This window comes from Heterocephalus glaber, unplaced genomic scaffold (genome assembly GCF_053883595.1).
Source record: "Heterocephalus glaber isolate CG9 unplaced genomic scaffold, H.glaber_assembly_v1.0 deba00001447, whole genome shotgun sequence".
Lineage (NCBI taxonomy): Eukaryota > Metazoa > Chordata > Mammalia > Rodentia > Bathyergidae > Heterocephalus > Heterocephalus glaber.
In genome coordinates this window covers 10,071,956-10,132,903 of record NW_028258299.1, presented here as the reverse complement: position 1 = coordinate 10,132,903, position 60,948 = coordinate 10,071,956, and the positions used below count along the sequence as shown (strand labels likewise).

Genomic DNA, 60,948 nt, shown 5'->3' with positions numbered 1-60,948 from the left:
GTCTTTCCTTATACCAACACTGCCTTGATTACTGTAGCTTTAGAAGAAGTCTTACAATTAGGTACTAAACGTCTTCCAACACTGTTTTTGTTTTTGTTTTTGTTTTTAACTTTTCTAGGTCCTCTGTACTCCTACATAACTTTTAAATTTCAATATCCAGTTCTTCATTTATAGCAAGTATACAAAGACCTGAATTTTTATATATACCTTGTGTTTTCTAATCGTGCTAAATTCAAGTACAAGTTCTAGGGGCTCCTAGAGATTTCTTAGTATTTTCTCTGTAGATGATCATTTCATCTACATATAAAGATTTTGCTTCTGCCTTGCCAATCCTATCCTAATTGTGTCATTTTATTGCCAGACTATTTTGGTTGAGCCTAGGTTTCACAGTTTAATGGACAGATAAAGAGTAAGCATATCTGCCCTTGTTCCCCGCCTTAAGGAGAAAGCATTGTATCTTCTCCATTCATATAAGGCATTTTTGCTGGAACTATGGAGTACATGTCTTTAATCTGTTGAGAAGGTTCTGTTCTACTTCTAGTCTCCTGATAGCTTTTACCATGAACAGCTGTGGAATTTAGTCCAATACTTTTTCCTCCAACTAGTGACAGCATCAAATGGCTTTTTCCTTTCCTCTGTTAAAATGATGACTTCTGGGGGTGGATCTTCCAATGCTGAACCAACACTGCCACCCCTATAACAAAACCACTTTCTACATACTGCCAGATCTGACTTCTAAGAGTTTGTTTTGTTAAACAAATTTCTATCTATGTTCATACTTTTTTCTTCTATTATCTTTATCCAGTTTTAGGATTAGCACAATGTTGATTTCCTAAAATGAGGGGAGATGTGTTCCTTTTTTTTCTGCTTTAAATGTTTGATATAATTTATCAGTTAAAATGTATATGAGTCTGTTGTCATATAGGTAGGTTTTCAAGCTAGGAATATACTTTCTTTAATAGGTGCTATTCAAATTTTATATTTTTTCCAGAGTTAGTTTCATTAATTTGTCTTCCAAGGTACTTCTTAGAAGTTGTCAAATTTATTTCCAAACAGATTTTTGAAATATGCATTCTATATCCTTTTAAATTCTGTAAAATCTGTGGTAATGTCTCCTAGGTTTTGATATTTTAATTTAAAAAAATGTATAATTGATATTGTGTAATAGGAATTAAACGTCTAAAGGAGCATGGAAAGTGGGAGAGGTAGGGGAAAGGAAAGACGGGAAAAAAATATGAGAAAAGCAAAAAAATGGAAACAAAATCTTTGCAAATAGGGAAGGGTGGAGGGGGTGAAGGGAGGGCAGGGGAAGGGGAAAGAAATAAGAACTAAGATACTTATGTAATGGTACAAGATCCCAATGACATATGTAAATGTATTTTATACTTAAAATGTACCCATAACCTTAATGGGGGAAAAAATTGTGAAAACGTATGAAACATATAACATGGCAACTATACTTATAAATCAGAAATTATAGAAGGTATTTGCTTACATCAATAATAAAATACCAGGGCCAGGGATTTAACTCAGTGGTTTCGCCCCCTGCCTCGCAAGTGCAAGGACCCAAGTTTGATCCCTGGTACCAAAAAAAAAAAGATAATTAAAAAAATAATAAAATACCCATGGCACAAAAATGTAATTTATTTACTAAATCCTTGATAGATCAGGTGACTAGATAGATAAATAATAAATGAATAAATGTAACAAAGATGTAAATGAAAAATATAAACCAAATGTAACTGGTATATTTAAAACTATTTTATGCCCTGAAACTAGAGACTAGAGCTGATGTCTTTTCATGAAAATGTATCATATATTGGGTGCTCATACCTCAAAGCTTTCAAAATGCATAAGTACTTAGAATCATATTCTCTTCTTACAAAGCAATAAAACAAGAAATTTATAATAAAATTTAAAAATTAATTTATATATGTGTATACTTCAGATACACAGATTTTAATTTAGACAGTTTTAAAGATGCATAATGAAACTATTATGTACTAAAACCCTGGGATACTACAAAAGCTGCCTCAGGAATAGTCATAGCTCAATACTTACATCAGTAAAACAGTGCAGGAACAAATGGACCAAAATATGTCAAAAGTTTTTTTGTAAAAGAAGCAAATAAACTAATAAAAAGTATGAAAAAATGAATTTAAAAATCCAGACTATATAAATATATAAGTATGAAGATTGCTTCTATTTGAGACATCAATGGAATGGATGAATCACTTGCTCACTCATCCAGTCACTGAGAAAGGGGAATGATGTGGAGAAAAGGTGTTGACTTAAAACAAGTGACATGCAAACTATTGTGACTTGTGTCTAGATGCCCCCTCAAAGCCTCATGTGGTCACAGGTGGGGCTTTTTCAGAGGTGGCTGAATCTAGAATGTGTGATTGATTCATGGTGCAATGGCGTGACTGAGTGTGAGTGATTACTACATCAGTCCACTGATTGGTTTGACACCACACTAATCCCAGTAGCCTAATAAAAGAGTCAGAAAGAGGCTTGTCTTCTCTTTTGCTTGCTTTGCTCTCTTCTGCCCACCATGAACTGTTTCTCCTCTGTGATACCTGTCTGCCATCCACTCTGCCTTTGAGCCAGCGGACTATGGACTGAAATCTCTACAAACTATGAGCTGAATAAACTTTTTTCCCTTTAACTTTCAATGTTAGGTATTTTGTCTCAGCAACAAGAAAAGTAACTAAGACAAGGATGAATCCAAGAAACATGAAAATAAAATATTGTGAGGCATCTGTGCAAAGACATTTTCAGAAAATTTTACCAAAACAGAGCCTAGAGGTGAGAATATAAATTTCTGTTGTTGACGCCATCTAGTCCTTGGTATTTTATTACAAAATCCTGGGAGAATGATACAATCACTGTAGGGTAAGGTAATTTGGAATATTTATCAAAATTACAAATGTCAGCAATCATATTCCTGAGTCATCTCACCAGTAATGTGTGAAAAAGCCTTGTAAAAGGTTTCACAGCAGCATAATCAAGTGGAATGTTCAGCACAAGGAGTCTGGATGAGTTTGTTGTGATGTGTTTGTAGAGCAGAGTATTATGTAGTTGTAGAAAAGATTGCAAAGACTCAAGTGCAGACATGGAAAAATTCCAAGTTATATTGATAAATGAAAAACGTATGGGTGGAGCGTATTCTATTGTGCTACATATTCATATGAGGAAGAGCACCACTTAAGAAGTAAGAACCAGGGCTTTTGCATGCATAAAGGAACAAGAAGGGCCACACAAGAGGCTGATCCCAGAATTAACTATATGCACTTTTGGGGAGCAGGAAGAGAGGCACTGGGTGGATGTGGGACAGATGGATGGAGATACTGGTAGTCACAGTATGGCTTAAGCAGCTTGAGCAGGGCAGTCAAGTCTGGTGGGTGGGCCATAGGGTGGCACCAGAACTCATTAGTAAAGTCCTCATTCTTCCTACATCCAGGGTTGAAAGCCGTGGAAGCTCTCATAGATTCATTTTCTCTGCAGGGAGCAGATATTACAAATCCCACTTTGCCCTCCTCACAAGATACCAGCTGGGAGCTTCTATGGTACAGTGTGGCAAAGGGCCTAGAAAGTATTTCATTCTTAGCTTTCAATACAGGAAAGTGTTGCAGGTGCTTTGGTCCAGGACCCTCCTTAGTTGAGAGAGGTCTTCTCCCCATTCTACAGCTGAGCTGCTAAGCCCCGTCCTTAGGGTCCCACCAAAAACAGGTGGAGGGTGGAAGAGGAATTTAGGTAACTTACATCTCCCCTTTCCAAACATGTCACTAGCCCCTATCCTTTTTTTCTGAAATATAATGACTAGTATTGGTTATATTTGAACTATATTTGCTTACCTACACCATCCCTACATTTTCTTCTTTGAGGATCACAACACAGGTAGTTGGTAAGCAGGATAAGTGTTATGTGTAAACTCCAGTGCCCAAATGAGGAAACTGGGGGTCAGAGAAGTGATCCAAACCATACTGCCATGGGGCATGAACATGTACCTCGAGGCTCAGTGCTGGGGCCCCAGTGGCTCTCCTAATGCACAATAATTTATCATCCATCCATTCATCCATCCATCCATCCATCCATCTTTCCTTCCATCCATACATCTGTCCACCCATTCATCTATCCATCTGTCCGTTCATTCTTCCTTCCAGTAAATACCGAAATGCCATGACTGTTGATAAATGGCAAGACAATATTGACCACTGTCTCAGCCTTATGAAAGATGCAACAATAAACGAGCGATGTAGAGATGAACATGTACACATAGGGTGGGCTGTGGCTACATGGGAGAATAAAGCTGGGTGAGGGACAGAGAACTAATGGACTGCTGTTTTAGACTGAGTGTTCTCCAAGGCAAGTAAGTGGAGACTTGGATAAGTGAGGAAGGGAAGCAGGCCAACATACGAAACATGATTTATGTTTTCTAACTTGTGGACTTTCTTCTGTCTAAAGGCACCATCTTTGCCTGCCTGGGGAGGAGCCTCCCTGGGGCCTGTGGTTGTACCTGCATCTCCAGAGCCTCTCCAGAATGATGTCCTCTGCACAGAGAGCCACAAAGCATGAAGTAAGGCGTTCTTCTGCCTGTTCTCTAGCCAGGGCATGGGGCTCCTGTCTGCACACCAGCCATGCCCTCCCACCCCTGCATCTTTCACAAGGCCTGTGATAGCCTGCTGCCTAGAAACATTGTTGTCCTTATCTTTCTGCCCTAATCTTAAGCCACCTCCCACCATAGTTCCATGGTATTTTCTCCTTTGCTGATCAGTTATTTGTCTTTATCTTTACCTCTGCTCAACTCTTGGGAGACTTTCTGAAATGGAGGAGCTCTCTCTCTCATTTACTTTCTCTCCTGCCCCAGCACAAAGCTATTGCTTCATCCTTGCATGTGGGATGGAGTATACTTTGGTGAAGAGGCTGCTCTTCTCAGGCCTCTGCAATCCTTTGTGTCTGGCCTAGGGAATCCAGCAAAGGAGACAGCTAGAGAACAGAGAAATACCCTCTGGCTTAACTCAGAGCCAGGTCGTAGGACAAGGACCTTGAGTTGCACCCACAGCTTGTTATGTGTGGGCTCCTTGGGCAGCCAACCCTGGGCTTTAGAAGTTGCTGTGGAAGTCTATATTTCTCCTTGGTATGGTGTCCTTTCTAGCTGAGTAGGGTCTTGGGTCTTGGTGATTAATTGTCACAGCATGAGGGCTGCTGCTCTTAAGTGCCCAAATCCCTCTGCCACTGGCATTGGTGCTGCTGGGCATCTAAGTCATGATTCTGCTGCCCAGCTGGAGGTGGCAAGGTGCTGTGCCAAGCTCTGTCTTCCTTTTGCTCCCTTGACCTGTTATTTCTCTATTTACCCAACACTATGAAGCTTCTACTCTGTGCTAGCTCTTGGTCTTGCTGTCATAGAGCTCATCAACCAAGCAAGGGAAGAGACAATACACAAACCCAGGCAACCACAGATCTATGGTGCTCCCGAGACTCATGACCAATCAAGATCAGGGATTTGGAAGGAGAAATATGAGGTTTTACGAGACATCTACCAAGCCCACTAGGGTTGAGATCCAGGAAGACTGGAAGCTCCTTTGGGAAAGTGACAGCTAAGCTGAGATTGAGAGGAAGGGGAGTGGGTGGAGGGAGATGAGTGTGCTGAGCAGAGGGCAGATCAAGCACAGAGTTGGAGGTGTGGAGAGGAGGCCATGTGGCTGAGCTCAGAGGAAGAGGGGCAGGCAGAGGGAGAGTGTGCAGGAGCGCTGGGCCTTGGGGAGAACGGAGTCTGCTCCACCTGCCCAAAGCCATGTTGGCACACTGTGCAGAGGAGCTACAGGGTCAGATCTATAGGCCAGCAGGATTGCACTGGCTTCAGAGCAAGGGCCTGTGGGCGAGGACGGGAAGGAGGCTGTGGAGTGGGAACATGGGGCCAGCCCTGGAGCCTCCCACAGGAACCCTTCCCCTGATGCTCACAGCTCAAACCAGTCTTCCAGAATTGGGCTCAGTTCCGGAAGTGGCTCTTCCAGAAACCCTGTGGCAAACTTGAGGCCCTTGAGTGGAGCATAAGCTCACCAAGGCATGAAGGAGTATGAGATGATGCGCAGTGGAGGGACCCAGACAACCAGGGCCATTTGGCTTATAGGGGTGGAAACCGGAAACCAGAGATCGTCACAGGTCCCATCACCGGAAAGCGAGCTTCGGATCCTTGAGGACCTTCAGTTTCCAAGCAAAGAAGGAAGGGAAAGGAAGCTGAAGGTTTCTGGGTTCTCTGGAGGAATTAATAAGACTACAAATTTCTTTGGAGGCAGCACAGATTCTTTGCTAGTCTTTCTTTTTTTTAAAGGCCTCAATCATTTGAGTCACTTGGGAATAAAACTGTTTTCATGGAGATGTCTGTGGGCGCAGGAGTAGGAGTGGGGACGGCTGCTGCTGTCAGGGAGTGGGGAACATATGGTGGTCTGTTGTGAATGTGATCTGTTTTTTGTGTTGTTGTTAAACTTCCTCTTGTTCGTGCTGGGCCCGTTATGTAAGAGCTTGCGGGTCCATATGGTTTGTTGCATAAGACACTCAAGGGGAGCACGATTTTCTGCAGCCCTCCGGCTCGTCCAGTTGTGAGTTTGGGAAACGTGGCCACAGAGCTATGCCTGAGGAACAGAGCTGAGTGGTCCTGGACTCGAGTGTGAGCTCTGCCCCTGGTCAGCTGTGTGACCTTGGGCAAGTTATCTAACCTCTAAGGCTCCATTTCCTTCCGGGCTAAAGAACTAAAGAGTGCTGACTTCATAGAATTACTAGAGAATACAGAATTAATAATACTAACTACCAGTTTTGAGTGTCCAAAATTGACTGTATTACACGCTTCATAAACGTTATTTTGCTTAGACTTCACAGGGACCATTGGAAGTAGCTATTATTATCTCCATGTTTCCTTTAAGGACTCAAAGAATCAAGGTGACCGAAGGGCTTTTGTCACCTAAGCAGCCATGGAGCGGAGGCCCAGACATATGCCCCTGTCAGTGTCAGTAAGATCCACTGACATTGGATCTCACTGCCTCCAGGGCTGGGGAGTTGGCACCGGGCACACAGCAGGGGCGCAGTCGTCTGTAAAGCTGTGTGAAGAGGTCGTTTGGACATTTCTGATTACTACTGCCTTCACAGCACTGAGAAGGGGGCCCAGGGCAGAGCAGGCATTCAGAAATCATCTCTGGATTAAAGAAATGGATGTCACATTCATGCCATAGCTGTCAGCTCTGGAGATGAACCTCCTTGGATTCGAATTTCAGTTTGGCCATTTACTGGCTGTGAGCATAGACAAGTCCCTTAGCTGGGAGCCATCTCCCAGAACAGTATTCTTGTCTTAATATTGGGGTTCAAGGTAAGTTCCTCACACTAGCTGTCCCCTTCCCATTGTCTGCTGGATGTGAGATCAGCCCTCTGTCTTATGCTTTTTCATCCTTACTCTACCTGATTTAAGACAGAACAAAACCCCAAATGCAAAACCACCACAACAAACTTACCTGTACTTTCTGGGAGAAAAACAAAAGAAGCACCCAGAGGAACTCTCCCTATAAGGCCGGGGATTTAGCTCAGTGGCGCCCCACCTGCCTCACAAGAGCAATGTCCTGAGTTCGAACCATGGTACCAAAAAAAAAAAAAACCTCTCCCTGTAAGAATTTGCCCTTGGTAATGCAAATGTATGCCAGGATTAGTTTGTTATCTTTACCAGAGGCTTTGTTTCTCAGCAAGTACATTCTTGAGGCTGGTGAGTTATCCCACAGCACAATTGCTGACTGGCTGAGAAATCACAGCCAAACAAAGGAAGTCTGTGGAGAGGGGTCTCAGGGTTCTTAGCTGTTGTCCTGGCTTGGTGGAACAGAGGCCATGGGCAATTCGTGAAATCTGCTTAGGAGGGGAAGGGATCACCATTGCCCAAATGCCATTGGAGACTCAAATGGTCTTCTGTATTTTAGAGTTGATGGATCCGGGCTCTGGGAAGGGGCAATGGCTTGTTTGAAATCAATAACTCATAAGCATCTGAAGCACATTAGCCTCCCAGTTGGTATGATTCAGAGTTCAGTGCTTTTGGCCTAATGTGCCAAGCTAGGACTCAGGACACATCTCTACCAACAGGAAGAAAAGGGGGAGAGTTCACTCCTGGGACACCAATCCTTGGCTGCAGGTGCTCTGCGAGATACTTTAAAAATTGTTTCCTTCATCCCATGAAGTAGACAACATCACTCTCGTTTTACAGATGGGGAAACTGAGTCTCAGGTAGGTGATTCAAAACCTAAGCTCCTGGAGCCAGAAAGAGAAGCCTGACTTCCCTCATTCCCAGTCCCCTGGATTATTTGAGCCTACCTCCAGGGCTAAGTGGCTGTCCACCCCTGGATCCAAGAGTTAAGCATTCCAGTCCTCCCTGCTCCAGAACCAGCTGTGACGTTCTGGCAAGTGACTTTGCTTCCCTGGCTTGGGTGTCTTCATCCTTAAATAAAGACAATAGGCACATATGCCTGGTGCAGTGCTGTGTGGAACACAGAGCCTGCCCATGCAAAGTTCCCAAGTGTTATCTAGCGAGGGAAGACGGAGGCGCTGGCATGGCCCATGGGCCCGGGGAGGCTGCAGCCAAAGCAACCTCCCGGCGTCTCTGCTCCGTGCTCTGGCAGGAGGCCCAGGACCAAGGAGTCCCCATTCCTCTCTCCTGTCAACTCAGCGGAACAAGCTGTTTGGGAGGAAGGTGGCTCCTCTTGAGAAAATGTTCCCACACGCCCTGGAGGCTCTCGCTTTGCACGCACGCACGTTGCAGTCGGCTGTGATCCGCCTGGACAGCTCCCAACCTCTCAGGGTACAGCCCTGCTTGCAGTCTGGGTCTGCATAGTCATAAAAGGTAATGCGTGGGCTGAACAGCTGTTGTCTTCAGGGGCAGCTTCTTTTGCTGTGCGATGACTTTGAGCTCGCTTCATCTCTCTGCGCCTTGGTGTTGGACCCTTTGGAACGGGCTGGGAATGAACCACAGCTCTCTATCTGGAGGGAAGACTGGGAGAGAGATGCTGTCTCTCCTTCCTGGCTCCGCAGGTCAGGGCTGCAAATCCCTATGTGGGAGCCCGTGGCCCTTGCAGGCTCCCTGCGCATGCTCCTCCCGCCTCCTCCCTCTGGCCCCTTCTCTATCTCTACTGGGGGTCCTTCCTCCTTACATTCTCTCCAAGGTTCAGGGCCTGAGCTCCTCTCTCCTCACCTCACACTCTCAGGGTGACTGCACCTTTGGCTTCCAGTTCCGACACTCCTCGGCTGTCCCAGTCTACCTGTCACTGCTCACCTCTGCCCAGAGCTCTGTCCTGCACGGTGCTCTCCCTCCACTCTGGGCCCCTGGCTGCCCTTGGTGGGGTGACAGCTCTCCCAAACGCAGCAAACCTCCCACGTCACTGACGATCCTTGTCCTCAGCAGCTCTCCAGATGTGATCTAAGCACCACCAGCCACTCAGTAGCTGTGCCAGGAGCACAAGGCAGGTGCAGTGGGAGCAACAGGGAAGTGCAGAGCCCTGCTTTTGCGGCATTCAAGGTCCAGCGCCATGATGTCCACATTCCCGGGTTCATCGCAGTCCTCCTTCACCCTCCCCCTGTAACTAGGCACCACACCTTATCAATTCTGCTTTCATAATGTCGCCCTGGGTTCCCCTCTTGGTAGTCCATTCCGACTGTCAAGACTTCTTTAGGGAGCTGCTTCCAATATCATCCAATATCTCTCACCCCCTGCAATCCACTTCACCCTGCAGCAGAGCCAGTCTTTAATGAGGCAAATCTAGCCTTGCTATTCCTTGGCTCAAATCCTCCATGACACTGTCCTTCATGTTAAAGGCAGGGTCTGAGCAGGTGAGCGAGGTGGACAGCATGTCAGTCAGTCAGTCAGTCAGTCAGGGTCTGCCAGAGGCGCAGAACTGGTCCCATATAAGGAGTCTGTTTATGTTCTTAGCTGCGTACCCTCCTACTACCTATCAAGCGATTTATTTTGAGGGATCGCTTCTGCCACTGTGGGATCTGGCGGGACCATCTGAGATCTGCGGGACAGGCTGCACCCCACGGGCAGGGCTCCTCCCCCAGCAAAGCTTGTCTTGCTCTTAGGGCCTTTCGACCCACTGGGTGAGGCCCACCCAAATTGTGGAGGAAACTTCTTCGCTTACGTCAGCAGAGGGAAGATGCCCTGTGTATCTAGCGACACCTTCCCAGCACCGCCCAGCTCTGTGTCAGACTGGATATCCCGGCACTGTCGCTTGGTCAAGTTGATGTGGACAGTGATGCATCCCGACACGGCCCTTTTGGACACGGGTCATGCTCATCTCTCCTCCTTTTTTCTCCTTTCTCTCCCTACCCCAACACTTGGGCCACCTGCCACCTGCCGATGCTCCTCCCTGCCTCTCCAAGGTGAGTCCCCTCTGGAGCTGCCTCCTCGGATGCCCCCCACCCCTGCCCACCTGCTCTGCCCGCCCTGCCTGTGTTTTGCAAAGCCCCCTGGCCCTGCTGGCTGTGAGGTTGGCCCTGCTAGTACGTGAACACCTCCAGGACAGGAGCTTTCTGTCACATCACCACTCAGTTAAGTCCCAATGCAAGGAATCCCATCAGCAATGATCTTATTTACTGGCTTATAAGTCCCCCCACGCCCTCCATCTGATAAAGCTCTATAGAGATAGAAACCACATCCACCTGGTGCACTGCCGTCTCCCACAGACCTCTGTGCCTGGCATACAGGAGATGGCCAGTCCATGTTTATCGAGCTAATAAATCAGTATGTATTTGAATGAGTGGATGATAGTGTTAATGAAGAACCTCCTAAATTGTAGGCACTATCTGAGGCCTGAAAATAGGAAGTCAAGGTGAAATGGACAGGGTGGCACATACCTGTAATCCCAGCATTCTAGAAGGCCAAAGCAGGAAGATTTCAAGTTTGAGATCAGCCTGGGTAAATTAGCCACTTAGCAAAAAGACCCTGTCACAAAAAAGGGGTGGGATTTAAGGAGAGAGCTCAGTATGAGGTCCCTAGCTTCAATCCTCAGATTGAAACAAAAAGGACAAGGTCTTGCTCACATGAAGTTTGCATCCGAAGCACAGGGCACACACGGCCACGAGTAAACACACGAATAATAAAGATAGGGAAACAGAAGTGCAACGTGACAGTCTGAATGAATGGAAGGACAGAATGTACACACACACCTGTCTCTGAAAGCTCTGTATTGGGCGGTAGGGAGGGCAGGAGCACACACTGGCTCTGGAGCAGGAGTCAGAGAGATCGGACTCCGCTCTTTACTGCTGGCATGCACCTGGATAAACATTGCAAACTTTAGTGCCTCGGGTCCCTCCTGGGTGATAGGAGATGGTGGCCACTGCTTTGCTGACCTCACGGGGCTGCCAGTCACCTGAGGCAGCAGTCACAAAAGACCTTCGTGACTCTGAAGCACTGTACAAATATGAGGAGTCATCGGGGATACTGCAGTCGTTGCAAATGGAGCACTTTAGCACCACAAATTGACTGCCTGGTTCAGTTGGAGAGAAACAGGAAGGAATTCTGGTATGAGACAAATCTAGGTTTCAGTTCCATTTCAGGTACTTAACGGTGGGTGAACAGCTAGACTTTGAACCTAAGTTATGTCACTTTTCGGGGCCTCAGTTTCCTGACATGAAAACCGGGAGAACATTTATATGTATCCCATAGGACTTTGCCTTGTTTACACTATATAATCCATGTCAAGTGCTTGGTGTAAGGTAGGGACCTTCTGAAGGGCTCAGCGAATATTAGCGATCAAGAGTCATCCTGTAATCAGTGGTGACTGATCCTAAATGGGGCCATTCATGGCTTAATGTCTCAAGTCTCACATTTCTCCAAAACCACAATCAACGTTCTTATTCAGAGCCTAAACAAATGGAGATTCCGTTGTTCAAACCCTCCCTCCTCCTGGCTTTTCAAAAATATTTTCTGGGTCCTAGTGAGAGATGCACTCTTTATTTGGGTGGAAAAGAAGCATTCCTGGGTTTACGATCATACAATCCTGAAACTGTTGTGTTTTTTCATGTTGTGCACTTTAGAAGTCCCATAAAGGAGTCCTTGTCGAGAGAAAACACAGCTGGTACCCAATTAGAGAGGTGATTGGGACTAATCCACTGGCAGAGCTCTTAATGAAGCTGGGCCACAAAGTGCAGGAGAGAGGGCGCTGGAATGAGGTGGGTCGTGCACCCTGGAAAAGGCTGTGGAGGGGAACAGTAAGTTTTCTTCAAAAGCTGAAAGGTTGGTCGCTGTGGTTACATGTGAACTTCAGCTTTTAAACTTGGGCTCTGCAGAGGTTCACCCCTTCACTCTCTTCTCTTTTCCTGAGAAGCCACAGGCTCTAAATTCTCCTTGGGTCCCAGTTCCTTTTTGTCACGGCCTATGCAGGAAGACTTTGGAAGGGGACTGGAGAGTGCCGACCTCCGGGAGGCCTCAGGGCACTGCCTGCCTGCTCTGCTCTCCACAGCTGCCTTGGACTCACCCTGCCTTCCTGACCAGAGCCCTACGCGGAGCCCTCTTGCGCCTCCCTGCCCACTGTACCATCTCTCTCTGCCTGCTGTGTCCTCCAGGACCCCTGACTTGTGCCAAGTAGCCTCTATTTAAACCTCATCACTCTGCATGTCTCCGTCACCGATCCTAAGTGGAACTTGTCCTGCTGTTCTCGCCTTGAAGATGGTCCATTTTTGTATATCACAGATTATTAGTTCCTGAGGGCCAAGAAGAGACTGAGCTTCTATTTTGTCCCTTAGTATTACTAATCCTCCACCTTCCTGTCACACACACACACACACACAGACACACACACACACAGCCTGTTCATGAAGCTCTCAAAAGGTAGTCTTGGATCACCAAGAAACTGCCCAGAAAAGGAAATTCTGGGCTCCTCTCCAGAACAGCTGGATAAGAAACTCCAGGGAGAGACCTAGCCTTCTGGCTTAACAAGCCCTCACCCACCCGACCCAGGCAATTCTGAGGCTCACTCCCAGTGGAAAATCACTGGCATAGCTTGTAGAGTGTGAGCTCTCAACCCGGCTCACTGAGTTCAAGTCCCAGCTGTGACGTACATATGAAGGATACGACCTGGGCCACATCACGTAGCTCCCTTGGGCTTCTTTTTCTTCATCTGTAAGATGATAAGAAAAATGATAGGCGCCCACTGGGCAGCCATCTTTGTAGAGCTGAAGTAGCTGCGTCTGTAGGCATTTTGGGCAGTGCCTTGCACACCTTGTCTCTTGCACTGTGAACCACGGAAGGTGTAAAAGACCTCAGCCCTTGGCCGCTTGAGTCTCTAGTCTTCCTGGTTGCTGTCATCTGAGACTTCAGGTGGCTGTTGTGCATCTCACACTTCTCCAGCTCTCCACTGTGCAGGACTGTGAGGTCTCATTTACATTCTCACACTTGGCCCCGAGAGCACCCTTTCTAAGCTCATCTCCTGAGCACCCTGGGCAGGTGCAGGGTTCATATCCGGGGGCTTGTTCTCTCCCCTACAGGCAGCATGGCTCCAGCTGTGTCCCTTTGACCTCCTCAGCTCTAGGACCTTTGCTCTCACCGCTGCCACCACACTCAGAGCCACACCTGGCTGCTATCGAGGCCGCTGCTTCTCCACCCCTGCGGTCTCACACAGCACAGTCCCATTCTCTTTCCCTCCCACTGTCTTTACACAGTTTTCTCTAAGCCTGAATTCTACTGTAGGCTCTGGACCCCTCCCTTCTTTCCTTCTCAGTCTTTCAGATCTGCTTTTATTCTTGGACTTGCAAATCACCGTACCTCTTCCCCCTGCCTTGCTGGTGGGTGGACATGAAACATGACAAAGAAATAAGCCAAGGTGTCTGGATGTCACTGAGGGTTATCTGTCTCTGCAGTGTGGCCTCACTCATCCTGACTGAGGTACTCGGCCATAGGCGGGTGTGGAGACCAAGGAGGTCGTGTGAGTGGAGCAAGAGCTCAGTGCCTGGACTGCAGTAACTGCTCCAGAAGCATTAGCTGTGACACTCACCACCAGAAACATCACAGGAGCTAGGGACTAACATGTCCACAAATCCCATCTGATCAACGGCCACCCTCTACCCCACCAGACGGTCCTCTCTTTTCACAGAGAAAATGGAAGCAATCAGTGGGAACTTTCTCAATAATTTTTGTCCAAACTTATCTGCAGATTTCCTTTGTGATCTATTTTCCTTCTTATTTTAGAAGCAGTTGGATTCTATCTCCTGCCATGGGGCCAGAAAGAAGAGTGACAGACCAGCAAAGGTTGAACATTCATTCACTCATTGACTTACTCATTCTCGGTGGGAAGGGGTCTGGGACCTGGTGTCTTAAGGATGAGACTTGAAGAGTCAGCCAAGCCAGACTATTTTTCTTTTCCAAGTAGCCTCCCTTCCACCTCCTACCCAGGTACAGGCAGCAAGTAGGGCAAGTAGGAGGACTGGGCTGAGGCTCCTGGTCAGGCCATGCTGTGACATCCTTGGGTTTATAGAGGGAAGTGAGAGGAGATCAGAGAGGACCACAGAGGGAAGCCTCAGGGGAAGCAGGGCTTCCCTTGGGGAACCCCATCCATGCACTCCCCTGGCCACATGAGAAGTTGACACGCAGCTTCTCCCACCTCCAGGTGGCCTTTCCTGGAAGCCTAGACAGACAGTGATGTTTCTTCTCTCTAGACAGCATCCTCAGCAGCTGCCACTGACTCAGCCTCCCCACCTGCTCCATGGGTGGGGTAGGCAGTAACCTAGTCCCGGGGATTGAAGTTTAGGTGGCACCAGGGTGAGGCTGCAGACATCTGCAGACATGAGACCTTTGGTTTCTCCCAAATCACGAGACTTTTGCAGTCTCTCCTTCAACTGTCAATCATCCCCAGCTTCCGGCTCCAAACGCCTGTCAGTTCCCTCCCTGGGAGAGTGGAGTGTAGTCTTGGGGCAGAGCAGGACTGGCTAGCACTCCCTGTGAGGAAGAACAGAACTGTGCCCCCAAGCCAGGATGCCCCAGGAGTCCTGCCTGCAACATTGCAGAGGGAGGGACCTGTCAGGTAAAAGGGCCGAAAACCAAGACCAGACCAGGCCACAACAAGCCTTTATTAAGGGAATAGATCTGCCGGGCTGTCTCTGAACAAAGGAGAGACAAAAGCAATATGGCCGGGGCAGGGAGAGTCTTTTATAGAGACTGGGGTAGGGTTTGTAGGGGCTGAGGCGGGGTTGAGTGAGGTAGTGACTAGGGAATGGAGGAGCCGGTGATGTCACTAGGTGGTAGGAGGTGAGCGAGTATTAGGTTACTCTCTAGGTGGGACCAGGGGCATGCTGGGAAGAAGGGTTTATTCTTTGGTGGAAGCAGCCATCTTGGCATGATGTCACACAGGGGAGGGGGCAAGGCACCATAGGAAGAGGGCAGCTACTATACATAATAGCTGCTGAGGTAGTGGGAGACCTATCAGGACCCACGTCCAAGTGACAGCCCTAAGGGCAGCTGGCCCAGCACCTGGGGTCCATCTGCAGGAAAGGGAATTATGTGCCTTTCCATGAATGCAGTTGGGAAGTAGGAGTGTGTGCATTTACTTATGTAGAGTGAGGAGTCCGCAGTGGTAAGGTGCAGACGGCCTGTGAAAATCCCAGCTCGGTCCGGATCCTCAGGCTTTCCTCACCATTTCCCTTCCAGCGTGGAAGCAGCGTGACATTTGCAGGCTCCCCGTGTGTGTGTACGTGCATGTGTGTGTCTGTGCGCGTGTATGTGTGTGGTATGAATGCCCCAGTTCCCTCCTCTGGGGTCCCCTGTGGGCTCCTCCTCTTTCTTCTCTGCTCTGTTCCACATTCGGAGACACTAGAGGAGCCCAACTGACTAACAGAAGGGCTGAGTCTCGCGTTGCCAGTCGGCATACACCCAGGGCCTTTGGGCTTCAAAAGTGCCCCTGCCTTCTCCGTCAAGTTGTAGTGTACTCAGAGCCTCACTACCTACTTGGCAGGGCCCAGTGCAAGATGAAACTTCATGGTCCCTTGTTTGGAAATGAGTAAGAACTTCAAGATGGCGAAGCAGAGCAACCCCACCGCGCTCGGGCTTTTCTGAGCCAGGCCCCATGCAACTGCCCAGGTCTCCCAGGTCACAAGCCCCAGAAGCTAACCCTGCCCCCTCCTCTCTCCAGGGCATCTCAAATCCCAGTGCCTTCGGTCCCACAGCCAGCTGAAGGAAGTCACAGAGGGAGGGCTTCTAGTGCTCCAGGAGCCGCATCGAAAGCTCTGCAGCCAGGACCTCACTGAGCCCTCACATCCGTCAGGAGGCAGTGGTGCTGTGGGCCCCACACCACAGCCGGGCAAAGTGAGGTTCAGCAAGCAGCCTGGCTTGGCCATCCTGCCTCTGTCCTCCGGTTTCTACAGACCTAGGTCCTGGACTCGCAGACTGTGGGCATCGGTCCGCTCCTTACTTCCAGCCCCTGGTACCCCAAGAGCCTAATGGCCTTCTTCTAGCCCCAGTAGCTTTGGCTCTCCCAGGAGGCTGTGTGGAATTGCAGTGGAATTGAAGCACCCTTTTCCTTGGATACCTGAGAATGCCAGTCTACCTTGTCACTCCGCGGGTCTACCAGTAGTCCAGTCCATTTCTAAGGCTCCTTGAGCCCCACACCTCCTCAGTGCTCATGTTGGCCTTTGTCTTCTGCTAGACCTCAGTGACCTCCCTTCCTCTTTCCCTTCTTCCCTTTCCCTCTCGTCTCCTCTGGTCTCCTCTCCTCTCCTTCTCTCTCTCTCTCCTGACACTGGGCCAGCATACCTTTTAAAAACCGTGGGCCCAGACTTGTCACCCCTCCTTAAATCCCTCCTGTGGCTCCCCCAGCCCTCAGACCCTTAGCCTGGCTCCTGGGACTCTGCCCCTCACCTGGGTCCCTCCCACATGAGCATTAGTAATTAATTACTCGTAATTCCCAGAATGAGTCACATGTTCTCATACTCCCGTGACTGCACACCCGATGTCCTCCCACCCGGAATCCCTTCCCAGAACCCTTGGGAAGCTCCTCCTAACAAGTCCAGACCTGTTGCGCACCATCTCCTACAGGAAGCCTTCGGTGACTCCCTGCCCTCCTGGAGGCTGAGTGAGGGGCTTCTCTTCTGAACCCCAAGGCCAGAGCCCACCTCTAGCCCAACACTCACCTTTGCCAACCTGACTGGGCCTCTGGCATTGGGTCTATCTAGGATCTAGTAGCACACGTTGGGTGTTCATGAATCAAATCCACAGATGAGTGGTGACGGGGTCAAGCTAATGATTGTGGCATCTCTGAAGAGGGCAGGGGATGGGATCCAGGTGGGAGCTGGTGCTCCGAGGGCTCCATAGGAGGGAAAGGATGGGTGGCTTAGCCCAGGTGCTTGAAGATCTTGAGGGGAAACTGACAGTTCCCACAGAGGAGACACCTGAGTGAACTTAGCACACGAAGCAAACACATTTAGAAAATGTGACATCAATTTCAGCACAAAGAATAGATCATACAAAAGCGACGTTTAATCATAATGCAAAATGGCTCCACTGTGATGTATGTGGTCGCCGTCCCATAAACACTAATCCAACCAAAAATTACACTGTAACTTGGTGGCAAAGTAGTGGGAAGGTGCCCAGGCTGGGAGAAAGAACAGAGTAAGTTTCTGTTTCATAGCAGACAGTCTCCTGGGCACAGCTCAAACTGAAAATGAAGAAAGCGATGCTTAAAACTTGTTCAGGAGTTCAATATTGGCAAGGAGGTCACACAGTGTCTGTCTTTGGGTAGTAAGATTGGGGACAGAGGAGAACAGGGCTGGGGAATGTGCTGTAACCAACCCTCTGCCTTTTGAACTACCCCGTTTCCCTGAAAATAAGACCTCGCTGGAAAATAATCAGCCTTGAAAACTAGAGATCAAAAGTGTCAGCCCCAGTCAGCCTGTCCTTACCTTAGCTGCCTTACAGAGTAGCCACTGAGCAAGAGAACAGACAGTGATGGCAAGGGGCATGGGGATAGGGTGATGGGGGCTGGCAGTTTTGATCTCTACTTTCCAAGGCTGATTATTTTCCAGCCAGGTCCTATTTTCAGGGAGAAGGGGGTGCGTCCATGTTGGTGAAGCATGCGTGTAATTCTTAAAACACTGTCTGCGTTTGGAGTCCAATCAGGCTGAGTCATGGCCCGGAGGCTCCAGCTGGGGTGGCTCGTCCTGCTGCCCAGCCCCACCCTTCCACATGCCCCACAGCCAGGCTCCTCCTGTTTCTCTTTCTCCCAGGACACGGAGCCTCCACCCCTAGGTTCTGGTCCACACTGATCCCTCTGCTCTGACTAGCACTGCCCCTCCTTTCTGCTGCCCCGCTCCTCCTGCAGCACCGAGACCATGTGGGGCGCCACATGCACTGGCTCTTTCCCAGCACAGCTCTGCAGACTCCGGAGACAGGACACGGCCCCCCACTGCCCTAGGTTTGGATGTCACTGCCCACCAGACTGAGGAGGAAACCGAGGAGCTGTGGGCAGTTGGTGTTGGTGAGGACAGTGCTGTTGGCGAGAGAGCCCATGCAGACTGGACCTCCCCATCCCAGGCTCCCTGGCCTGGACACTCCTGGGCTCCAAGCCTGAGCGAGGCCTCAGGGGTTCATGACTGCAGTACTCCCAGAGAGGAACTCTGCCCTCCGCGCAAATCACCTCATTTAAGTCCCACAGTGGGAGACGTCGTCCTCTTTTCACGTGGTGGGAATTAAGCGCACCTGTTGCTGACTCAGGCTGTGAGCAGATGCACACACGTGAAAACTGTGGCCTCATGCGAGGAGCCAAAATGTAGAGGCAACCCGAGCATCCTGCAGCAGAGGAATGGATAAGCAAAACGTAGAATAACCACGAAAGGGAATATTACTCGGCCTTAAAGAGCAAGGGCATTTGGACACACAATACGACATGGAGCAACTTGAAGACATTAACCCAGGCATGAAAGGACAAAGACTGCGCGGGTCCAGTTATCCCAGGCACTCAAAGCAGCCAGATTCATGCAGACAGACAGTAAAATGGCAGCCGCCAGAGCCTGGGGAGCAGTAAGGAGTGACTTATTGCTCTGGACAGCAGATGTAAAAATTGCTAAAATCATGTTTTACATTATGCATATTTTGCTGCACTAAACTTTGTAAATGTAGTTAGAGATAGGAAGAATTGTGGTTGTCAGGGTGTGAGGGAGGAGAGAAAGGCAAGTCCGTAAGGAATGGGCGCAAGAGTTTGTGCTAGAAAGATGAAAGGCTTTGGGTGTGCATAGCGGGGACGGCTTCCTAACACTGTGGATGCACTTAATGCTGCTGCTGCAGATGGCCAAAGCGACAAACAGGATGTGCTGAGCATCTGGCCACAATGAAAAGAACACGTGAGAGGCTCTCTGCTTCCTTCATCTCTCTGGACCTGGAGTTTCCACGGGTGCTCCAGAGCTGTTGCTGGGTGGCACCCAGCTTTTGGAAGGTGGCCCTCTCTCAGGGCTCTGACTTGCTCCAGTTCTGGCCTCCCTGTGGTCCAAAAATGCCACATCGAGGCAAAGTCCCTCCTCAGACAGGGACTCGGCAGCCACCATAGGCCAGAGAGCAGCTGTTCATTCCTGGGCTTTCCCAAGTACCTACCTCATCAGAGCTAACAGGTATCAAGCGCTTATTCTTTGCTAGATCCTGCTATAAGCGTTCTCTATGCCTTCCTAAAGACCTCTGAGATTGGCAGTATTATTACCCCCGTTCTGTGGCTGAAGACATCAGAGAGGTTGAGTAACTCCCCAAGGTCACGGCCAAAGTGTAGGGAAAGCCTGCACTAGCCCCAGGTAGAATGGTTTGCTGCTGGTGGTGACACTGCTTCTGCTTCTGCCTCAGCTAAGCACTCCGATGGCCCGGGCTGGTCGGCATTGCCCCAGGCCACCCAGGAGGGAGGGAGAGGACTTGCTAGGCAGGAAGGAAGCCAGTAGGATGCGGAGGCAGGAGGCAGCAGTGTGAGCGCCACAGCGGCTCCACACGTAGGCTCTCCTGTCACTCACATTGACTCCGTCAGAGTGATTGGGCGTGTGTTGGTCACGTGGCCCTGCGTGGGTGACTTCGCCTCTGGGATCCTGCCCAAGTTCACCTGTAACGCAGCAGAGACAACAGTATCCGGGTTGCAGACCTTTACAGGGATTAGACCAGTGAGTAAGTGTGCACCCGTTAGTGCGTATGGCACTGGGGCACGGCGAGAGCCTGCTGGGTGGGAGCAACGATTGTCCTCACCCATCTCCCGGAATGGTCTTGGGCAACCTTTCCTCTCAGTTCAGTTATGAAACAGAATTACTGAAACCAGCCCCACAGGTTTGTTGGGAGGATTGGACAAACACTGCATTTCCACTGGGATCTATTTATAACTCTAACTTGTTCCCCCAAAGAACTTAAGGTACCTATCAGCGATATGAGATTATTTATAATTTGAAAAGGAAGAATTTGTGGCTCAGAGAAAGAGGTGGAAGGGAGTAGAAGAACAAAGGAGACGACGCTGTAAAGGGCCTGTGGTCCTGGCATGTGTTGAGACTCTGTGGATGTTTACAGCCATCACTGGTTGTGGTGCCTGGTCCTGGTGAGCTTGGGCATCCAAGATGTGGTAACTGCAGGCCGACTCGGCCCTGGCAGTGGGGAGCAGGGTGGAAACCTCAAACGCTGCCCATCTCAGGGATGTGCACACTTTCTTTGCATTCCGTATTTGGCACTTGTTAGGTGATGAAAAGATTCCATTGCTAAATAAAATAAAAAAGAAGAGAAGAAAATAGTAGAGAAAAAGAAAAGAGGAAGAAAAGAAAGAAAATGCTTATAATTCCAATTCCTCGTCCTTGCTGAGGCACACACTAAAAGCCAGGAGGCAAGGCAGCTAAGTGTTTATGCCTTCTGTAGGACTGTTCGCAGGGAGAAATCCACTGATCCCAATCTGAACCCTTTATCAATTCCACAAACTTGAACAGTGGTACCCCAGTTTGTGAACTTAATTCTTTCCATGATTCTGGTCACAAACTGAGTTGGAGTCTGGGGAGGAGAGCAGGCTCCTGCCAGGCAGCTGGTGGGCAGCGCCTCTGCAGCTCCCACCCTGCCTGTGGCACTGCCTTGTCCCCAGGGGGAGAGGTGTGTGGGTGAGCCTCGCACGGGCCCATGCTGTGCTCAGTGCCCAGTACAGGGTGAGAAAGGAGGAAGGAAGAAGAAATTCCAGGTGGAGGGAAGAGCACATGCAAAAGCCAGTGGTGGGAATCAATGTGACACCCCGAGGACACTGGGCTGACCCAGTTGGTTCTGGTCTCGGCCAATGACTTGAGTTCCTCAGACAGTGAAGGCTGTGTTTGTTTCATCAGTCATGAGAGACTGAGTGTCCTGGTTGTGGACTCCCACCGTAGAGCTTTGGCATGAGTAGTGAATAAAACATTATGCAGTGTCCCTTTCAGTGCCCACTTGAGTTAGTGGAGAGGCGGGCGGGGGGCTCTCCATGAGTTGTATCTTCCTGTCCTCACCTCACTGTGGGATCAGCTCCTCCACCCCGGGCTTGCAGACAGTGTGCAACTCACACACAGTCACCACGCTGGTAGCAGAGCTGACGTTCACACAAGTCACTCTCACTTTAGAGATGGAGCTTGTACTTGCTGCACTGTTGAGCTGCTCGATATCAAAACTGATACTGGCTTATAAATGCCTCCCTTGGAATTTGAGCTCCATCATTGTCTGACATCGCACTATAGAAAGATTGAGGCCCCAGGGATGAGATATGGTAGCCCAGGCTGCTTGGTAAATGGCGGGTGAATGTGGGCAGCCTTCTCCCCTCTCTGGGCTATGGGACTGTGCCTAGGGCTGGGCTGCTGGGAGACCAGTTGTGAAACCCTAGAGAAAGCAGCTGAAGAGTAGAGGCAGAGGTGGAACCTAGCATCTCCTCAGTCCCAGTAACAAGGCAGGGAGCCCCTCACCCAGCTCCTCTTAGCAGCAGCAGGTGACATCTGACCACAGAGGGGTGTTCCTGGCTAGGAAGGATAATCATGAACGGCAATGTCTGCCTCCCTTTTGACTTTCAGTGCCTGCCATTATGGGGCAAAGGAAAACACAGACAGCCCTAAATGCCACCACTGGCCTTGCAGGTCCAACACAGAGGTCTCTAGAGAGAGCAGCCTTGCTCTTCCTGTTGGTATGTGGCATCAGACACCAGAGGGCCAGGGACCCAAGTAGGTCAGAAGAAGAGGAAACCTCAAACCAGAGCCCTTCCTGGTAGTGCCAGGCAGAGGTTGTGAGTGGGCTCAGAAGGCAGACAGTTGTGGGTTCTGGTCCTCCACCACTGCTGTCTGTCTGACCTTGGTCAGGTTATGCAATGACTATCAGTCTCCTAATTCATGCAATGTAGATAATAATGATACCGGCCTGGTAAGTCTGCATGTGGAGCCAGCAGGTGAAGGTGAAGGTCTGTCACCTAGGAAATCTACAAGAACTACATGTTCTTGCTCAAACCTGAGCTAACTACTGGGTGGGGAGGCTCAATCCCTTCCTCTTGTGCCTTACCCAGTTCTTCTGAATTTTCAAGCAGTTGGCCACGCTGAATACTTCTGGGTATGGGGGGCACAGTGTAACCTGGGGCATAATGCTTGGTGTATCTTAAATCTCTATAATCCTGGGTCCTAACAACAACCTCGAATTGCTGATTCCTAACAGCAGTGGTGGTGGTGATGGTGATGACATCTTGTGCCACTTACTGGACACTCATTGTATGCAGGTTTTGTGTTAGACACCACACACACACACACACACACACACACACACACACACACACACACGCACTGTTGCTAACATGCACATGGTCCTCTGGGACATGCACTAATACCCCGGCTGAGGAGGAAGCTCAGGCTGTAGGGGTGAGCAGATTAGGCTACTGACCTGCGGCTCTACAGAGGCCCTGAGGAAGTCCCCTGCTTCCAGGGCTGCCCGCATCTGGCTACAGTTCTTCCTGCAGGCTGGCACTCCCACAGGAGGCTCACCTTCAGTCCCCACCGCCACCCTGGGAGGGGGGGCCTTTGTGACCAGACCCACATTCCAAGCGAGGTCACCTGGAGCCCTCATTACTGTAGAGACGCTGCGAGTCTTAAGATCAAATGAAAGGCAGCTCTTGGGCTGCCACTTGGTGCAGAGCTTTTTGCAGAGGCGAAAAATATGTGCAAACAAAACCAACAGCTTTCTTTATGTTCCCCAAAGTTGCTAAAAATGCCTGTGGGTTTGCACACAAGCAGACGCTGTGCTCACAGCGCTGGGTGGCTTCTGTCTTCTTGGCTCAGCAAGAGGAGACCTGGCAGGTATTTCTCACATCTTTGTGAAACACATTCATCAGACAAGGGGAGGAATTCCAAGGTAGTTCCAGGGTGTGGATCTCTGCCAACTCCTCTTTTATTTGTTGTTAAGTCAGGAGAAAAAAAGAAAAAAGAAAGATACCTCATAGTTGAGCCCATGATCTGCAAGGTAGCTGTTGTGGGGAAACACACGCTCCTCGAACCAGCCCTGTGCCCAAATTTGAACTCTCTGACCCAGAAGCCTTTGACCTTGGCCATGTGGCTTAGCCCCTCTGAGCTAACCTCAGCCTGCCCGTCTGTACACAGGCACAGCAGTACCTTCTGCAGAAACCTAAGCTCCAAGAGGTGAGCGGTTTTTGTTCTCTTTTCCTATATTCCAGTGCCTAAATTAGTTCCTAACACATCAAGTGTCTTAGATAAGTGAGTGAACGAATGAATGATTTGCTATTTTGCAGGGCTGTTGAAAGGTTAAAACAAGACCACAGAAGTGAAAATGATCCTGTAAATTGCTATAAAAATACGAGGACTTATGATGATCACAGAACCCGGTCTGGGTTCTATTAATGCAATGTGTCCTATTGCTTTGTGGGCTTTCTTATGTCTGATACAAGCGATATAAGACCTAGTCCTTCCTCCATATGCTCACTGTTCGGTAGGAAGATACGCAAGTAAATCAAGCACTAAAATAGGGCAGAGGTGAGCACGGTGCTGGGAACCACAGGAGAGAGTGACTAACCCACGTCACCAGAGGTGGGGCAGGGCGCTTTCTGGAAGAGGTGTTCTGGGACAGTCCCGATGTCAAATCTATCATCAGACTCTTGCCAGCAAAGTTAGGCCCTCAGGGCCACTGGGCTTCCATGCCACCCTGTCTAGCACTCATGTCTTTTCCTCTTGTTGCTCCATGGCATGGGATTTCTCATCTGAGTCATTACAGTGCTGGCAAACCCAGCCCTAATTAAAGATGACCCTTCACCTACTCTGCCACCACACCTGTGTGTGACCATAGCCTGAGAAGACAGTTGCACACTAACTGTCACCTGGCAAGCCACCGTGTTATTTCTTCTGTGTTCACTCCCCAATCCTAATGATTTCAAACTTCTCCCTTTGGAGTTCCTTCAAAACTCCAACAACTCCTTCCTCATGGTCACTTCCAGCTCAAGACCTTGCTTCCCATCTTACTGAGGAGATAGCAGCTATAAGAAGAGCAATTCCATGTGTTGCTCCCACCGCCTGCCATGTTGGGGTGAAGAAAGCAGGCCACGCTGTGCCTGAGAGTAGACATTCTTTCAGGAGAAGTCTGGAGTAAGGACAGTCCTGTGGAAATCGAGGAGAGAAGGAGGGAGCATTTACCACAGAAGAGTCCAGTGCGCCCCTCCGTTTCCTCCCTGGGCACGTGGTGGCTGAGGCTGGCAATGGAGAGCCTGGTAGACTGCAGTGATTAGCTGATCAAGGGAAAGCACAGTGGATGTGGGCAGGGCAGAGCCCATGGTGAGTGTGAGAGGCCACACCTGTGCGGCCTCGGTCCACATAGTGGCGTGACTTAGAAGGCCATCATTGCTGAGAGGGACGTGAAGCACAGCACTTCCTGGAAGAAGTGGTTTGTGCAGCCCAGACCAACTGCTGTGACCACAGGACCCTTCATTTGCTCCTTTTTCACTTCACTTCTTTGTGCACACATGGGAGGCTGGCGAAGGCTCTCCGCTGGGCACCCAGGGAGGCACACATGGGGAAGAGGCAGTTTCCTTCATGATGGCTAGACAAGGGCAACAAAAAACCATTCCCTTGTTACTTGACTATGCAGCGGGTTGCTGGAAGCAAACCCATCCCACCCACCCATTGACAGTAAGCACGAATTCCGGTGAGTCCTGTGGCACAGTGTGTGTGTGTGTGTGTGTGTGTGTGTGTGTGACTGAGAAAAATGCCAAGTGTGTCAGGATCTGGGTGAAGATGGGGAAAAGAAGCAGCAGAGTGAAGCAGAACCTGTGGGGCAAGGTGTGCCATTAAAGAACAACCAGGAAGGGCCTTTCTGGGCATGTGGTCTGGAGCAGAGGTGTGACAGGAAGTGGAAATGAGGGTCCCACCTCCCAGGAACAGAGGGGCCCTTGTGGTGACCTCAGCTTTTATGATTCTGATTGTGATGGGAGCCGAGGAAGGTTTTGGAACACAAGAAGTGACTTGATCTGATTCATGTTTAAGAGGGATTTTTTCCTGGGGACTGTAGAGAATAGTGAAGGGAGATCGAGCCAGAAGCAGGGCCCTGATGTGCAGATGTAGCAGTAATCCAGGTGTGGGTAAAGCAAATCCAACTTGGTGGCAGAGATGGCAGGAAGTGGTCAATGCTGAGTGTGTCCACAAGAGAACCAATTGTGTTTGCTGACAGATAGGAAAGGGGTGTGAAAAGTGTGGGAGCAAAGAATGACTCCAAGATTCTGAACCTCAGCAAATGGAAAGATTGAGCCACCACTCGCTGAGAAGGGAAAGTCAGCAAGAAGAGGAATGTGGAGTGCTGGGTGAAGCAGGAGTCAGGGAACTGTTTCAGTGTAGTAAATCGAGATGTGTGATGGGGGCCATACCCAGGTGCTGAGCAGGCAGGAGAGCCGAAGTGGACACGGCCATAGGCATCCATGGTCTGTAAGTGATTCCTCTGCCAGGAGCCCCTTGAGCACCCAGAGGAGAGCGGACCAGAAGGAGGGTTCTTCAGGGCTAGGGTTGGGAACATTGGGACGAGCCAGCCAAGGAGACTGAGCAGCAGTCGATGAGTTAGGAGGGGACCGAGGGACTGTTGTCCTGAAAGCGAGGACAGAAGGGGCTTCACGGAGGAGGGAGAGAGCATGGTGTCAAATGCTGCCACCTTGTTCTTCAGCATCGAGACTGAGACTCGACCATTGGACTTAGGTAAGGAGTCACTGTCACTTCAACAAGAGCAGTTTCGGAGGTGGGGTGGTGGGCAAAAGCCTGAGCAAGGGAACTCCAAGGACAGAGGGAGGAGAGGCTGTGTGGAGGAGCTTGGCTGTAAAGAGGAACAAAGAAACAGAGTGAGAGAGGGAGGAGGATGTGGGCTCCGTGGACGGGCGAGTGTGTGTGTGTGTGTGTGTGTGTGTGTGTGACAATGATAGAAATTACCAAGTCTTAGAGGCAAACATTGGGGTCTTGGGCAGATGAGCAGGCATGGGGTCTGCAGGTGTCCGCTGGGCATGGAACACACCCATCATACTGGAAGAGCACACGGTAGAGGGGCCTCCGAGTCAGGGAGGTGTGTCTCCAGTGCCCAGCTCAGTGGCATAAGACCTGCAGTTCCATGGCACCAGTTATGTGTCGGGCTCTGCTCTTTCCATCTATTCACTTCAAATGGTCATGACCACCATGGAGGGAGACTTCGCGATGCGTCATTTTACATAGTACTGAGGCACAATGATGACACTAACAGTGGTATCCAGCATCCCAGGAACAGTATGTGTCACAGCCTGGTGGATGACCACCCGCCCGTGGATGGTGAGTGGACAGACTAAGAGGGGCTACCCCATTTTGTGAGCCAGGGCTGGACATCCTAACTGGTTTCTCCTTCTGAGACTGCTGCTCATTTGCAAAGCATTTTCAGTCTTCACTGAGTCAGTACCAGGAGGGAGGGTAAGCTGGTGCTGAGCATCCATGTGGGGCTGTGGCGAAGCCTGCAAGGGTGACCCCCCGACTGTGCTCACGGTTCCCCACGGGGAACTGCCAAGGCATTCCATGTTTGCTCTTTAGGACACCGGTAGGATGCGGAGTCCCCCAAGGGCCATGCTCTCCAGTCTTCTTGGGGAGATAATGGGAAGGAGGGAGGAAGAGATCAGGGCAGCTGCAGGCCTTGTTCTGCTGCTTGCCAGCTCAGAGGCTGTGAACAAGTCACTTCCATCCCCTGGGCCTCAGCTGCAGAATGCATGAGAGGCTGCACACAGCTCACTTCCCAGACCACACGTTGCACCAGCACACACTTCTGAGTGCACTGCATGCAGGAGAGTGCAGAGCCAGGGGTGGGACAGCCAGCACACAGGAAAGGACGCTGCCCCTGGCTCCACAGAGACTGCAGTCTGCGGAAGGGTCCACAGTGACACAAGCTTGGGAGAACATCCCAGGGTATTTGGAGGGAAGCTTTTCCTGGACACATTTATAATTTTTGTGAAATCTGACCAAGGTTTTGGAACTGTCTCAACCCACGGAGGCAGATCCTCAGCATTTAGCATGCCTCAGTGGCCCTGTATCTTAATGGCCTTTGACTTTCCCTTCCCAGGCACTCTGGGGTGGCTACAGAGATGCTGGGTATGGAGGGACCCTTCAGCCCTCACACTATAGGGCTCCTGTTTAATGCTACTGTCCCCCTTGCCGTGGTGTTATTAACCCTTTCAGTGCCAGAAACCTGGAGGTCAGAGGCTAGTAACTTGTACACATTGCCAGGTAGTGTAGCGCTGACGCAGACTCAGGTTGCCTGGCCCCAGGCAACATGCACGCATCTAATTCTAGTCCAAGCTTAAGGACTGGGCTGGGGCTTTCAACCTGAGCACTGTGTGCATTGGGGCTCAGGTCTTCGTACATTTTTGGATGTTTAGCAGCCTCTCTGGCCTCCATTCGCCAGATGCCAGAGCACAGTGCACTTCCCATGTGCACCGTTACGACCACCCCAACTGTCTCCAGACAGGGGCTCCCCACCAGGCCACTCCTGCCTGAGTGTGGTCTCTCTGAACTCACCGTCCTCTCCTGAGAAGCTGGCCAGGTGAGAGAACTCAGGTGCTCCATGACTTAGTGGGGCAGGTAGCAATTTTATTTATATGTACTTTTATGCTAAACTATATATGTTTGATTGTATCCAAGATAAGAGGGTAATCTCTACCACTCTCTCTTTCACTATAGACTGATGGCAGAATGTGGGCATGATTCTAGACGAGTGTTATTGATAAACACGTGTTAAATATGATTGGCGAGAGAGAGGAGCAGTCGGGACGTCTGAAGAGCGCACTGCTGGCTGGTGTGGGGTTTATGTCAGGTCACTGGGAGAGCCGAGGCGGGATCCAGGCTAGAAGGCACGAAGGATGAATCTGTAATTTCAGTGCCCCTCCAGCCCCACCTCCTCTATGAAATGTTCTGTTCCACTTCTTGGAAATCTTTCTGTCCTTGCTCTTATCCTTTGTTCTTCCTTCCTTCCCTTTTCCTCAGTTAAGCTTTGGATGATGGTTCAAGCTATGTTTGCCTTTTGCTCTGGAAGCTCCTTCTTTCAATTGAGGCCTTAGTCCATGGGGCCCATCCTGATCTCTAAGGCAAGGTGACCAGTAGGACATCTCAGTTTTGCTAGGAATGAATAAGTATCATAGAGAGAAGAGAGCTCCATTGTGCATGGTACACAAGAAGAGCTTGACAAACCTGAGGCGGTGCATCAGAGGAGTTGAGCATATGGGTCTCTGGAGGCCCCAGATCCCAGGTCCAGCAGGCATTTCATCTCCCTGCTCAGCAGCTGCAAGATCCGGGCAGGCATCGCCCCTTGGTGCCCTGCTTCCCATCCATTATGCTAGTGGGCCAACAGAATCTCCTGTGCAGAGTGGTTGCAGAGAACAAAAGAGCAGACACTGATGACCCAGAGCTCCTAGGACACTGCCTCCCTCTCACTCTCCACTGGAGGTCTGCACTCGGACCAACAGGAGACTCCCATGGACTCTCGCTCCTTGGGGCCGGGCCCTCCTTGATGGGTGCTGAAAGGACCAGGTTTGGATAGAGGAGTTGGGTGGCCTGGCAGGAGGCACTGATTCCTTCTCTGCTCCAATATGTTGCTGAGTGTTATTTGCACCATGATGATTAAGAGGTCAACAACCCCTAAGGCCTCTAGAGAGGAAAGAGGGGAGACAGGAAGTAGACAGCAGGCATAGTGTGCAGGGCCTGCCTGGAGGACGGGGTCCCCTCTGAGCTCGGCTGTCACATGAGGTGGAAAGGAGGGAGGAAGGAACAACAGCGCTGCTAGGAGAACAGTGCTTACAAGACAGTGAGTGTCTGCACACCGTTGCACCTGGTAGGGGAAGCTGTGGGTTTATTATCTTGACGATGGAAGATGAAGAACATGAAGATGATGCTACTCTTGTGAACAACAGTTATAAAGAGAGAGAAGGGGGGGGAGAGGGATAAGACAGGAGGCTGACAATGGGGCAGGGAGAATCGGGGTCAAGAGGGCTCTGTAGCATGAGATGCCACACACTGTGCGTGAGATCACACAGCCAGCACAGGGTCACATGTGTAGTGATCACAGTAGGCTCAGCATGGTACTAAGTGAGTGGAGTCAGCAGAGTTTCAAGTCGCCAGGTGGCTGAGTCACTGGACTGCTCTTCCAGGGGCCACAGTGGAATGTGGGAGGCTGACAGGGCATCAGGGACACCTGCCCGTGGGTCCCCACTTTGACACTGGACACAGTCACTCAGCTTTAGCTTTTTAAAAAGGACTCCTATGCAATCCTTGCCTTTCTGAGTCTGGTTTAGTTCTCTTCAGGGATGATCTCTGGTTCCACCCATTGTCCTGCACATGACATGATTTTGTTCTTCTTTATGGCCAAATAACACTTCTCATTTGAGAAATATGGGTAAAATAAGACATGGAAGTAGGAGGAAGACAGGAAAGAGGAAGGGGGGGAAGGAAGGGTAATGGGGGAATAGGTATGATCAAAAATATGCTACATGGGTGCATTAAAGTGCCACAAAGACACCCACTATTCTGTACAATTAATATGCATCAATACGTTTTTTAAAAAGGGAATTCTGGCAGCAGCCCGCAGAGCGGCTGTAAGAGCTGCCCCGAGGCAGTTTCTGCTGGTCCTGTCCCTGGCTCCTTTGGGGACTCCAGGACAGGGCAGTGTGCAGAAGTGGTTTGGCATAGCAGGGGCATTGTCAGGTTGCACACAGGAGGGGCCCGGCACTTCCCAGGGGGAGCGGGCTGCACAGGGTCTCGCCCCTCTCCAAGCCCAGCCCCCTGTGAACAGTGTGCCCTGGGCTCTGACTTGGGGCTCTGAGATGCCCAGTGCAGGCCCCTGAAGCACTTCCTGCCAAAGTGGGCAAGGCCAGGGGCAAGGAGACAGAATTACTAGTCCTGGACCTTCCCTGAACAGGGCAGCCCGATCAGCTGGGATCTGATGCTGAGCTTTTCCATTCTCTTCCTCCTCTTCCCTGCCATCTCCGCCCCAGAGTGTCTGCACAGAATACAGCATTATAACAAGAGAGTTTGAGTGGGGTTAGGTGGCACATGCCTGTAATCCCAGCACTCTGGGAGGCTGAGGCAGGAGGATCATAAATTCAAGCCTAGTCTGGGCAACTTGGTGACTCAGAGGGAACCTGTCTCAAAATAAAAAAGGGCTGAGAATGTAGCTCTGTGCAAAGGCCCTGGGTTTGATCCCCAGTAACAAATAAAAGGGGAGGGGTTGATTCCAACCTTTCCACTTGTGAGGGACAATGTGGGGAGGGGTGGGCTCAGGCAGCCCTTGTGGGGGCAGGAGGAGGCCTCCAGGGGCATGAAGACTTAGCCTCCTCTCTGGCCTTATACATCACCTTCACACACACCTGGATGACTATGCCCACTGCAGGCATTCACAGAATCCCATGGGCGAGTCCACCAGGCTTGGGGGCGGCAAGACAGGACACTGCACCAGAGAGGAAGCTGGGCCTGACATGGTTTCTGGATTTGCTCACTGCCCCCTGATGCAAGGCCCCTCCATGCTGGGCCCCACCTGGGCTCTCCTGCCTGCCCACAGCCCCCTGGCCTACTGGCTGACAGCCCTCACTCCCAGGAGGAACACCACCTGCCTTTCCCCTCACCTCTGGAAGGCTGGTCTTCAAGATCCTGCTCAGAACTCCCCCTTTCCTCTTTCTGGTCTCCTCTGCTACCCGACTTGGTAGCAATTCCACTGCCCTCTGCCAGACAGGACAGCATGACCAGGAAGCGCTGGCACTGCTGATCCTCATCCCAAGCCACGCCCTGCCCTGAGCACTGCCCACGTGGCATTCATTCTCCCACACGGCAGGGCAGGCCTATTACTATTCCATTCCACAGAGAAAACTGAGGCTTAGACGCTTAGACACCTCACCCAAGGCCCCAGAGCCAGGAAACAAGCAACAGTCCCACACGCAAGTCTTTCCAAGGCAGGGCTTGTCTCTTCACACACAGCGGGGCCCTGGCCCTGCCAGGCTCCCCTTGTCATCAGCCAGTCCCTGTGAGAAGCCCCACAGTGGCTTCTTTGGGGCTGGACTCAGGGCCAGGGCCTGGAACACCTTCTTTGGTCATCAGCTCACACATGTGTATGTGGACCTAGCTCGGAGCCAGACCCTGGGAGTCTCTCCTGGGCCTGGGTGTCCTTTGTGCCCATGCTGAGAGAAGCCCCTGATCTTGCAGCATTTGCTGGGGTTTAAGTGACTGACCACAGCGTGGGCAGAGCTGAGTCTGCGCCAGCGTCTGATACCTTCTTTACATATTGGTGCCGGGCACTGGGCTGGGCTCCAGGGGTGCAGGAGTAAGAAAGACAGGTGGGTGTCAGCCCCTCCAGGGCTTGCAGCTTGGGGTGGGGGATGGTCAAGGGCCAGACTCGTGGTGAGCACTGTAAGGGCCCATGAGTGCAGGACTCAGGATGTCAGGGTGGGTATGGAGCGACCAGTACTGAACCGTGGTGAAGCCAGTCCAGCCTTGAGGAGATCAGCAGGAAGGCGATGTCCCAGCACAGGGGACAGCCTGTGCAAAGGCCCAGGCGTGAAGAAGTGGGATGTGGTCAGGATGCCATGGCGATTAGCATGGCTGGAAACTTGAGTGTGCTGGGCTGGTGTTGCAAGACCCCTCAGACAGCCAAGCTTTGACCCTTTGACCAGGAGGTATTGCACAAGCCATGGCAGGACTCCTGCTCCCTCCATGAGGTGTCCGTGGGCTCCAGGCAGCTTTGAGGACAGTCTGGCACAGGGGGTGATGGCCTGCCTCTGTAGCCAGCAGGCTTGGGCTTCCTTCTTCATTCCCTCCAAGTGTGCTCAGCAAGCTGCTTACCTGCTTGTCACCAGGTCATAACTCTCATTAGTTTTATGATTAAAGCTGAGTCATAGCTGCCTCTCTCATGGTGACACTGAAGGCAGATGGGCCAGGGCCGGGATTGGAGAGCAACCCCTTCACCCCACGAAGCTGTGCAGGGGCCAAAGAATGAGATGCCTGTGGCTGTGCAGAGCACTCTGGCAGATGTGCCAGACACAGGACCCCGATGCTATGCAAATACTCCAGCCTGGGTGGGAAAGCTGCCTGTCAACTAGGCTCCCTCTTCCCCTTAAATGGCATTGTCTTTCTTGCAGAGAGCTTGCCCCTCAGCTTGGCTGTTCTGTTTTCTCTGAGAGATGCTGGACAGGTGCTGTATTGTGATTCTTTTCTGTGGTCCTTCCCGTCCAACACATTTTACTGCCCTCTCGGCCTGCTCTGAGCCCTAGGATGTTGATCCCTAAGCCTGGCATCCCCTGGGCTCCCTGATCCCCTCACTTCTCATCGCTCCTAACTAGGGCCAAAGGGGCTGCTCCAGCAGAGGAGAGGAGCGCAGAAGAGAGGCGAGGGTTCTGTCCATCTCCCCCGCCCCGGCCCCCAGTTCCTTCTTAGCCACCTGCAGGCCTGCAACCATAGATGGACAGAAAGATGGAGGTGCTTTTCTTCCCTTTCAGCCTCCTACAAAGCAGTTCTGCACTTCCTCTTCAGCCATGAAGGGCCTGGGCTTCTCCCTGTTGCTACTTCAGGCTACTCAACCTCTCGCTGATTTCTCTCACCTTTTCCTTGCCTCTAAATACAACCCTCATGTTAAATCCTTTGCAGCCAAACCCTTCTCATGCTGTTTGTTGCGGCTGTGATTCTGATCAGCTGTTTGCAGAGAGGGCCTGCACAGTTGCCCCGCTTCTCTCCTCCCTGCCTGCCTGTGACCTTAGTGACTTCTGAACTCTCGTCCCAGAAGGCCTGCCTGGTCTGGCTCCAGGAGGCTCTGGCTGTCTGGCAGGAGCTGCCGAGAGGCAAGGGGCCCAAGGCAGAGGAAGAGCCTTTGTATTTCTTTAGGGGAGAGCAATTTCTAGTTAGAATCAGCCCCAAGGGAGATCCTGAGGAGCTAGAGTACAGGTTCCTGCATTAGGTTAAAGCACCTCTGCCATGAAGCCTCTGCCAATCGCCAGTCACTCCATTCTGAATTAAATTTGTCCTTTCCTTTGTGTGCACAAAACCCTCACAGGGATATCACTATCACCATTGACCTCAGTGACCTTCTGTTCCCTTCCAGGGAGGTTTGATCCTAAGCCACCAGGCCCAGGGCTAGCCTGGCTGGAAAATGCACGTGGCCCAGAACGTATCATAGAGCATGAGATTAGTTGCTATCAGAAAGTCTAAAATCTGATCAGAAGAATGAGCTTGCGAAACCAGGAGGAAAAAGGAAACTGCCAAACATGTGCTGTGTGTTGGGCCCCTTTCCATGTAACACCTTCTCCAGTGCCCACTGCAGCCCAGGGAAGAGCATTCCTGTCCCCATGGCAGAGGAGCTGTGACCCAGCACGGGGCTCAGAGCCTGGGTTCACACTCAAGGCCCCTGATGAAGAAGCCAAGCCACCAGGAAGAGGTGAACAGCAGACAAAACTGTAACAATTGCGATTCATCAACAGATGAATGGATAGATAAAACCCGGTATATAAAGCAATGGCCATAAAGAAGGATAACTTTGAATCATTTGTAGGGAAAAGGGATGCATCTTGCATCCATGACGCTGCGTGAAATAAATGAGACACAGAAGGTTAAATATCACCATATTTCTTTTATATGAGAAACTCAGAACATAAAGAGCAAAATAAAAGGAACTGACAGATTGTGGAGACGGGAGAGGAATTTGGGGATGGTGGTAAGGAAGAGGGAGGGGAGAAGAAGGGGAAGAAGAAAGGATCAAGATGAGATGTGTATATGGACAATTCCCCATGATAAGTGTACTCATGATGGATCACAAACATACACCAATAAAAAAGACTCTAGCCTCGAACACTTGACAGGTGTCAACTGTTCCTGAGGCTGTGGCAGAGGAAGGAGGCTGCCTTAGAGTCTGCCCCATCGTTATTACCCATGGGTCTTTGCACATGGTGTGCAGCACCCACACAGCCTGAAGCCCACCTGCCCTTCCAAGACTCAGATGAGCACCTTTTCATGTCCTCTCGTATTTGCCTGAACAAATGCACACAGTTGCCTCGAACCTGCACACACTGCCGCTTCCTATAAAATGGTATCGTATTTGCAGCTAACCCCTGCACGTCTTCTTGTATACTTTAAATCCTCTCTGGATTATTTGCGATACCCAGCACAATGTAAGTGTGAGGTAAATATTTGTTTTACGCCATTGTTTAGAAGTTAATTGCAAGGAAAACGTCTGTACATGTTCAGATACATTTGTACAAATGGAGACTCAGAGAAGTAAGGCGAGTGGACCGTGAGTGATGTGCAGTGCCGGCCTTCGAACCTACCCTGCATCTGATCCTGGAGCTCTGTCTCATAAACCAAATGCCACTGCCTGCTCCAGAGTCAGATTCACAGAGCTCCACCTCTGTCAGTAGCACGATCTAGTTTACTTTTTTGTTTTCACATGCCTCAGTTTCTCCTCTGCTGTCCCTGCCTCTGATGCTAGCAGCAGCAGGCCTCATATATGCTCGTATGCGGTCTGCTCTGGGGGAGCAGAGGTCTAGCCTGGGTCATAGCCAGTCCCCAGGCTGGGTCCTCCTGAGCCTCCCTTCATCTCCTAGTCCAAATCCTCTATTGACCTGTGTGTCGCTTGACCCCTGGGCACATACATGGATCCACACGGCTCAGGAGGGTGAGCAGGTGACACAAAACTTGGCAGCTGCAGCTGAGCAAGGGTTTCAGAAAGGACTGTGGCTGGTTTCAGGTTTGATGAAAAACAAAAAAGAACTAAACCAAAACCCAAGCAGCCTGTCTGCCAGGAGGCTGGGAACACAGTCCAGGCCAAAGCCAGTGTGGGCCAAGAGGGAAATTACAGGCCTTAAACGGGAGAAAAGTCTGCAAAGCCTCACGGAGTGGTACTTGGCATGTTTGTTTGCATGCACATTTGTTTAGGTGGATGGATTTTCAATGTGTGTGTGTGTGTGTGTGTTTTTTTTTGGTACTGGGGATCGAACTCAGGTCCTTGCACTTGCGCAGCAGGTGGCGAAACCACTGAGCTAAATCCCCGGCCCAATGTGTATATTTTAAATTTTATTTTTATTGATTTGGCCTGAGACCCTTCTTAAAAACAGCCTATAAACTGATAATGGGGCAATTCTGTTTAGCTTATTTAAAGTCAGCAAGTATTTACTGACCACCTGCAAGGTGCCAGGCATTGTGGTAGTTGCTGGGCACCCAAGGCTGCAGAAGGGTTTGGCGTTATCTGGAGGTGGCTCAGTGTCGGCCACAGGAAGAGCTAGGTGCACAGAGCAAATCCCGGAGCCTCTTGGGGCCTGATCCTTTCACTGGGTATAGGTAGGCCATAAAGGAGGTGAGCCTTAGGTTTGGTGGGATAGGAAGTCAAGAAGGCCTTGCAGGTGGGCATAGGTGGAGGGGCCTCCTATACCAAGGGAAGCATCTTGGAGGTCACCTGAAGATCAAGGTGTGACTTGCCTGAGGTTACAGAGCTGGAAAGCGGCGGCTTGAGAAGTTAGGCTCGGGTGTCTGAGTCCTGTCTACGCAGAAAGATGCCTGAACACAAACTTGTGTGATGTGGCTGGAGGACAGTGTCCAGCCAAGGACCCTGGTCTGAGACCATGGCTTAGTTCTGAGATTTCTCCCTTGGGATGGTAGGCACCTTTGTGGACCTATGCTTTTCCCTTTAACAATGTAAATAAGTGCACCATTTAATTGATTTTTTTGTATCAAACGAGGATTTGTCATTTCCTACTTTGTCAAGACTGTGCTCAGCAAGGGGGATCTAAAGAATGATAAAACCATCTCATGAGTGGAGACAACTTCCAATAGAAAGTGCTTCCTGCTGTCCATAGTAGGTACCTAAGAAGCCTGGCTTGGCTATATAATGGCAGTGTGTTGGTTAGATGCTGCTCTCGTGCTGGGCTGCAGGATAGTTTGTGAGGTAACAAATCCCCCCAAACTGAGTTGTTCATCACTACACACATTTATTCTTTTCACTCAAAGGTTTGAGGATTGGCTGAGCAGCTTGGGCCCAGCTGTCAGCAGATAGGGCACTGGGTCAGGTGCCGATCTGTTCCTGTCATGCCATTTTAGGGGCAAGCTGAAAGGGAAGCAGCTTCTTCTTGCAGTAACGAGCAAGTGAGCAGAGAGAAGAGGCGCGGAAGCAGACCATGCCTGCCAAGGTATCCAGCCAGAACAGCCTGGCCGTCATTTCCACCCCAGTCCTGTAAGTCAATGGTCAAGCCCAGTATGGACAAGAAAATACCTGTGCCTGCTGTGAGGGCAAAGTCAAATGGCAAAGGTACAGCTCCAACATAGGGAGAGCATAGAGAATGGAGATGATGCTGGGATTCAGAGGTAGACTTGACTTCGGGTCGGAGTTGGCCTTTGCCTGCTTTTGGAAACTGGAGAAATCACTTCACCTTTCCCGGGTTCTTCACTGTCAAGTGTGCTACAAGAGGTTCTCCATCCTCATTTAATGAGGGCTGCCCTCCAGCCAGCTGCTGGGCTGGGAGCTTTACGAGATTCCTCATGTGAGGGAAGGAAGGGGGGAATCACTCTCCCATTTAATGGATGAAGAAACAGATTGATGGTGACACACGCCTGGCCAACCTCACATGGTGGCACGAGTTTCAGGCCTGGCCTGCCTCGCCACCTGTCCTGAAATTAACCAAGATGTGTGCACTGTCTGGCACAGAGCTGTGCTTGTGTCAGATGGATTTCTGTCCTGGGAATTCCCAGGGCTCTGGACTTTTACTTTCTGGTGAATTTCACCAGGGGTAAACAGCTGATGTGTCTGGCTGCCAACACCAAGTTTCAAAGTTCATTGTTGTTTGAGAAAACAAAAGGGTAGGACTATTATTAGCAGGGATCAGAGGGCGGTCACACCTCCCAGTCACAAGTCTCTGGAAAGAAGGACATTTGAAGCAACGCCTAGATGGCATTGGTGTGGCAACGTGCTTGGCGCGGGGCAGATTTCATAATTGCCGTGCTGTCAAATGACACCAAGGCCCCAGATACCTTTCTAGTCCGGGGCCAGCTGCTCTGATATCTTGGGGAAGGGCAGCTGGCAGCTTCTCTTTTGCAAGACTTGACTCAGCAGCACAGAAGATACTGCCAGAGCGAAACTTGGGGTCAGACAGCCCTGGTCTGAATGGTGGCTAGCACCTCAGAGTGGCACCTCTGGCAGGCTGCTCAGCCCTGGCCCCTGGCGGTGCTGTGCCCTCTGCCTGCTCACCTTGGGGGCCAGCCCTCTGCCTCAGTGCCACTTCATCCAGGAGGTCCTCCCTGACCCTCTTGGGCCAACACTTTGGATACCCTGGTTACCCTGCTGGCCCACTTGGTTCTCTACTACTGGCTCTCACTTGCCACTGAAATCCTACTTCCCTACTGCATATGTAGTGGGCACTCTAGGAGTGTTTAGTTATTGATTGAATTCAGTAAATTACTGATTGAATTCAGAAAGCTGTTGCTTTGTAAAGTTATTGTAGTGGATCTACTATCATCTGTGCTCTGGAAGCTGTTTGTCTCTATGTCCTTGCTGCTCAGAGTGGCTCCTGGATGAGTGACCATGCTGCGGGAGTTTGTAAGAAATGGAGCATCTCAAGCCCCCTCCCTTCCCAGACCCACTCAGTCACCTCTGCTCTGTAACCAGCTCTCATACCACTCAGGTGCACACTCAAATTTCAAGAAGCTGTGCTCAGAATGACTTGGGGGTGCTTTTCAAAGTCAGATCTAGAATCTTGCCTTGGGGTAGTCAAAGACTGCCATAGCCTCTAAAGTCAGTTTCCATCAGTGGAAGCAGCTGAGTTGTTTTAAGTATGCAGTTCCTAATGAGGCACTGCTTGGTTGGGCCTGTCCCTTAACACGTTGGACAAGGATACTCAATCTGTGATGCAATTGATTGTCTGAGTCCTGGCTCCAAGAGCATGCTGGGGGCCCAGGATCCCCAGCAGCAGGATCCACTGCGTCTCTAGTGGGGACAAGGGGATGGGCCAGGGCCTGATGTCTAATCACTACTCGTGTGTGTGAAGCAGCTGTGATGATCACCACTGGACATGGGAGGAGGTGGAGGTCCAGAGAGGTTAAGTCACTTGCCCAGGGTCGCATGGGTAGGAAAGAGGCAAGACGGGATGTTCCCTGTATGCTAGGTCAGCTCTTCCTGGGAAGCTGCTTGTCTAACCCTGACAGTGAAATCTCTGCCTGTGCATCCTCTTCATGTAGGATGAACTGCATTCTCTGAGGCATGAGCACTGGCCCTTTTTGGTCCTCTGGACCTCATCTCCTATGTATGGCCATGGCACCTGTTCTAGCCATGCCTTCCTGCTTTTTGTCCCTTGATCACACAAGCTGGTGCCTGCCTCAGGACCTTTGCTGTTCCTTCTGTGTACAGAGTCCCCCAGATCTCCAGTCTGCCTACTTCTCATCATTCAGAGCTCACTCACTTGTCACCTCTTCAGAGAGCCTTCCCCTGCCACCCTGGGGAAAGCAGCTCCCCCAGCCATGCCACTTCTGGTGGGATTTGCAGGCCAGTCTCTGAGTGTGGCCTGGCTTTTAAAGGACCCGCTCCCTAAATGCTGTGTGGTCCAGAAGCATTTCTTAGTGGTTTAACCCAGGTTGAATGAGGAGGGGCAACGGGTAGATTCAATAGGTATCGAGGGCCAGTGTATAAGAGCCTTTATTTATGTGACATTTAGTCCTCACAATTTCACAAATGTAGAAGCTTACATTGCCTACCCTCTGATAAGTGGTAGAGTTGAGAGCCAAGCCCAGTCTTCCCTGCTCCCAAACCCTAAGGTGTTTTCCCAGCTTCAACCTTTCCTTATAATCATGTGGGAACCAATTTTCCCAAAGTCACAAGGAGAATTAGAAGTTGTGCCAGATCAGGGCCAGCTCTCCGGCTCTGCTGATATCTTACCAGTGTCCTCCCTCGGCAATGACACAGAAAAGAAATGATTTCCAGGCTGGCTCCAGGAGACCCAGGCCTCTTACAAAGCAAGCTGAGAGGCCTGGGGATGTTCCGGTGTCTTCAGAAATGCTGCTGTCGGATTGAGGCTGGGCTACCTCCAGGGACAGGGACAAAATGCAGCTTCTGCCACTTGCCTGCCAATCTATCATTGTGCTTTCCATTTGCCTGAGAGTCTTTGTTGGTTAGATTAGACCCCATGACCTGGGCACTGGAGGAAAAAGAGATTATTTACAACTCAAACTATAGGAAAGGCATAATCAAGGAGCCAAGTGGCTTCCCTAGGATGCCAGACTGCTAAAGTCAAGGAGTCATAGGCTTGGAAAGGACCTTAGAAAACCTCCTCAGTTCATTTGAGCTGCTATAACAAAAATACCACCGAAAACAGAAACTTAGTGTTCCAGTTCCGGAGGCTGGAGGTCCAAGATCAAGGTGCCAGCAGTTGATCTCTGCTGAGGACCCTCTTTCTGGGTCATAGACAGCTGTCCTCTTGCTGCTGTAACCTCACTTGGTAGAAGGGGCGAGAGAGCTCTCTGGGGTTCCTTTTCTAAGGGCTGTGATCCCATTCATAAGGGCAATGATGACCTATCACCTCCCAAAGACCCACACCCTTGGGCCATTCCTGGGAGGTCAAGATTTAAGACATCCATCTTACAGAGACTCAGACCTGCAGGCCACATCCAGTGCCTGAGCCATGGCAGCTCAGCAGCTGGAGTTGGGTCAGAGCTCCACTTTGCCCTGCCTTCCCGGTAAACAGCCTGTGGTGTAATCCTAACAATCCCGACTCCCTGGGGTCTCTGCAGCTTTAACACCAGACAGTACCAGTAGACCTATGGCATGTGTGCCACAGCTGGCTGTTTGTTATCATTGAAAGCTTCGCCATCACTGAGGCTATGTGCCTGCCCAGAAAGCAGCATGAGCAGTGATGTTTTCCTGTTGCTTCTTTACTCTGTAGTCAGAGAAACAGAGCCATACTAGAGTTGTGGTGGAAACAGGCACACAGGAGTTAACAGCAGACCTGGGGGTTGAACCATTATGTCCAGATCCCCTGGCTAGGTTCTCATTTCATCTCACAATAACAAGGATGCCATCCACTAGCCAGAAGGTCTCTACATTCTGGGCTTTACAGGCATGAACAAGATCCTTGTCCAACTGCTTAAAGGGAAGACACTAAGGTGAGTTCAAATGTCATGGCATCCAGAAAGACCTCTGCAGTGACATTCCTACCTGGGCCAGCAGTGGCCTAAGACAGATTCGATCCTGTCACTCAAGGCAGGGGGACTCAGTGATGTTCTGGCAGTGGCTATGGCTGCCAGGCAGCAATGGGCAGCAAGGACTGGCAGTGCATCTTGTGGAACACAGCTCAGCCACAAAGCTTTGTTCCTCATGTAGGGAGGTTCTAGAAATGCCTGTCTACCATGGCTCGGAGCCTTTGCACCAGTATCTGAGACAACCTCAAAGGACGAGCCTCTTAGCAAATGTTTATGGGCCACGTTGTGTTTCATTCACGTACCCTACCTGGTCACTGGAGGGTACCTGATGCTCGTAGCAAAGAGAGGGGCAGGTTCTGCAACTCCTGAGCTATCGGTGGAAGGGTCCAATGCAGCTCCTGCCGCTCATCCACCTCAGGTCTTTGTTCAGATGACACTTCCAGCACCGCCTCCCTGGCCCCCAGGGGCCCCATGTAGCTCAGGCTGTAAAGCCCTTTGCCACACCCTTGCCATGCCCGGGTATCATGTGATACACATGGATGGAAATCGAGAGATGGAGAAGGGGGTGGAGAGGAGGGAAAGGGGATGAAAAGGGAAATGAAGATGTGTTAAGTCCATGGACCAACTCCACAAAAGGAAGGTAGTCATTATTTACTGCACATGTGTACTACTAAAAAAAAAAAGCAAAAATATCCCTAATATTCTCATGATCAACTGATTTACAAGTAAGAGGAGCCCCTTCGATCCTCATTACAACTCTACAGGGAGATACCACCGTTTCTCCCATACAGGTGAGGAAACGGAAGCACAGAGAGGATGCCCGCCCGTCTGCCCGCCCACCTGGTGAGGTCTCGAAGCTCAGGGCAGAGTCATGCTGTGACCCTAGCACTTTCCTCCTGAGCCCTTACTCACACTGGCCCCACAGGGGAGTGCTTCCCTTGTTCACTCACTGCCAGAGCCTCAGGGTCTAGAGGTGCCTAGAGATGTGCATAGACAGCCAGGCTACATTAACCCAGTCTCTGGATTATAGGAAGGCAGGGGCAGGTGGACCGAGCATGGGCATTGGGGCCCGGAAAGAACGGGGCTCAAAATACCTGCCCTTCAGTCATATAGAATATGACCTGAGCTCTGTGACCTTGGTAACTTCACTTGACCTCTCTGAGCCTCGATTGCCTCATCTTTAACATGGAGACTGCAGTGGTTTCCTTGCAGGGTTGTGTGCAACGGTGGAAGTTTAGTATAGAGAAAGGGCAGGCACAGGGCAGGTACCCCGCAGAGACCCATTCCCCGTGTAGTAGGATCAGGCGGAGGAAAGAGAAGAGACAGTCAATCTCCCTTTTGCTGAGTAAGTACTTATTTTTTAGTGTGACTCTACTAGGGTCAACATAGGGAGAGCAACATGGACCAAGAGACAGAATGTTTCACTTTTCCCCTGTACTAGAATTAAGATTGGAACAACTTCAGTCAAACCAACAATGTATTTCTTTTGATTCCCAGTTGAAGCCATATTGACGTCACTTTTTTCTCTTCTGCTACCTTATTAAATTTGGTTGTCTATAACATGAAACATGGGCTCTTCAGAAGTGGTTTCCACCGTATTATTGAGCAGGCAGGAGGATGTCAATCTATCTTCCTCCAGAAAACAAAATCTGCTTTAAATTAAGGAGAACAAAGCCACACATCTGACATTCAAGTTCTCCATTCTTCCTAATTTGTAGCCTGAGCTCTTAAAACTCTAAATATTTGTCTTCGCATTTTAAGACTGTTTCCTTCAAGTCTTAATCAGGCCTTCTGCTTTGAAACTAAGAGTCCTCGGTTCAAGATAAACTGTGCTGGGTGCCTGGAAGTTGTCCCAGCTTTCTGGGGATGGCGAGACCTGCACATGACACTGCAGAGTCTGCAGATGACCAGACAGAGCTGCTCTTTCTGTGGGGCCATGGGCCCAGCATATGCTCTGCCCTCTTTCCTGGGTCCTTCTGCTGCTCACTCGCACATGAGCCTCACCTGGAGCCCCCCGCAGCAGTTCTCGTCTCTGATCAGCTCCCATCCTGGGACACACTGCTCCTCCACGGGACACCTTCTTTCCTCCTTGGAGATCTGCTTCATCTCCAATACTCAGTGTGGATCTTCATCTCGAACAGAACTTCTGAGGAAGCCTGTGCTCTTTTCTGGCAACTGTGCCTTTTCGTATACTTTTCCAGTTTCCATTTTTCATCGGTGAGCCTCTTGGAAGCATTGTGTTACTGTCTTTAAACACCTTTAGGACTTCAAACTGGGCCTGGTGAACAGCCAGGGCCCACTGAATGACCGATTTAAAGAGAAGTCCTGAAGCATAAACGTCAGGCTGGGACAGGAGGCCCCCACACAAGGAGCAGTGGGGAGAAGTGTCCCCGGAGCTGCACACTTCACTGGTGACCTAAGGTCTCCTGCGCGTGGTCGGGCACTGACCCATGACATCGGGCTGTCCTCCACCCTCATCAGAAGACACAGCTGGCGGGGAGGGGACACCACCGGGGTGGAGAGACTACGGTGGAGCAGAAATCACAGGAGCTCGGCCGCTGAGACAGCAGGCTGCTTGGTGGACGAGGGGGACATGAAGACCAAGCAAGAAAGAGGGGGAGTCCAGGAGGGCAGATGGGCCTGAGTCAGCACAGAAATCAGGAGAAAATCCCGCAGACCCGCCCCCAAATCAGAGGAGTCTGACTCTTCAGAGCTGGGCATCTGGCGTGATGTGGACATTGCAAAACATCTCCAGAGGAGGAAGTGGTTAGGGTTTCCTCCTTGGAGGTGGACTTCAGTAGAACTCAGTGGAGGAGGAAGAACCCCGAGCCCTCCATGTAGCCCTGGAAATTGACTTCTGGCAAAGAAGGAGTCACAGATGGCCTCCTGGAAAGCAGGAGAGGATTTGACCAAAGGGTCTCCACCAGGGGGGAAAAGGGTGCCACAAAACGCATTTCCTCATTGGGCGCACTGGCACACAGTTGTAATCCCAGCACTCGGGAGGCTGAGGAGGGAGGATCACCAAGAGTTCAAGACCAACTTGGACTACCTAGTGAATTCAAGGCCTGCCTGAAGTACACAATGAGACTCCCTCTCAAAAAAGCAAACCAAACCAACCAAAACAGAGTATCTACCCAGAACCTGTTTTCCCCTAAAGAGCCCTATTCTGTGGCCAGGACTTATCTCAGTTCTTTGAACATTCTCCCCAAATCCTGGTGGGCCTGAGGTTCTCAGGGGGTGAACAACTGGGAGCCCTCAGACCAGTGTTCAAAGCCAGTGATGTCCCCAGAACTCAGGGCCTCAGTCTAAGTGAGCTTCCTGTCTCTGAGCGGAGCCTCCCCTACTAGGCCCACCTCTCCCCCACTTTGCATGGCTCAGTTTTGCACAGCCAGCCCCCTGCAGTGGACCCTGGACCACCCTGGCCCTGTGTCCTGGGGACAGAAGCTGGTTTCCTTCTTCTCTGTCTTCCCAATTTCAGTCCAATGAATGGGTACTAGGAAAGCACTTGAGGGAAAAAACCAGCTCATCTCATTCTCACACTAGACCAGGAAGGTAGGTTTTATCACCCCCCATGTGTGCAATGGGGAAACCGAGGCACAAGAGGGTTATGTTATTTGTTGGCCTTTTAAGAATAAAGGGATTTCCCAAGCAAGGTGGGATGTTTTCTGACACTTCTGAGCAAAAGTAAGGTACAGTGAAACCTTAGTTTGCCAGCATAATTCATTCTGGAAACAGGATTGTAATCCAAACAACTCGTGTATCAAAGCGAATTTCCCCATGAGGAATAATGGAAATTCAGATGATTTGTTCCACAACCCCAAAATATTCATAAAAAAAGGATTGCAAAAAATGATTACAATGCTGTAATATAACACAAAGTAATAAAAAATGCAAAATGCAAAATTAACTTGCACCACCTTTGAAAACCTTCATGGCTGGTGTGACAGAGACAAGACCGAGGGGGTTACTGTGTAGGACACCTTCCACTACCACTGATGGAGTCACTGCTATCTATTGGCTCAACGGAATCTCTTTCTTTTCACACAACTTAAACAAGGAGCCTGTCCACTGCTGCTTGCTTTTGCCTCTTTTGGAGGATGTCGCGGACATGTGACTTGCATTGTTAAGCAGATTCATCACTGGCACTGCTCTAGCCTTATTCACGTGGTGCTTTTCTGTGTGGTTTTGCACAGTGCCTCACAATTTGCATGTCTCCCTGGTCCCACAGGCGTGCCTTTCTCCTTGTCCTCTGCAGATGAGATCTGTTGGGAGGCTATCACCCGCAACTCCACAGCAAGACTAGGAGAAGAACCATTGGCTAGTTAGGATCCTGTGATGTTTGCATCACATACCACTCGTACTGCAAGCCTTCACTCCTTTATCAAGTTGAAACTTAGAAATGTTTGCTTGTCTTGTAGAACCCTCCTGGAGCAAGTTACTCGAAATCCAAGATTTTATTCTATTCATTTGTATTTCTAAATCAGGTAACTGTTGCATGCCACCCTCACTTCCAACCTGCGTGCAAACTCACTGTCAGTCCCATAGGGTGAAGGTTGCCCTAAATCCTGGTGGTTTATAGCAAAGGGAGATTAGACTAAAGTCTGTCTCTGTTTTCGGAGCCAAATGTCCCAGCTCCAAAGGTGACACTGAACAGTCTTTAGAGGCTTCAGTGCACAAAGCTACAGAGAGGGAAGGTGCCCACATGGCCAGAATTAATATAAAATTTGGAAAACTGTGGTATTTTAGCCTCAGTGAGTGATGATCTCCCTGCCTACCTTCTCCTGTTGGGTGAGTCACGGCGGCAAAGTTCCCCACATGATGAGTGCTTTGGGTGCCCTAAAACCTAGATCTCTTCCTACCAGACTCTATTGCTGGGGGACAGTCCCTTCCACACAGGCCCGCAGCTCCTCTGGCAGCCCCTAGCCTCATGGCCCTTCTGCAAGAGGACCTGCCCCCATCAGGTCGCGGTGCAGGGTAGGACTGGAATGCTGGAACCCTCAATGACCACAGCTTACTCGGCCACCCTGCTGGGGTCAGTCCATCCCCCTTTCCAGTTGGCCCCACCTCCTTTTTGGACCTCCTCTCTGGGGAAGTAGGGAGAGGGTCCGTGAGGACTGCTCAGACTTCCAGAAGGACGTGAAAAGCCTCCATTCTCTTGGGGACTGGAAAGGCACTCACACCGAGACCCAGAGGCTCCTTGGTTTGTCCTGTGGCTTCAGCACAGGACCCTGATGACAGAAGAAGAGCAGTTGAAGAAGAGTACTTGTACCTGGAGGAATGCTGAGCGGTGGCTCTGTCCCCTGCCTGTGCCCCTGCCCCAGGTCTCTTGCTCAAGTCGGGGAGTGTGGAAGGGGGACTGGCTAGCTTTGGGAAGCAGCACACCTGCACTGAGGCTCAAGAGCAGAAGGGTTTCTGCTGGGCATCAAGGGTGAGGTCAGCAAGGACAGGCTCTCTGTGAACTCAGTGCCACAGTGCAAGTTACTAGGAAAGCCCAGCAGGGAAAGAGCAGGCGCGGGGCTCAGGGTTATTTTTATTCCTTTAGATGGAGTTCAAAGCAAAAGTCCCTGCCATCCCCTGAAGAGACAACATCCAGCTTGTGTCCCTGCTCAGAGCTGAGTAAATAGCATCATCGGGGCCTGCAGTCACCTCCACTGGGCACACAAGCAGCAGCCTGGCTGGCGCTGGGGAAATGGCCCAGACCATAGGAACTGCCCCGACCTCTGGACTTGGGTCCCCTAGGAAAAGCCTCTGAAGGGACAGCCTGTCTCGGCCTTGGAATCTATATCTCAGGTCAGAAAGGATGTGTACCCTTTGACCCAATAATTCCATTGCACTTCTGGGAAGGCACTGAGAAGGAAGAGTTGCTGATGTGTATAAAGATATATATATACTAGAATGTGCAATGGAGATAACTTAGAAGCTGCTTAAATGTCTAACAGTGGGAATAAGTCAGGAAACTTACAATGGATCTCTATAACAGAAAAATACTAGCCATTAATAACCATGTGCTGGAGAATATTTGTTGATCTGGAATACTTAGGATATTGTGCCAAGGTAAAAAGAAGGCTATAAAACTGTATGTACTATCTGCTCCCAATTATGTAACTATATATCACAATGACATTTATGGAATCCTTACTATGTGTCAGGCACTGCTGCAAGCATTGAAGGTATATTAATACATCTAATCATGAAACAAGTTTAGAGTGACTCTTTTTTGTGGTGCTAGGGAGCTCCATCCCCAGACCTTTTTATTTATTTTTTTATTTTGAGACTGGGTCTTGCTCTGTCACTAAGTTGCCCAGGCTGAGCTCGAATTTGTAATCTTCTGTCTCAGCCTTCGAGTGTACTGGGATTACAGGTGTGGGCCACCACACCCAACGGGAAGAAGCTATTTTAATTGTCTCTGTTTTACACATAAGGAGATCGAGGCACAGAGCGGCTATTTAATTTGTATGAGGCCACACAGCACTGAATGGTAGGATGTGTGTGTACCACAAGGCAGTTTGGCTCTACGGCCCTGTATACACCCCCAAGGTCTCTCTTCCTGTGTGGTTGGGCACGTTTGTATAGAGGATTTATACCTACAAGTTACCTGTGTTTTCAGTAACCGCTCCTAAGACAAAGCAAGGCAAACATTTCCAGGATACTAACACACGTCACTTGGTGCAGGCCTGGGAGGAGGTCAGTAGCTGAGTGTCTGTCTCCCAAGCCCTGGCTGGGCCAGAAGCTGCAACGCCCCTGTGCTTTAGTCAGCAGAAAAGCGACCGAGCCCCCAGGCTGTGCAGGCCTGCTCTAGGTGCTGAGGGTTCCGTGGGGGAACAGGGTGGGGGGCACAGGGCCAGTTTTCTCTCGAGACTTTCACCATAGCAGGGGAGGTAGGGAGGGAGGAAAACAGTCCTAAAAAGCCAAGACAAACAGCAGCGGGAGCTCAGTGCTTGGCAGAGGGCTGCAACTGGAGGGGCACCATTGGGTGTGACCACGAGCCCAGAAAGGGGACCTCTGAGAGGGGCCTTTCAGCTGAAACTGCAGAAAGAGAGAGAGGAAGCGAACCCAGAGGAGAGTTAACATTTGGGGAACGTGGTGAGTGCTACCTTCAAACTTTCTGTGTGTTTGACCTTTCTATAAGTCAAAATTATTTTAAGATAAAAGGTGAAAATATATTGAGATAAACACATTACAAATAAAAATGATCACTGTACCCCTAAGGCAGCAGTCAGAAGGGCTTGCCAGGGGAGGTATGAAGGCTAGATCCACGAGGGTGGTGTCTTTGGCCGATTTGGGGTGAGGGTGAGGTCTGGGGCATGGGAGTAGACACTTCCAGTGATCGCCTGTGACCCTTGAACCAATGCAATGATACCAAGAGGTGCAACGCTAGGGACAGCAACCTGACTTTTCCGGATGCTACGTTGTTCTGCCATTCTTATTCTTCTAGAAGTATTATTAAATTGGGCCAAAGCTACTTGCCTCCAACTAAAGGTAGTTACGAGAATAAACATTCAAAAGAGACAGTGCCAACTAGGGGTTGGGGCCATGTTTGCTGATTCCAAACATAGAGCAGCTGCTTCAAGGTGCCCTTGGAGGAACCTTTGTGGGTAGCTCAACTTCTGCCAGTTTAGACACATATTTAAAATTCTAAGACTCTTTAAAAAAAATCAAGAGCTTAGAGAAAGAGAGCTGACATTTATCACTTAAGTAGCTCCTGAGAAGGCCTTATTGTCTCATTTGGGCTGCTACCCCAGTAGCCTCTGGAAGTGGCCCCACTAACCCACTTTGAATGAGGAGGAAACTAAGGCTTAAAGTACTCTCCAACAAACTGCAAGCCACACTGTCTAATGCCTGGGATCCTGCCCTTCTACTGCCTCCTGTGGCTGGATTGGCCCCCTACCACCTAGAGATGGAAGCTAACCAGTCACAAGGGTGCAGAAAGCAGTCGCCTTGGAACCTACCCTGCTCACTGGTCCTGCCATGCTAAACCAATGATCTGCATGATTTCACTGGGATGGAATTCATGCTTCATTTATGTTGGCACAGAGCAAGCTATAAATCGTGCCCATGGACCCATCGAAGACTTTTCTCACATAGAAGATGTTTATAGGAATGGGAAACCTGGCCTCTGCATGCATGTACTGGTCTTCACTATGTCAACATCACCACAAATAAATGTATCTAGGATCTCTGCCTGGACTGTTTTCCACAGACACTCAGTGAGCCCGTGACGTAGGGCGTTACTGCCATGGAGGAGCAGAGAGGTCCTCCCTTACGTCTAGAGCTTCTCCTGATGGAGGACTCTTGAGAACTTCCCCACCCCCTTTCCCACAGCTAGCAGCTGGCCCGCTCCTTGGAGAGACTCCTCTGCTTTTGCAGCTGAACTGGAATCCAACCTTAGAGTTGCTCTCTACTGGAGAAGTAGCCCACCTTGAGCACTCACGACACCTTCATGCTTCTTGTCTTTCCAGTTGGCAAAGTGAGCACCCTCTTTATCACAGTGGGCTCTCTCAAGGGTCTTATGAGGGGGCTTCTTTTAGTGTCTCCATTTTGCACACAGGGAAAACAAGGCACAGAGAAGGAGGGGGTTCCATTGTTTGGCTTTGAATTTTTCACAGAACTTGCCACTAAGTCTGTCCTTCTCAAAGAACCCACCAGTGGCATAATTATTACCACCATGGCTGCCCACATTGTGTCTGGGTAAAGCCTGCCATGAGACAGCCTAAACGCTTACGAAGGGTTCAAATAAAATAGATTTTGGAGACACAATTGCAGAGGTGTGAAGAGGGTTAGGGACTGGAACCCAGGGACTTGTAGTAGTGGGGGGAGCCATTAGCACCAACTGTTATGGACTGAATTGTGCCCCCCAAAACTCATATGTTGAAAACCTAATTTCAGTGTCACGGAATGCAGTTGCATTTGGAGATCAGATCTTCAAGGAGATGATTAAGCTAAACTGAAGTCACAAGTGCGGAGCCCTAATTCAGTATGGTATCAGAGGAGGAATTTTGGACACAAATGTGTAAAGAAAAGACCACATGAAGACTCAAGGAGAAGATGGCCATCCACAAGTCAAAGAGAAAAACCTCAGAAGAAACCTTAATCCCAGACTTCCAGACTCCCGGGCTATGAGAAAATAAATTTCTGTTATTTAATCCATAGAGTCTGTGATTACACAGCCCTGTAATCCAATATACCACCCTCTAGCTTGACAGAAAAACAAATCTCTCACTTCTCTGCTCTAGCCTCTGATCTGCTAGGGCTTCTCATAGGCTAACCCCACTGAAAACCAAATAGGATATTGGTACAATAGGACATGATCACAGCAAGAACTCTGAATAAAGGTTCGAAAGATGCATCCATTCAACAAATACTCATCAAATACCAGAAGCTATTGTGGGTGCTATGGACACAAAGGTAAATAAGACAGAGTTCCTTTCCCCCAAGGGCTTGCCCTGCGGCACAGAAAGCAGATCCCACTATGAGTTGCACCGTGCAAGGACCTCACTGCACAACACTGTCCACAAGTGGACAGCTGCTGTCTGAGCATGACACAGCAGATAGAAGGGGCGGGCACTCCACCAGGGAGGCAGGGAGATAACATAGACGGGGCCCACTCTGGCTGGCCCTGGGGTGAGGTGTGGGATTTTACGGAGAGACAGCGGGAAATGCAAAGAGCCAGAGATGTACAAAGAGGGGGATCCCTTTGGAAGGAGAGGCCGAGAGAGGACTGTGAACTCTATCTTTTAGGAGGAAGGCCTCCCAACACTGTTGTCTGTGTTGGGGGTACTGATGTGTACCTGCAGCCACATGGAACAATGGCGGAAACAAGTTCTAGAGACTAGGCTCAAGCTCCAGTGCCAGCACCTGCTCCCTGTGTGACCTTGGGAAAGACTCAACCTTTCTGAGCCTGTTTCCTCTCTGGTCAATGGCTCTCCTAGCAATATTGTGTGTCTTTTCTGTTTCAGCCCTCCAGTGGTGAGGATGTTTGGTACTGGCCTTGGGAACTGAGAAGAGTGGAAGAGGCAGACTCTGTACTGGCCCCAGGGTGCACAGAGAAAGTCTCTCATGACAGTGCTCAAGTGCCCAGTTCACACTTGCCATCAAGCTTCCGGGTGTGGAAGGCCTTGGGGAACAGAAGAAATGTGAATAAGCTGCTGTTGCTGTTGTTGTTGTTGGTGGTGGCACTTTTATTTCCGGTGCTCTTGTTGCCCTCCCTACTTGTCCCTACCTTCATGCTCTGGCTCATACCCACATCTCCTTCTTGCCTCTTAGACTATTTAAATCCAATCTATCCTTCAAGGTCAAGGCCCAGATCTATCTTCCCCAAGGATCCTTCCCAGAGCATCTCAGGTCAGAGAGGTATTACCCTTCTTCCTCTCAACTCTGCCACATTTAGGGGCACACTCACCCAGTAGATAAAGAGTCTTGTGTATCTTAGAGTAGTCCACAGCTTTCTGGATCAGAGAACACCTGGGCTGGGTGGGACCTTAGAGGCTATTATGAAGCCTCTAGTCCTATCCTGCCTCGCCAGCCCCCATGGCAGCTGGAACAATTGTCACAGTCCTCTGCTAGTCAGGACAGGCGACTCGACAATGGATTGCCCAACAAGGAGACTCCCAAGGGTGAGAAGGAGTGCTGTGGTCACAATGCTAGGATCAGACCTCAGCAAAAACCATCTAAGCAGATGAGGGCAAATAGTCCTTGGTGCCCTGCCCGTTGCTCCTGTTCTCTGCCACCCTGCAGGGTTCCAGTGGCCAGTGAACTGCTGGTTGGCCAAGTCCTTGCTTGTTCTGGCCCCTGTGTCTTGCACATGCTGTTCCTTCTGCTAGGTGCAGTCCTCCTCACCCGGTCCATGGCATTCTTCGGTTTCAGGCCAAGAGTTGACTCCAAGAGAAGCTGTGACTGTGCAGATGGAGAGAGCTGCTTCTGGGTATTTGGTTAGGTTCCCAGGATAGGGTGGGTGGAGTTATTCAGGAGCCTGGTGTCTCCCACGGATCCCGACCTCTCAGAAGCTGTGTCTCAGTTCCTGTTGTCTCCTGATGTCACACTTGCCCAGCATCAGTGTATGGCCCTAAGTAAGTGCCGAGCATTTCGTTTGTTGTTTTTCTACAGAAGAGGTAGATCACCATCCCTTTTGTGGTGCTGCATCGTCACTTCAGTCTTCTCCTATTTAACTGTGGGCATGCAGGTCAGACAGCTTGCTGAGGGCTACTTTCTCAAACAGACTTGTGAAGATCAGGGCTTTTCCAGGGAAGCTGTGTTGTCTCAAGCATTCCCAGAGGATTCAGAACCAAAGGTGTGTCCTTCTGTATCTCCTAGAGAGGAAAATCCTCACCTCCAAAGGACGCATACATATTTAGAACCAAGTGAGGAGGACATGGCAATCAGAAACAGGGACAGGCTCAGAAGAGGGGCTGCAGCCACAATTGGTGAATAAGTGAGAGAAGGAAAAAGGAAGTGAAAAGAGGAAGCAAAAACAAGGCAAATTGTCTCATTTTGGTTTTAAACTGGACTTAAATGGAACTGTAGAGAAGGGAATTGGCAGGGTAAAAGCAGAACTGTAAGGGAAGAAAATGGAACTAGTTTTTATCAAGTGCTCATAATACATCTACAGAGCATTTACCAGCAAACATTTTGTTTATGTGATCTCCCTTAATTTAAATGGAACAACATCCCACCAGAGCAAATATTACTATCTGAGCTTTACAGATAAGAAAATGAGATCTTAGAGCAGTTAAAACATGTTCCCAAGGTCATACAGATTTAAACTGTGAGCTTGAGGATAGTTATAACAAAAGCAGTTTAAACCCAGGTCTCAGTGACTCCTTGGATTCTTAGAAGAATCGTACTTGTTTGGATGCCTCTGCTCTGGGTGATTTTGCTTTTGGAAACCAGTCTCATTACTTCATAATCACAGCTTACAAAACCCAGAAGGACAAAGGTGTTCATGCTAAGACCCTGGGACACTCACAGCACCTTCTGCTCCCAAAGGATGCTCAGGGGACATTTACTGAATGTCTTAGGCCAGGCTCCTTGCATTCCTGGGGTCACTGTTCCCCAGCAAGCCCTTCTCTGCCTTGCCTGTCTTCTTCACTCACAGGGGATCCACACAATCTGCAAGATCACCATCATCACCTAGTAGCATACTGGGCCTGGCTCTCAGGGTCCTTGTCACATACGAAGCACTGTCAGAGGTGATTCTATATCATTAAACTCCCCCTTGTCTCAATGTGTATCCCTGCCCCATCCTGTATCCTTGCGATCTAGCTCCTGCTTCTGGCAGAGGGGTCTGTAGCCTCCTCAGGACCTACTCCCTTTGTGGAAGCCCAGCAAGCCCCCGGTGAATTGCGGTGTGACTTGATCCTAGCCTGGTAACCTGGAAAAAAGGCAAAAATGTTCTTCCTTGCCAGGTGAGGTCCTCCTTGTCATCTTCAAACAAAGCGAAGAGTTAGCCTATAATTGGAAAGAAGAGATGGCTCATCTGTGCAGGAGAAATGGGCAGAGTTATAATGTCAAGCTCCTCAGGGCTTCAACCCGAATGTCCTAACCCTGCTCCTCCCAACCAGGGCCTGGCTATGGCTGCTCCAGGGCAGGAAATCCACCTTTCACTGACCTTCTGTTAGCCACATCACCAGGTTCCTGACCCAACTGTCAGGTTTTTCTTTCATCTACCTGTAGGAAGAGAACCTCTTGCTGAGCTACCAAGGAGACCCTCTGACCGTCACACTTTGCCTTAAGTCAATGACTGAGTACTTCCAGCTTTCGTTGACTTTCCCTACTCACTGATAGCAACCACCAGTCATCTCATCCCATAGTCTTAACAATGATGCTCTCCTCCATTATTTCTCCTCTCTCCTTCTTATTTTTTGGCAGTGTCAGGGATTGAACCTAGGGCCTTGTGCATGCTAGGTGAGTGCTCTACCATTGAGCTACACCTAACCCCTTCCATTGTCTTTTGAATGTCTGACACATTGCACCTGCGGATTTCCTTTTAGTATAACCCACCCCCCCCTTCCCATGGGTGAAGCCTCCCAATTGCAGGCTATAGCCAGCCACATGCTATCAGTGCTCCCCCTACCCTGTCATCCAGCTAGCTGGCTAGTGACCCAGCTCTACAATCTCCATGTAGAGCCACTCCTGGTTCCAATTGTCTCAGGTTTGGGACACTGGGAGAAAGGGCTCTGAGGCAGATATCTGCCTGGACAGCTTATAGGCTAGGGCTTGGGAAACACTAGCCATAAGGGAGTGTGCAGAGCGGGACTAGGGTAGGGGGAAGTTGAACTGAGGTGCAGTTGCCAGAGGGTCTCCAACTTGGTTGGCCCTTTTGCATTGTCACAAGTGGAGGCAAGTAGCCCTGGCTCCTGTGCCTTTCACATGAATACTGATGGACATGGGCTGCCCTAGAAAGCAGGCATAGCTTTGCTTGGGGCAGCACTCTTTGATCAAGGGTGATCATCAAGGAGAAAGTCACTGTAACTGTCAGCAACCAGCAAATCTTAATACTTAGAGGACTGTCTCAAGTGGGCACATGGGCAGCAAGCCATGGTACTAAATGGACAATTGAAGGACTTTCTGTCTGTCTTTTCTAACTACCGTGGAAATCCTTGAGAAAGGGGCTCTCAACTTCCATGGTCTTTTTAGACTCAGTGGTGCTGGATGCCAGTTAACCATCCTTGGTACCTTAGCATCAGAAACACCCTTCGCATCCACCATTCTAATTCTGCTCACTTACTTTCCAGATGACAAAACTGAGGCCTTAAATGCAAAATATCTTGCCCCCAATCCCACAGTGAACTTGTGATTGAGCTGAAACTCAAAAGCATTTTATCAGCCTCAGGAATGGAGGCTTAAACACGTATTTCCTCTGCAGGTCCAGGGTTGGTGAAAAGCTCCAGTTATCAGGGAATCCCCAAGGCTGACATGTGGTTTCCCGACCCAAGGTCACTTCAAGGTCCAACATGGCTTTGGGAAATGCATGTGTCACATTTGGTTATGTGTTAGCCACAGAATAAATCAAGGGAAACCCAAGGATATCCACACTACTCTTTTTGAGGACCCTTTGCCGAAGTCCTCCTCATCCCTTCTGATGACACACCACTGGATAGAACTTTATCCTGTGTCATCGCTACTTGTGAAAAGGACTTGGAAGAGTAGTCTAACTTCTAAATGACAGTTTGCTGCAGAGAGAAGAGAGTTCTATATCTCAGGACACAGGAAGAAATGGATATTTACAATCTCCATAACCACGTTGGTTATGGAACACTTTAAAAAGTTGGGGAATTTTACCTGGCTAATTCTTCTTGTAGACATAGGACTAGTTGAAAGTTATTTAACCCAACCTCATGGTCCATTCAGGGACGAATGTGCAAAAAGCACTGACTCCAGTGTCAAGTGCATGAATTGGCACAATGTCCCTCGCTCTTCCTCCCAAATTGTTGAGTAACTTGATTTCCTTTTAATGGCATTATACCTACCTCATTACCCCATTCAAAAAACAACCAAAGAATGGTTACTGTCTTGTCCATAGAGCATATATCCAGGTTTCAGCCCAATTGTTGGGTAGAGTTTGTGGAGAAAGAAAAGCAAAGCCTGCTCTAATGTTTTCAACAGGTGTTTCCTACACTTCGGTGTGGGGCACAGACATCAAACCAACACAACCCTGGAGCATTTTGTTTTGTTTTGTTTTTTGTTTTTTGAGACAGAGTCTTGCTATTTAGTTTGGGCTGGCCTCAAACTTGTGACCATCCTTCTCCCTCAGCCTCCTGAGGGCTGGGCCTGCAAGCATACACCACAGGCCCAGTCCCCTGCACATTTTGAGGTGAAAACCTTTCTCCATTTGATCCCATTCCAGGAGAACAGATCCAGAATGTTGGCACAGCCTCCCACACTGCACTGTTGGAGGCTACAATGGGAGCACAGTCATGGCCTTCTCTCCACCTCCTCCCCTGAGGTGTCTGCATCCTTTACCCAGTCAGGGCCTGGGTGGGGAGCTGAGAGTAGAGAGGTGTGAGGTTGAAGATCCTTGATTCTGAGGAACTGTGGGTTAGTGAGGACAAACAAGATATAAACAGTGTCACCTAGAGCTCCTGGGTGAAAGGAGCCAGAGAACAGAGAAGCTCTTGTCTCAGCTTGGGGTGGGGTGGGGTGCCGAGTCCTTCACAGAGGTCGGAACACTCAAGCTGCATCTCAAGTATGACCTTGAGTCTTCCTAGAAAGGAGGCAACAAGGAATGGGAAAGGCATTCTAATAAAAGGAACTGCAAGGACAAAGGCTTGGTGGAATAACAAAATACAGCATGTTCAAAACTACAGGAGGTTGGTAACGGTTAAATCACACAGGAGCAGACAGAGGCAGAGGGAGAGGGGCCTTCACTCCTTCACATCAGAAGGGCCAGCGCACCTGATGTTGAAAGTTTCAGTGCTCCGTCTCGGCCCACATCTCCTCATGAATTCCCCAGGCAGGGAACGTCCCATGGGTGCCAGCATTCAAGCAGCATGGGACACTTAGGGAGACAGACAGATAAAGCTGGCCATTGCTCTCTATCTGATCACTCTGACAGCCACTTCTGCTTTTAGGGCTCTGAGATTCAAGATGTTCTCAGAACAGTTTTCCCAGATAAATTTTTCTGAAGATGCCTGGCCTTACATTTCTTTTTCTCAGCAGTCCCTGATGCTCTTTAAATAAAAAGCACGCAAGAATTAAAATGAGTGATTTTGTGCACCCACGTGGTCCTAAACAGCCACTTTCCAATTCTGTCTCCTTCAAGCCTCACAATTAATTGTGAGTAAAAATAATTAGCCTATTTCTCCTCAAATGGGGCTGCGTAGTGATAGAATGGGGAGTGGACACTAGACTGTCAGACTCTAAGGGCTGCCGGGCTCTTCTGCCATCCCAAAGGTCCTGAGTTGTTTGGGTGGAACGTTCTTGGCTCTCCTTTCCTTTTCTCCTCTCCTTAGTTGTTAAGCCCCTGATCTGCTGGGAACTTTCACTGCAGGCTGACTTTGAATTCGGGATAGCAGCCAATGATTCCAGAAGAGACACTCTGACCTTGATGAGGTCAGGTTCTTCCTCGGAGAACCAGCCTTTGTTGGGTGGTTCACAGTTGGCTCCCAAGTTCTTGCCATGGGTATTTTACAATGTTCTAGCACCAGGAAAGGTTAGAGACCTCTGTCTACTCACACCAAGCCCACCTTTGTATGATCGAGGACATGGAGGCCCAGTGTGGTGGGAGAGTGGGTTGTACATGGTCAATCAGGGAGGGGGTGGAATCTAAAGTAACTTCATGAGAATGTTGTGTTTAGATTCATCATCTCCTTCTCTAATGGGTTTTTGGCTCTAGGAAAAGATGCAGTAAGGCAGGCATGAGCCCAGACATGCACACTTGTGTTGGGGAAACTGTGCTGGCTGAGAGATGTGTAGGAACCTCGAAGAGAGTGGGAGAGGGTGTCAGGGTTCTGCTGACTTGGGAATCATCATCAGAGAGTGGGCTGTATTCAGCACAGCCCTGGGGGCAGGACATGGAGGGCCATGTGGGCAGCAGGGGAGGATGCATCCCCAGGGAAGGACAGCTCCCACACACCAGGTACTATCTGCTGTGAATAAGGAAACAACACTCAGGGAAGTGGCTTGGGAATGGCATACAGCCAGGAAGCAGTGGAGCCAGGATTCACAGCCAGTCCTCATGAACCAAGGAGGATTGACTGTGCATGCATAATGAGACTATTAAACATTTGGTTTAATCCCTGGTTCTATTGCTTTCTAGCTGTGTGTTTTTAGCAGCTCTCTTAACATCTCTGAGCATCTGGCCCCTCCACTGAAAAATGAGGTTGGTGACATAATTAAATAGGACTATATTTGTGGTACCAGTGTCTGGTACACAGAGGCTACGAATGTGCAGGCAAGGCCTCCTGCTCTGCCTGGGAATATTACTCGAAGTGAGGCAGAGAGGGAGTTTTCACTGGCGATTTAAACATAAAAGTGTGGGGAAGCCAGGGCGTGGAGGTGCCTGGTGTGCTGGGGGCAGGACCACATGGTGTCACACGTGTGAGCAGAAGTGGTCGCTGGGTGGAAGAGCTGGCAGGTCTTGCAGGGCTTGGTGCTGTGTGTCATGGGGAGAATCTTACACTCACACCTCCAGGCGAGGGGAAACTACTAACTGTTTTAACCCAGAGGAATAGCTAGACCAGTGTTCTTCAAAGTCATTTGGAGGGACTGGGTGTTCCGGTGCGTGTGGACACAGAGGGCTCTTAAGAACCCAGTGTAGCTGTCCTGGAGACAATCCTGGGGAGCCTGGGCCAGGGGAAGGCTCTCACTAAGGGGCTGGCAGCAGAGAGTGGGCACCAGGGCTTGGAAACCAATTCAATGTAGCAGGCAAGGGAGAAAAAGGCCTCTGCAATGGTTTTCTCTTTTATCAAAGCCTGAAAAGTTCTGTATGTCAAAGGCACTATATACAAAGTAGAAAAGACAAGAAATGGATAAGGTAAGGTAAAGTACTTCTTACATATGTTAAAGACAATGAATTATACCTATTGATGCTAACAATAAAGTTTTTTAGAAACCTAACAAAAAGAAAATGGATGAAAACAAAGCAGAGAAGAGAGAATATAAATGGGCAAGAAATCTTTGAAAGAGACTGAATTTCACCAGTAATCAGGGAAATAAAACACTAGTTTAATTTAATACACGTCATATTGGGAAAACTTTAAGAATCAAATTATGCCAAAAATTGATAAGCATAAGAGACCATGAAAAGATGTGCACATTGCTTGTATAGGTTTAAACTGTTCCCACTACATGGTGATGGGTCTGCCTTACATCTTAGCACTTGCATCAGAAGAGTAGACTCAGTGGACGCTACACACACATACACTGAGAATACACAGAGACAACCTTCACACCTACCACTACACAGAGGAGGTGCAGCTTCCCTGTCCAACAGCGAAGTGAACTGGGCCCTTCTGGTTTCAGCTAAGGTGGGGTGGGTGCAGTATAACCTGTCTCTTTCATTAACTTCCACTAGAAACCCTGGAGAGAATGAGAAAAGCAACCATCGAAGGACTCTGAAAAGTAAACAATAGTAGGTGGATTAGGGAAGGAAATGAAAACTCAAAAAACAGCTAATTGAGGGGGTATATTATAAAAAAATAGAAGCCATAGGAAGTTTGTACAGAGAAAGAAAGAGATTTATTATAAGGAATTGGCTTGTACAATTATGAAAGCTGAGAAGTGCCGCCATCTGCACTCAGGAATCTGAAGACGAGGAGCAGACAGTTTGGTGTCTGTCCATGGGTTGGGCTGGCAGACCCGAGACCAGAGCACTGACTTTCAGTTTGAGTTTGAAGGCGGAAAAGAAGCCAGTGTCCCAGCTCCAGGGCACTTAGCAGGAAGAGTTTCCCCCTTGCTTATGGGAGATTCACCTTTTTCATTTTATTCAAGTCTTCAATTGAGTAAGGCCCACCATAGGGAAGAGGGCAACTGCTGTGCTCAGCCAACCAACTGGACATCAATCTTAGCCAGAGACAGCACAGCAGACACACCCACTGTGATTTTTTTGTCACAGTCTGGGTGCCCTTGGTCCAGTCAGTTTGACACATGAAATCACAGAGGGTAAGTTTCCTGAGTGATTTGAGTGATTTTTTTCCCCACTTCTAAATCTCCTTAGACCTGGGGCAGCTTGAGTCCCTGAATTATGAAGTAAGCACAAACAGTGAAACTCTAAGATGAACTCTTTCTTTCTGGCTAGAGGATGAGGCATTTGGTGCATTCTCCTTTTGTTTCGCTCTTTTAGTCTCTTAGTTTACTCCCACAGTGAACTTCACTCCTACAGAGGTGGGGGTAACGGTGGTTCCTCATACACCTGAAACCCTCAGAGAAAATTCTTCCGTGAACCAGCAGAGCTGTGTAAAAGGATCCCTGGGGTCTCATGAATGTGAGTTGGGGAATAATTTCATTGTTTTTTCTCCCATTTTTCTCTCACTGCTTCCTTTTCAAGGAAGACACCATTGTAGAGAACATATGACAGAAGCTGGAACTCTGGCTCTATCCAGCTCACAATGGGACCCTATGTATGCATGATGAGGAAATCCTATGGAAGAAAGGAGCTCCTCAAAGCTGTGATGAAATTCTGGCTCACTCTCAGGCTTCAAGTACAAGGAACTGACCAGAAGCAGTGTAACACAGGATCTATGCCTGAACCATGGTGCTAACCACCCACAAGGCCCCTAGGAAGTGGACACACTAGGAAGTGCTGCTAGGCCTCAAAACTAAACTAACCTTAGAACTTCATCTGAGACTAATATACAAAGAGCAAAGAAGCAGGAAAATCCCCACAACTCTCAAAGGAAAAGACATCAACAGACACCAACACAGAGCTGACCCAGATGTCAAGATAAGCAGGCAAGAATTAAAACAAATGTTGCACCATGTTCCATGAAGTAATGGCAAACATTACCGAAACAAATGGAAAGGTAGGAGTTTGCAGTGAAGAGATAAAAGCTATAAAAAAGCAAGGGCATTTTATAACTGAAAAACACAATAATAGAAATAAATAACTCAATGGGAGGGACCGATCAAATAATGGAGATAGTGAATTTAAAGCTAGATTGGGTATTGCACTGGCTATCATCTTTTTCTGTGGAGACAGATAGTGAATATGCTAGACTCTGTGGCCATAAAGCCTGTGTCCCAACTATTGGGCTTTGCAATTACAGCCACAGAGAGAATGTAATGAATTGGGTGTGATCCAATAAATCTTTATTTACTAAAACAGATAGGCCAGAAAATAAAATATTCTCAAATCATTTTATGTGGTCAGCATGATCTTAATATCAAAACCAGACAAACATAATATTAAAAAATTAAACAAATTATTAACAAATTAAATCCAGCATTACATAAAAAGGATAATATGAGGAATGCAAGTATGGTTCTTCACTTAAAATTCAAAGAATACAATCCAGCATGAATAGACTAAAGAAAAACTACATGGAAATAAACACAGAGAAAGCCACACACTGGTGTCAGACTCATCAAGCTAGCAGTAGTAGGGCCCTTCCTTAACCTGACAAAGGACATGTACAAAAATCTGGAGTTAACATGTCTGTGAACAAATCTCTGTGATCTAATGTTGAGTGAGAAAGAAAATTGCAGAATATTTATAGCATGATATAATTTATATAAAATTTTGATGCACACAAAACAACCACATGTTACTTATGGGTAAGATATACATGTTTCCAAGAGAATCGCAACCATTAAAATAAGAGCAGTGTCCTCACCTGGGGAGGAAGAGAGGGAATAAGATCGAAGATTGTCCTGCAAGGAGCC

At 49.4% G+C, this 60,948-nt stretch overlaps 1 long non-coding RNA gene across 1 annotated transcript; it reads right to left on the bottom strand.

The window, feature by feature from the left end:
- Positions 1-21,818: 21,818 nt before the first annotated feature.
- LOC110346694 (uncharacterized) lies at positions 21,819-31,254 on the bottom strand. Its single transcript, XR_002390897.2, has 3 exons — positions 31,104-31,254; positions 28,678-28,843; positions 21,819-25,039 (listed from the first exon to the last, which is right to left on the bottom strand). It is a non-coding gene; the product is annotated as an uncharacterized LOC110346694 (long non-coding RNA).
- Between the last annotated feature and the right edge of the window lie 29,694 nt (positions 31,255-60,948).